The sequence below is a fragment of the Equus przewalskii genome, chromosome 1, assembly GCF_037783145.1.
Source record: "Equus przewalskii isolate Varuska chromosome 1, EquPr2, whole genome shotgun sequence".
Taxonomy (NCBI): domain Eukaryota; kingdom Metazoa; phylum Chordata; class Mammalia; order Perissodactyla; family Equidae; genus Equus; species Equus przewalskii.
Genome location: NC_091831.1, coordinates 89294360 through 89366448, shown reverse-complemented (window position 1 = coordinate 89366448; position 72089 = coordinate 89294360). Strand labels below are relative to the sequence as shown.

Genomic DNA, 72089 nt, shown 5'->3' with positions numbered 1-72089 from the left:
AGAACATTCCTTATGTTTGCACAGTCTTCAGACATGACTCACCTCCATTTCTGGAGATTCTATAGTTCCTTCGATCATTTTTAGTATGTTATCAGTTTAAACTGGATAGAATTTATTATTTATTTCCAGTTAAGAACCTTAGCTGATAGTAATATATTCCAAATCTCATTTAATTCAATTGGAAAATCTTGCTGGAAAATACTCTAGTAAAGAGAAGATAAGGACCTGAAGTAAGAAAGTGATTACAGGGATTGAAGAAGAGAGATCCTAAAAATGTTCAATTAGAAAACACTGTGAAAATGTTGATTGATTGATTGATTGCAACGAAAGAACAAAACATTCATGTCAGCTTGCAACTGTCATATTGGCTCACCATTTTGTGTGAAACATGTCTTTGTGTCCCCTACAATGTATGAAATGCTTAGTAAGTATTTGGTCACTGATCTTAAGCAGTAATTGTCTTTTATGTCATATTTTTGTCCTTAATAATAATTTTCAAATTTCTCCAAATTTTAGTGTCATATAGTTAAGCGAGATGAAGTAAATCTTTCATCAGCAAGCAACTATTATCTTTTCCCACATTATTACAACTTTATAATTCAGTTCCCTGTGATGAGACAAATCCACTTAATTTAAATTTGGAGAGTAGCAACTTATAAGCAATTGCCATTCTATAAGTCAAGCTGTTGATAAGTTAGTACTCTAGTAAACACTAAATGCTTAATTAACATGAGTATAAACATATCCAAATTCATATAACCTCTTCAAATCTCTCCCACTGTTGATGAAACATAAATTGTTGTAATCATTATGTAAAACAGCATGGAGTTTCCTCTAAAAATTAAAAATAGAACTACCATACGATACAGCAATCTCACTTCTGGGTATATGTGCAAAGAAAATAAAATCACTATTTCACAGAGGTATCTGCACTCCCACATTCATTGCAGCATTATATACAGCAGCCAAATAGTCAAGGCATGAAAACAACCTAAGTTTCCATTGATGGATGACTGTAGAAGAAAACGTGGTAAATATACACACAATGGAATGTTATCCAGCCTTAGAAAAGAAGGAAATCGTGTCACTGACAACATGGATAAACCTGGAGGACGTTATGCTAAGTGATATTAGCCAGACACAGAAAGACAATTACTGCATGATCTCATTTATATATGGAATACAAAAAAGTGAGACTCTTAGAAGCAGAGTGTAGAATGGCGTTTCCCAGGAGCTGGGGGAGGGGGAAAATGGGAAAATTTTAGTAAAAAGTTACAAAATTTTGCATATGCAGGAGGTCTAATGTACAATAGGGAGGCTATAGTTAAGAGAATTGTATTATATACTTAAACTTTGCTAAGAAAGTTGGTCTTACCTGTTTTTACCAAAAAAAAGCAACCATGTGAGATGATGGGTATGTTAATTAGCTTAATTGTGGTGATGATTTCAAAATGCATTATTATATCAAATCATCACACCATGCATCTTAAAAATATACAAATTTATTTGTCAATTATGCCTCAATAAAGCTTGAAAAGAGTGTAAATTATTATACAAATAAAAAGTTATTATTTTGTTTCCAATTAGATTAGGTCCATCCTAACCACTTATTGGGAGATAAAAAAGTATTATAGAACTGGTATGCTGAATGGTATAATCAGTTTATGCATTTTTCATTTTCATTTATATGTGTTAACAAAAACTTTTTGCCCCTGAGTTAGTGGAAAGTACATTCCCTTTATACTGATGGAAAAAAGGATCACGAAGAAAAAAAAATATATTGCCCTACAATATACAATTATTATGTGAACCCTCCACTTTTTAAATCTACTAGATTAATTTTAGTTCCTTCACTCTAATCATGGAATATTATTTTTTTTTCATGAAGGGACATAGATGAATTGATGTGTAACTGAGGCTTGGGGACTGTTAGATAGTTGGTTACATTTTCACAGAAAGGATTCTATGATTCATTCTTCTCAGAGCCCCCATCACCTCCTTGTTTCTCAGGCTGTAGATAATAGGGTTGAGCATCGGAGTCAGGATGGTGTAGAAGACAGCCAGAAATTTGTCCTCTGTTGGGAGATCGGAGTGACCTCGGGCATAGATAAGTGTAAGCAAAAGGTGCAGAGTAGAAAGTGACCACAGTGAGGTGGGTGCTACAGGTCGAATAGGCCTTCTTCCTCCCTTCTGCTGAGTGCATGCGGTGGACAGCAAGGAGAACCCGGCCATAGGAGTATGCAATGCCAATGAAAGGCAACATGAGGAAGAGGGTGGTGCTCACAAACACTGTGTACTCATAGACCCGGGTGTCTATGCAGGCCAGAATCAGCATGGCTGGGACATCACAGAAGTGATCGATTACCCTGGAATGGCAGTAAGGGATATGGAGGGCATACGCAGTGTGGGCACAGGAGTTGATAGAACCCATTACCCAAGATCCTGCTATCATGAGCACGCACGCTCTTTTGCTCATATGGATGGGATAGTGGAGAGGAAAGCAGATAGCTACGTAACGGTCATAGGCCATAGAGGCCAATAGTAAGTCTTTTGCCCCTGCTAACGTCAAGAAGAAGAAGCCCACACCCAATGAAGGAGATAGACTTGTTTCCGAGCAAAAAGTTGGAAGCCATTTTGGGGACAATGGTGGAGATGTAGTTCAGGTCCATGAGGGAGAGCTGACTGAGTAGGAAATACATGGGAGTGTGGAGATGGGTGTCCAGGAGGATGAGGAGGATCATGGACAGGTTGCCAAACAGAGCCATTAGGAAAATGAGAACAATGAGAATGAAGAGGAGCAGGCCAACTCTTGATGATGGAAACAACCCCAATAAGATGAAATCAGTGGACGTCTGATTGGAATTTTCCATGGGGCACTCATTTAGTTTTTCCTAAAGACAGACACATCGTTAGTATAGCGCAATAAGCGATTTTTAATCCATTATTTTAGTCACACTGTGATTATTCATTAGACATTACAACTCTTAAATGAAGAATAAAATTACCTGTTCTGAAAAAAATCCCAGTTTTTGCCTCATAGATAAAATTTTGATGAGGCGTCTATGGCCAAAATATTTTCTAGAAATCTGTGAATTTGTAAGAATAATATACATCTCTAATGACTTTGTTAGGATATAAATATTTTATTTCCGTACATAATTTCACGTATCATCAAAGTCAGGCCTTATACCTGAAATGTATGCACAGAAAGTCAACATAAATGCATAAATTATAGACTCACGTTTGAACACATTTTCATGACTCTTTTGGGATGATTTGTTCTTCTATATTTAAGCCCTAATACCTCTGAAACTGCAGAAGCCCATCAGCTCATATTACAGATCTATATCCCCTTTCTGAGGTGTCCTCAAAAAACTTGCCAAATCAAGCTTTTTAGATGTCAAGTATAATTACATCCTTCCTCTTTTCAGCAATCTGCGATGAATTCTTATTGCCAAGTCCCATTTATGCAAAGTCACTCTCCAGTGCCTCCTCACCCAACTTCCCAATGCTTTAGTTAAAGGTAATCCTTTTCCTGAGAATGTATACAGTGATTTCATTGTGGTTTCCATGACTGCCCAGAGAAGCTCTCCCGAAAGAAGACATTTATTCTGTGCATCTGCTTGTCAGCTTCAAGAAACAACATTATCATGGCACACTTTCTTACTCATTCTTTTTTTTCTTTTTGTTTTCACTTGTTTAAAACTCTTTCCATTTCTAGCTAATTGTGGGTGTATAAGCACGTAAATTTATCACCTCTCTGTTGTAAACCGCAACTAACATGGTAACAAAAAATTAATGTTATAATTAATTAATGTTAATTAATGTTATAATTTAAAGAAAGTGGGGAAGAGATCAAAGAGGGGAATCAGGGATAAAAGAGGAATTTTGAGAAGCAGTGAGTCACTTAAATGGAGAAGGGAAACGACATCCTGAGAACCTCCTTAGTGGGGCTGAGTAGGGGAATCTCCCGAAGAGGGAGCACCGTCAGCGAGCAAGCTTAGCGTGTTATGCCCAAAGAGGCTTGAAGCATTTCAGTCTTGTAATATTGCTCTAAGACGAATGGTCATCAGACTTTTGGAGAAGTCTCAAATGAAAGAGGGACGTACATACACACGCATACATACACCACACACACTGAGTTAAAAATGATTGGGAAAAGTACAAGAAAACTTTATTAAAAAATTATATCCAAGGGCCGGCCCAGTGGCACAGCAGTTAAGTTTGCATTTTCCGCTTCTCCGTGGCCCGGGGTTTGCCGGTTCAGATGCTGGGTCCGGACATGGCACCATTTGGCATGCCATGCTGTGATAGGCGTCCCACGTATAAAGTAGAGAAAGATGGGCATGGATGTTAGCTCAGGGCCAGTCTTCCCCAGCAAAAAGAGGAGGATTGGCAGCAGTTAGCTCAGGGCTAATCTTTGTCAAAAAAAAAAAAAATTCAGAGAAATATGAGAAGTTGTTAAAACCTCAGTACAAATACCATGTGTAATATAAAAGAAACCACCACATTCCGCTTTGGTGGCCTGGGGTTCACCAGTTTGGATCCCTATTGTGGACCTGCTCATTGCTTGTCAGGCCATGCTGTGGCAGGCATCCCACATATAAAGTAGAGATGGGCACTGATGTTAGCTCAGGGCCAGTCTTCCTCAGCAAAAAGAAGGCAGATGTTAGTTCAAGGCTAATCTTCCTCAAAAAAATAAATAAATAAAAAGAAAGTGCCAGATAAGAATAAAGGACTTCTGGAAATTAGGAATATAGTAATTAATATAATAGATTAAATGAAAGCTTAAAAAGATAAATTGGAGAAAATGGACCAGAAAGAAAACAACAATCAAACAAAAGTTTGAGATTCAGAAAAGATAGAATTAGGTAACTGATGTAAGTTGACCCAACATATAGGCATTCCTAAAAGTGCATATGAGACAATTACAGAGTAAATATCGTGAAAAAACGTTTTCTTAGAACTATTCTATATAAGCTACAATATTCAAATAGCTGACAAAGAACACAGAAATGTAGATGAGAAATAACGTATTAAAGGATCTTTTGGTAAATTCTAAATATTTTCTTGAAAACAATTTCCTGACAGTTCTCAATATCACCTATAAAGATAAAATCCTAAACTGTTCTTGAGAGACATAATAGTAATGTAATCAGAAGAAACATGCAGTAACAGCCAAGAACATAGTATCAGGATTTGTAATAATGGTAGATTTTTTTTTTAAAGATTTTATTTTTTACTTTTTCTCCCCAAAGCCCCCCAGTACATAGTTGTATATTCTTTGTTGTGGGTCCTTCTAGTTGTGGCATGTGGGACGCTGCCTCAGCGTGGTTTAATGAGCAGTGCCATGTCCGCACCCAGGATTCGAACCAAAGAAACACTGGGCCGCCTGCAGCGGAGCGCGCGAACTTAACCACTCGGCCACGGGGCCAGCCCCAATAATGGTAGATTTTATTATGTTCAATCAATAAGTTCTAGAAAATGCCAGCAAGCCACGTCCCCAGACATAGAGTGGGAGGTAACTATGTTGAGAGCTTGGGAAGAGGGGAACAGGATGAAGATGGTGATGTAGGAGGGGGCAGCCCCTCTTCTATGGTGGCCTGAGTCACAAATCGTGGTCTAGTAATTGGGATTTGGGAATCAAGCTTTAGAAGGTAAGCGTATTGTTTAAAATATCAGGGAAACATAGGGAAAAATTGTAAAATAATTTGAAGTATTTGCCTGTGTCAGGAGGAGTGGATTATGAGACCAACATTTTACCCTGTGGGTTATTAATGCCATTATTTAAATAAAATATTAAAGTGATGTAGAATTATTTCACAGTTAACAATTTGCATGCACTCAAATTATTGCATATATGAATCTCCAAATAAATTGTAAGAAACTTACAGCCGGGTCTTGGGGACACTTGTGGAACAATTGATTTTTAATTGTTGTCTGGCTGTTGACAACTTGCTGAGGAAAAATGAGGACAGCAATTTTTTAAAATAAATTGGCATTTGGATTCAACATGAGACCAGCATACTAGACTAATACAGGATATAATTTACATTGTTTCAATTATTTGCAAGATTTAAAATGTAATTATTTGTAATTACCAGTGAAATTGACATTGTGAGTACTCCCATTTTATATAGGGCCGAGTCAGACGAAGATTCCATGAGGTAGTTAACATTATCCATTTAATCTTGAGGATAAAGCGCACAGAACAGAAATAATGAATGGCAAATCAGATGTGTTCTTCGATGCCATGCCACGTGACTGTCAACACAGCATCATTTTGACCTTCTATGTTCCTCTGTCCTTATGAGCTAATAACCTGTCCTATAACATCATTTAAAGAAGTATTCGGTCTGAAAGGGAAGCAGCCTCAGCTACTGAATATCTGTTTCAAGGTCTAAAGTAAAGAGATCATTTTTCCTTCTGTAAAAATAAATTAGATTATTTTCCCTTTTATTTTGCTTTTGTCTAATGAAATAGCAATAACTAATTCATTTACAGATCATTTATAAAGATTTTTCACCTGTCTTGATTTTTTTAAATTCCACTAAAACTTATGCATTCCTTGTGAGTTGGAGAAACAAGCATTGAGCCCAGACGAGGTCCGTATGTGGAAGAGAGACAGAAATATCAACTCTTATTGAACACCTCTACTGGGTGAAAGCTGACATGTCACAATTCTTGAGACTACTAGCTCTTGAGGTTCGTATAATCACTGACACTTTATAGACGATGATAAAAGATTCAGAGATTTTAAGTTACTTCCCCTGGTTCTCCTGCTAGTTTAAATGCTAGTTGGACAGATGTAGATATTTGCATATTAACATTTTATTTAAAGAGATATCCTGTCTACCCTTCAAAAATGTTGAGGCAATTCTAAAATGAGTGGTTATCTTTTTAACTGCTCAAAACTAAATAATTAAAATAAGAAAAATTAATGCTATTAAAATGGAAATTCACTGTAGATGAAGGAGGATTGAGAATGTGTATGAAAAATTCCTTTATGCCCAAATAAATTGGTTTAGTGTTTAAATTTTGCTCATTTCAACAACTTCCTCTGTTCTCTCTTTTTGCTGTGGTCACCGTATTCTCCTTGTTACCTGCAACAATCCAATTCTAGCGAGAATGCACATGTCATTCTCAGAGCTTCTAAATGAACTCACACTCATGTCCAGCCTCCAATCCCAAAGGATCTCTCCCTGGAAGACTTTGATTACAAAGAAGCGCCCATATCATCTCCTCTGTAAATCAGGTTGAAAATGTATATATTCAGGATACATTCGGTTCACTCCCGCATCATGAGGAAGACCCTCCAACTGCTGCCAGAGTTTCAAAGTGAATTGCAAATTCCGATCACGTAAATTCAATAGATATTATTTTCCTTGCATAGATGTCTTTTTCCTATGCTTCTATTCAGTTGAAAATAAAAACTGAAAAAAATGCCTCACTTTAGTGATCACATATTTACAGAAGAAATAGATTGTTCAAATATAGTCTCATTATTATAAGGATGAAAAACTGATTCTTATAGATTTGGACTGAATTATTTAAGACTATACTATAAGTGATATGGAGTGATATAGCATACATAAGACCATATCATAAGATCACTACAAGAGAGCTGGTGGTGGATCTGATGGTGTGACCTCTAGAAACTAGACAATGCAGAGTTTTTCTCTGAAGTGGAGATCTTTTTCTATACCATCTTGCTTTTGATCAGAATTAATTTCAAAGAAAGATCTTTCTGGTCATTAAATAAGTCTGGTCACATTTGTCCTGATTATTTGCATAATGAGGCAAAAATGTGGATTTACCAAAGAAAGCTTAAGTTGGCTTTGCTGGGACTTTTATAAGGAATCACTGACTAGACTTTCAAAAGCATCTAATTGTGAGAAAAACCTCTCCATCAGGTTTTACACATATTTGAGTCACTTCCTCTCTTCTCAAGATCTCTGAAATAGTCTAAAGTGTGGAACTTTCCCCAAAGGGAACTTCCTTATTCACCTGTAAGTGAGGAATTCTATAAAATAGGTACCACATCAGTTTCTGAGGAGAACTTTGAACCCATTGGCTCCACAAAATCTACCTTCATTCTTTAAAAGTTTTGGTCATATTTGTATCTGCATATCCATAGATAATACTCATTTTGCATTGTCATCAGTTATCTAGAATTTACAGCATTGCAAAATGACTTTCGGAGATTCTGAATCAGATAACCCAGAAGAATGTCCTCTGGGGTCTAGACAAGCTTAGTTCTCCACAGTATCATTTTCTGGAATCCTATATGAGATTCCACAACCCTTCAAGGGTTTCCACAATAGATTCTAATAAGAAGGGACAGAAATTATATAATTTATATTACTTTAGTTACTTGGGAATTAATATTCTTATTGATTATTTAAGCAATGTGTATTTTAATTGTTTAGAAGGATATAGAGCTTGAGAACCATAATTATTTTAGTTATAAAGAGATCTGGAAAGCAGTATTTGTACACGCACATGTAGGGGAGGAAGACATTTCCTCTTCCCAAATGGGGGTTCGTTTGGCCGGAGAACGAATTAAATTCACATGAGACAGAATAGCAAGAGAAAATTAAACAAAGCTTTATGAGGAACCATGGCCCGGGGCCTTTCTTCCCGAAGGAAGAAAGGGCACCGAAGAAGTGGGGTGCACAGAGTGGTTATATACCCCCAAACAGGGTGTTTCACATGTGATTGAAATGTCCCTCCCACAATAGTCACGAGGCCGCTCTGTCTGCACAGAACTTGATGGAAACGACAGATAGGTCTGCTGTCCCAGTGAGCGCCGCAATTGGTTCTCAGCCTAAAGAAAGATGCTTAATCTTTAAGGAGATGCCAACGTTGGGAGGGGGAGGGAAGTCAGTTACAGGAGGTTACCAGAGAAGCACAATAAAATGCAGATTTTATGTCCTTGCCTTTGGTATTGATTAAGAGTTTTTAGAGAGAGAAAGTCATCTCCTTTCTTCTTCCTGGTACAGAGAGGGAGGCACCTTTTACAGATAGAGATTTACCTTACAAATGTAAATGTGTCCTAAGGAAGGGAGAGTTCCATTCCTCAGAGCCTCCTTCCCTGTCCCAGTTTATCAAAAGCAATCAGCCTCAAATAATCCTGATGCCAAAGAGACATAGCTTGGGGTGGCCAATTCCAGGTCCCCACACACATATTTGTATTCCTCCAAATTATATACCTTCATGAAATTCCTCAATAGTGGATCAGCATTAATAGATAGATGAATCGGAAATTAAGTAAACAGATATTATGAGAGACAAATAGAAAGTGATTGCTAGTGTGTATACTGTGAGCTGGGATTCAGATTGAAGACAGGTGTAATTCTGTTTTATTGCACAAGCGCACTGTGGATAGTTTGCTGTCAAAACTTGATCTAATTCTAGTTCTGTCACTTCCTAGAAGTGTAAACCTGGATTAGTGATTTCACTCTCTGAGCTTGTATCTTGTAAATCAGCAAATCAAAACCACAATGAAATATGATCTCACACCTCTTAGAAAGGCTACTATCAGAAAGACAAAAGACAAGCCTTGGCAAGGATGTGGAGGAAAGGGAACCCTTGTGCACTTTTGGTGGGAATGTAAATTGGTAAAGCCACTACAGAAAACAGTAAGTAAGTTTCTCAAAAACTTAAAAATAGGTCCAACATATGGCCCAGCAGCCCTATTTCTAGGTACATGGCCAAAGGAAATGGAATGTGTGTCCTGAAGAGATACCTGCACTTGTATGATCATTGCAGTCTTATTCACGACAGCTAAAATAAGGAAATAACCTAAGTGCCCGTCAGTGAATAAATGGATAAAGAACATGTGGAATATGTATATTCCACTGGAATGTTATGCAGTCTTAAAAAAAGGAAATTATGCCATTTGCAATAACATAGATGAACCTGGAAAACATTATGCTAAATAAAATTAGCTAGACAAAGACAAACACTGCTTGATCAAACTTGTGTATGTAATCTAAATATTCAAACTTACAGAAGCAGAGAGCAGAATGGCGGTTGTCAGTAGCCGAAAGGAGGAAATAATGGAGAGATTTGGGTCAAAGTCTACAAAGCTTCCATTATGCAAGATGAATAAATTTTAGAGATCTAATATACAGGAATATGAATATAGTGAACAATACTGAATTGTATACTTGAAATTGCTAGGAGTATAAATCTTAAGTGATCTCACCAGCAAAAAAAACAATGGTAACTGTGTAAGTTGATGGATATGTTAATTAGCTTGATTGTGGTGATTATTTCACAATGCGTAAGTATATCAAAACATCAAGTTGTACACCTTAAATATATACAATTTTTATTTGTCAATTGTATCTCAATAAAGCCGGAAAAAAACAAGAGTTATTGCAAGATTGTATGAGGTAATGTATACTGGATTCTTAGAATGTGCCTTTGCTGAAGTCGTCACTGAACGGCAGCTGTGGCATTTACCATCTTTGTCATCACAACTGACAACAACATCAAGAAATTTACCATCACATCCTTCTCGCCCACACACTTGTCCTGCCTAGATTTCTCAGCAATATAGTTCCCAATTGTTTCTACGTACCATTCCCACTTGATTTTCACAAATTACCCTAGATTACTAATACAGATTTTGTTATTATTTCATTGACAGTTTAGTGATATAAGCAGGAATTTACAAAATAAAATGTGGAAGTTAAACACAGAACACAGTACGATAAGGCACAATTTGTGTTAAAAAAACAAAACAATCACACGGCTTAACAACAAAAAAACAAACAACCTGATCAAAAAATGGGCAGAGGACATGAACAGACATTTCTCAAAAGAAGATATGAATATGGCCAATAGACACATGAAAAGATGTTCATCATCGCTAATCATCAGGAAAATGCAAATCAAAACTACACTAAGATATCACCTTACACCTTGTTAGATTGGCAAAAACATCCAAAACCAAGAATGACAAATGTTGGAGAGGTTGTGGAGAAAAAGGAACCCTCATACACTGATGGTGGGAATGCAAAGTGGTACAGCCACTATGGAAAACAGTATGGAGATTTCTCAAAAAGTTAAAAATAGAAATACCCTATGACCCAGCCATCCCATTACTGGGTATCTATCCTAAGAACCTGAAATCAGAAATCCCAAGAGTCCCTTGCACCCCTATGTTCATCGCAGCATTATTTACAATAGCCAAGATGTGGAACCAACCTACATGCCCAGAAACTGATGATTGGATAAAGAAGATATGGTATATATACACAATGGAATACTACTCAGCCATAAAAAAAGACAAAATTGGCCCATTCGCAGCAATGTGGATGGACCTCGAGGGTATTATGTTAAGCGAAATAAGTCAGTCAGAGAAAGACGAACTCTATATGACTCCACTCATAGGTGGAAGTTAATATATTGACAAGGAGATCTGATCAGTGGTTACCAGGGAAAAGGGGGGGTGGGGGGAGGGCACAAAGGGGGAAGTGGTGTACCCACAACATGACTAACAATAATGTACAACTGAACTCTCACAAGGTTGTAATCTATCATAACATTAATTAAAAAAAAAAAAACTGGATAGCCGTAACACATCTACTCTTATGAACACCTGAATTATTTCCAGAAAATGCCCCTTAAATTTAGAAAATACATTATTTCCCCAGATACAGGTAAATTTAGTGATTACTGTTTTACTTTTATTATAAGTTCCATTTTCTATTTTGTATAAAATCTAGACAAGAAATAATTTAATTAGACATAGATTTATAGAAGTTAAAACCGTGCATAAACAATAATAAGTTTCATGTTTACCCTCGGAACCATATAACCACTGTGCTCATTGGCAGAAAAAACCCACAAACATATAAGAAATAGGAAATTCTACCCTCTACAATCATTATTGAGGATTTGTACTCTTATAAGTTAGGTTTGTTTATAGAACTTCACGTGAGCCCACCAAAGTCTACCCCAACATGTCTCCACTCTGCATCTTACAAAGACCCCGGCTCCCTTCCCTCTAGAGAGCACATTTATGAACTAGCTCCAAAACCACTTTCTGCCGTAAAAAGTGCAGCCATTCCTATACAAATTCCATTAAAATCTTCTAATGGGAGGCTTGACAAACTCTTACATAGATTATGTTATTCATTTTCTAAACTGATCACCCTAAATCTGGAGTGATTTTAATCCAGACAGTAAGACACACTGCCGAAAGGATTAATGCGGCAGAATCAGCAGCTTGTGATCCCCTCACAGGCTTGGGTGAAAACGGCTCTGCTCCTGGAGAACAGAAGTCCTGTTCTGTGCGCCATGGTAAAGCGCTCTCCACTTCGCTGCTCTCTTCCCCATCTTCAGACACAATGCCCCTTCCCTTCCTCAATAAATGTGATTTATCTTCCAAATTAAATTGGTTTCTAAAAATGTCTTTGTCCAATTATGGACAAATAAATTCTCCTTACATTTGAAGTTCCATTTGCATTCATATAAAATTTTAGTCTATATTGTCACACAGAAACATTATTATTTTTAAAGTGAGCATGTTGTGTCTTTTAGTATAGACCTTAGTCTTATGCACCTTAAATCCAGGAAAGAAGTTCATAGATAATATCAGCCATTGACTATATTACCAATTTTACTATGTTTATTATTTCACAATAGATTATTAACAGTAAAACAGATTCTTTCCACAATTATATAATGAGTTATCCTTTAAGATCAAGGAGAGCTTCATGTGTTTAAAAAGCGTACAAGTGTTTAAGTCCATTTACTTTTAATTGTGTGTATATATATATGAACACACACATGTATATGTTTTCAACTCACTCTAATCAAATTAACTTTTCTTTTTGAAATTTCCTAGTAAATGAGATGCCTGAATGTATCAATTGCTTATGCTAGTACTTTATAAAAAGCAGTTCTAATTTAATTCTAATAAAACTTCTCTTAAGTACTTGCTGCAGAGTCTTAACTCTTATGTAATAAATAAAACTAAAAATATAATTAGAACTTGTACCTCTTATTATCTCCCCGTTTTACAACATCACCGGATTGGACAGCTGACGGCTGTGCTGCGGTCGTCACAGGAACAAAGGCATTCTTCGGAGCAGGCGTCCTTGAATATTTTCAAAGATTCGTCTCTCATCCCTGCTCTTCACATTTTAAACAACTCCATGAGGGCTCAGCGGCAACCGTGACTCCAGGCCACCGTCGTGTGTTAGTAAGTGTAACGCTTGCTTTTTGTGTGTGGGTTCTCTGGGGAACGTCTGCAGAGACTTGAATAATGTAGATTAAGTCAGTAACTGCTCAGGATGGCCTTAGGCCAAGGTTGGGGAAGGAGTGCTAATTTCTTTAGATGTTTTCACAGATGGTTAAAGCTAATCCAACGGGTAAAGAAACAAATGTATTTATTCAGATTCTTCCAATTTTATTATGTCTCTAAAGTTGTGGAGTCTAATGTTTTACATACTTTTATTCAGTAAGTGAATAAGAATAATGTGTAAGTATAATTTATTTGGCAGTTTGGAATATGTTGGCTAAAAACTTCTTAAAATATCACACACTTGGGCTGGCCCCGTGGCCGAGTGGTTAAGTTCACGCGCTCCGCTGCAGGCGGCCCAGTGTTTCGTTGGTTCGAATCCTGGGCGCGGAAATGGCACTGCTCGTCAGACCATGCTGAGGCAGCGTCCCACATGCCACAACTAGAAGGACCCACAACGAAGAATATACAACTATGTACTGGAGGGCTTTGGGGAGAAAAAGGGAAAAAAATAAAATCTTAAAAAAAAATATCACACACTTTAGGTGTAATCTTTAATTTGTTTTAGATATCATTTATTTTCAAATTGCTCCCATTATGTTGGGAATTACCATTAAATTATAAAGCTTTTTAAAAATTTTAAAATAGATAAAAAGATAGTGTTGCTTTCTTTGATGGGACATTATTCAGACAACATTCAGTAATGCCTATTTTATTGCAGATAATGCCCTAACTGTCCTTAGATTTCCTATGTTGTCCAGTATTTGCATTAAGATATGTTTCTTTCGAGAAAGGGTACTACTAATCTAGTTTAAAGCTTTTTTCCCCTAACTTTTTGTGTGTAAAATATATATAGCAAAATTTACCATTTTAACAATTTTTGTTGGTAGGATTCAGTGACATCAAATGCACTCACAGTTTTGCGCAACTATAACCACCATCCATCTCCAGGATAATTTTATCATCCCAGACTGAAGCTTCTCAGACTATAAGCAACAAATCATTCTTCTCCCCTCCCCATAGTCCTGCTAAATACAACTTTTTCTGTCTCAATGAATTACTTATTCTTTGTACCTCATAAAAGTGTAGTAATACAATATTTGTCCTTTTGCGTCTGTCTTATTTCACTGAGAAAAATGTTTTCAAGGTTTATCCATGTTATGCCATGTATCAGAATTTTATTTATTTTTAAGGTCAAATTATATGCCATTGCATGTATATATCACATTTTGTTCACGCATTCATCCTCTTATTGGCATTTAGATTGTTTCCATCTTCTGGTTATTGTGAATTATGCTATGAATGCTGGTGTACAGATATATATCAAGTTCCTGCTTTCAGTTATTTTTTGTATGTATTTGGAAGCGTAAGTGCTGGATCATATGGTAGTTCTAAGTTAGACTTCCAGAGGAATTATACTGTTTCTCCCAGCAGCTCATCATTTTACAGCCTCATCAGGAATGCACAAAGATTTCAATTTCTCCATACCCTTTCCAACACATTTCTTTTTCTTTTCATTTCCTTTCTTTTTTTTTTCTTAATAATAGCTTTCTTAATGGGGATGAAGGTTTATTTCACTGTGGTTTTGATTTACATTTCCTTAATAACTAGTGATGCCAACCGTATCATCATGTGCTAATCGGCTATTTGTGTATCTTCCTTGCAGTAATGTGTATTCAAATCCTTTACCATTGTTTTAATTTAGTTTTTGTTATTGTTATTGAGTTTTAGGAGTTATTTATACATTCTAGATATTTATCCTTTATAACATATATTTTCTACATTGTGGGTTGTTTCTTCATTTTATTGAAAGTGTTCTTTGACGCACAAAAGTTTTTTTTTTTAATTTTTTTTTTTACTGAGGAAGGTTTGCCCTGAGCTAACATCTGTTGTCAAGCTTCCTCTAATTCTGCTTGAGGAAGAGTGGCCATGGGCTAATATCTGTGCTAATCTTCCTTTATTTTATATGTGGGATACTGCCACAGCACGGATGATGAATGGTATAGGTGTGCACCCAGGACCCTAACCTACAAATCCAGGCTGCGGAAGGGGAGTGCACAAACTTAACCACTACACTGTGGGGCCAGCCCCTGCTTTTCTTTTTAATGTTGATGAAGTCCATTTTTTTAATTTTTTTTGGTTGCTTATGCTTTTCATGTGATATCCAAGAATTAGTTGCTAAACTCAGCGTAAAGAAGAATTTCCTTTATGTTTCTTCCAGGAATTATATAGTTTTAACTTTTATTTTTAGGTTGTTAATCCATTTTGAGTTAGTTTTTGTAAATTGTATAGGTAATGGTTCTACTTTATTCTTTTGCATCTGTATATTCAGTTTTCTTAGCACCATTTGTTGACTATACTGTATTCGTTGAACGGTCTTGACACCCTTGTTGAAAATCATTTGATTATCCATGTGAGAGTTTGTTTCCGGCTTCTATACCTTTTTCAGTTGTTGTCTGTCTTTTTGTAAGTACCATGCTGTTTTGATTACTATAGGTTTATAGTTTTTTTTTTTTTTTTTTTGAGGAAGATCAGCCCTGAGCTAACATCTGCTGCAAATCCTCCTCTTTTTTTGCTGAGGAAGACTGGCCCTGAGCTAACATCCATGCCCATCTTCCTCTATTTCACACATGGGATGCCCGTCACAGCATGGCTTGATGAGCGCTGCTATGTCTGTACCTGGGATCCAAACCCCAGGCCACTGGAGCAGAACGTGGGAACTTAACCACTGCACCACCGGGCTGGCCCCTTATAGTTGGTTTTTGAATCAGGAAGTGTGAGTGTTCCACTTTGTTCTTTTTAAAGATTGTTTTGGTGCTTAAAGTTCCCTTAAGATTCAATATTAATTTTAAAACGTTTTTCTATTTCTGCAAAAAAAGTCTTTGGGATTTTGATAGGAATTGTTTTGACTGTAGATAATTTTGGATGTTATTGTCACCTTAAAAATAGTATATTCCAATCCACAAACTTGAAATGTAAAGGACATTTGTTTATGTCTTCTTTAATTCTTTTCAGCAATGTTTTGTAGATTTCAGTGTAAGCCTTTCACCTTCTTGGTTGAGATTTTGTGTGTGTGTGTGAGGAAGAGTGGCCCTGAGCTCACATCTGTTCCAATTGTCCTCTATTTCGTGTGGGATGTTGCCACAGCAGGGCTTGATGAGTGTTGCTAGGTCCGCGGCCAAGAATCAAACCTGCAAACCCCAGGCCGCTGAAGTGGAGCATGCGAACTTAACCACTACACCACCAGGCTGGCTCCTCTTGGTTGAGATTTTCATCAGTATTTTATTCTTTTTGATGTTGTTGTAGGTGGAATTGTTTTCTTAATTTTCTTTTCACAATATTCATGGTTGGGTAAAGTAACACAAGTGAGTTTTGATGTTTATTTCATATCCTGCAAATTTGCTTATCCTGTTTGTTAGCTCTAACAGTTTTGTTTGTGCATATGCGTATGTGTGTCTGTGTAGTCTTTAGGAATTCCTATGTATAAGATAATGGCATCAATAAACAGAGATAATTTTACTTCTTCCTTTTCAACTTTGATACCTTTTAATTCTTTGGGCTATTCTACTTCTAAGTGTTTAGCTGAAGAAAATGAAAACAATAACATGAAAAGATACATGCACTCCTATGCTTATTACAGCATTATTCACAATAGCAAAGATATGGAAATAACCTAAGTGTCCATTGATTGACGAACAGATAAAGAAACTATGGTATATATCTACAATGGAATATTATTCAGCCATAAAAAGACTGAATTCTTGCCATTTGTGACAACAAATATAGAATTGAGGGCAGTATGCTAAGCAAAATAAGTCAGACAGAGAAAGACAAATACTGCATGATCTCTCATATATGGAATATATATGTATATATAAACAAGCTCATAGACACAGAGAAGAGATTAGCGGTTGACAGAAGCAGAGGTTGTGGGTTGGGAGAAACAGAAAAAAACTATATTGTAGTAATACAAAAAGATCAGTGAGAACAAAATCAAAGATTAAAACTCAATCTTGGTGCTGGCCCGGTGGCTTAGTGGTTAAGTTCGCACCTTCCGCTTCGGCGGTCCAGGGTTCACCGGTTCTGATCCTGGTGTGGACATGGCACCTCTTGGCAAGCCATGCTGTGGTAGGCATCCCACATATAAAGGAGAGGAAGATGGGCACGGATGTTAGCTCAGGGCCGGTCTTTCTCAGAAAAAAGAGGAGGACGGGCAGTAGTTAGCTCAGGGCTAATCTTCTTTAAAAAAAAAATCAACCTCAAGTGTATAGAAATTTAGAATATGAAAATGTGAGTAGCCAATTTAGAACAGAAAGGGTGAATTATTCAGTAACTTGTATTAAAGTGCTTATTACCTCATTTGGAAGAAAACAAATTAAATTCTTACTTACACAATAAGTTGCAGATATAGTAGAGATCAAAATAAATTTTTAAAAAGAGTAAAGAACGAAAACAATAGCAGTGAACTGTTTATGTATATTTTTAAAAAAATTCTGTCTAGTCTAAATTTTTCATTAAATCATACATCATTAAATGAATAATCACATTTACCCAATCCTAAAATCATACTTCTCACACAGTCCTTACAGATAATGAGCCGTGTAAGAAGAAAACTGAGGAGCCACAGGCCCCCTGTTTCAGCAGAAAGTCTGGAGAACATTGAGACTCTTTGTATCTGATCCCTCTCTTGTGACGTCCTAGTAAAAGTTCTGACAGCTACGCTAGGACCTAAATAGTCACTCGCCTGTCGACTCTCAGCTGTGGCCAGTGTGTACATCTGTAATCTGCACGAGGTTATCTGATCTCAGACTTGAACTTTGGATTGGGTCACTCAAAGGAGCAGTAAATGTGCAAATCCACTAAGGAAAAGGCATAAGAATAATAAATGAGAATTTATTGCGAGAACAATAAATTCACCAAGTTCCAGAGAAGTTCATCATATGGGTCTGGGGCTGTGAACAGTGCCCAGGAGATGCAACAATGATGTCTTCACACGAGTCATTCTCAGGCAGGTCTTGGGAATTGCTTGTGGTTGTGCAGTCTCCAGACCTCACTGGCTAGCACTTCTGAAGATCCCGAAAGTCTCTCTCTTTTTTGAATAAAATACTTTCTGCTTAAATTGGGTTGAATTTATTTCTGTTAAAAAATAAATTTACTTTGGTTAAGAACTTTAGCTAATCATATTCCAAATCACATTTTAATTCAGCTGGAAAATCTTACTAGAAAAGATTAAACGCTTAGCAAGCATTTTGTCATTGATGTTAAGCAGTAAATGTCTTCTTTTTGCTCCAAATTTGAGACATTTTTGTATTATGTGGTAAACATTTCAAGAGCAAGCAACATATTTTAAAAATGTTATTATATTATACATTTATTTTTCATTTTGTTTTTAGTGTAACTGTGATTTTTTTCAGGAAATCCCCAGTTCTCTAAATAAGTAATGAAAGTTTCCTGTTTTGAAAAAGAAATCTCATTCCATTACCAAAAGTCGCAAGACAAGGTGGTAAGCATTTACATCCAAAATCTTTTGTAGAAGATCCATGGAATAATAAAAGGGAAATATCTATACCTACTTGAATGGAATATGGGTGATTGCCTGCCCTTAATAAATTCACATATCAAACACAGCGAATATTTTTATTAAATATACACATAATTCTTGTCTGTACTGAGCACAAACTGAATATCACTTCAAATGAATAAAGGTCTGGCTCATTACATGAATAAATTCACTGATAGACAGAAGATGATTTTTTTCTACAGTCAAGGGCTACTTAACGATGTTTCAGCCAATGATGGCCTGCGTGTGTGATGGTGGTCCCACAAGACTGCACCAGATAACTGAGGCGTGCAGTAGGCTGTACTGTTGGGTTTGTGGAAGTGCACTCTATGACGTTCACACAACGGAAAAATAGCCTAATCATGCATTTCTCAGAATCCTTGCCATTAAGTGCTGCGTGACTTTATTTAAAATTATATTCTTTACTTATCGTTTAAGACATATATGAATAACTGTAACCTTTGTTCTAATGTTGAGAATGTAGATTTTCTTCCTGATGTCACTCTGTCCAATATAGCTAAATAAATCTTCCTGAAAGTCAGTTATCAGGGAGTGACATGGGGTCAGAAAAATATGTTTATTGCTTAATACTGTCAAGTGCAAATTAATAGTGTTGATTTCCAAATTGCTCCGTTATTGTCATTTTCTGCCTTCCAGCTCATGGCTCGCTCTCTAGTAAAGGGCAGACCATCCCCAGATCTCCTGTACGCTGTGTGCGCTGCAGCCCCAGTTACTCTGCTCAGGACCCGCAAGTGTGAGAGTGAAATTCCAAAATGTTTTGAGGCTCTTTCCCTTGCTCATCTTTCTCTATCACCAAATAATATGTTACACTTAACGCTTGTGTTAGTAGAGGTAAAATATTTATCACCCCTTGCTCTGAAATACAACTAAAATAATAGCAACAGAATAAAGATGTTGGCTATCATAAGGTAAAAAAATACATAAAGGAAGAAATAGATGGAAGATTTCAGCACGTTTTAGATGACGAGATTGGAATGGAGAAACAGTTACTCACTTAATAGGGAAAAGGTCTCAACCTCCTAAGAAACAGTCGGGGTGGGAAGCAATTTTATTCCAAATGAAAATCTATGAGTGTGCACACTTTGACATCACGTCACGCCTCATCAGTGGGCTGCCAGCCATTCTGGTTTGCCCAAAATGAAGAGGTTTTTGGGACAAGGGGCTTTCAGTTTTAACGTCAGGAAACTCCTGGACAAGCTTGGGTCAGCTATTACTCTATGACTCATCTAAAATTCTAAAGCCGTAGATTACTGGATTTTTGAGGAAGTCACCATGAAAAGGGAGGAAATTAAAATATACACATAGCAAAAATTGAGAAGAACAAGAGAAAATACACACAGAAAGAATCTTTAAATAAAAATTAACATCTTCAGAGATCTATCATATATTAAATCCACAAAAATAAGAAGTGTTCTTGAAACAAACAAAAAAATGATATAATGAGCTAATACAAATGACCCTTTCAAAAGTCAAGTGCTAAAAAGATACCTCACTTTACGAGAGGCAATAAATGAGAAATAAGGTTGACTCACATTTTAGCCGCACAAAACTTCCTTTAAAGCAGCGATTTAAACATGAGTTCTCTATTCATACTAGGCAGTAGATGATAGAAAATGTATTTGAGTTATTTTATACCCAAATAAAATTGTTTCAGAGCTTAAAGCTTAACATTTCACGTCTTCTCCTTAGAGACGTGCTTCCTCAGGTCTCCCAGTTTTACCGTATTCTCACTGGTTCCCTGCAGGAACCCAAGAGTTCACATCCAGTCCCTGATAGACAGTAGAAGTGAGGCCTCACAATAGCGTCTCCAGATAAACGATGTCTCAGGGACTCCACGTGAAGTGTAAATCATATGCTGCTTTCAGTCAATAAGTGTCCCTGTCTAGAAGGGTGTTTAACAAAGAACACCCATGTGATCTCCGTGGGTCAGGACACCCAAGTGATCTCCATGGGTCAGGACACCCATGTGATCTCCGTGGGTCAGGACACCCATGTGATCTCCGTGGGTCAGGACACCCAAGTGATCTCTGTGGGTCAGGACACCCATGTGATCTCCGTGGGTCAGGACACCCAAGTGATCTCCGTGGGTCAGGACACCCAAGTGATCTCCGTGGGTCAGGACACCCATGTGATCTCCGTGGGTCAGGACACCCACGTGATCTCCGTAAGTCGGGTTGTGGATGTCCGTAGTCCATCCTCCAGTTGCTTCGCAAGTTGGAAAGTGACTCACATATTACATCTCTGTAACAACTTTCCTGGGTAAGTTCATTTTTCTGTCTTTATCTCCAGAAGTTTGGAAGTGATATATTGAAAAGATTTGACTCAATTTTAGAGTTCATTTATTTACTGTTGTTACAGATGTTTAAAATGTACTCTCATTGTTATACAGATAAAAAGCTAATACTCAAAGATTTACAGTCATTTATTCAAGACCAGACAGTGATTCAAGCATCTCATTTAATATTTAAACAAATTATATTTTCAATAACTAGAGGACAACATGATAATTTCTATTTGTGAATATGTTACCATAAAATTCCATAGATCTGTGCACACACAGAGCATGTTATACACACAGAGAAGAGCATGTTATACACACATGCGCACACACACAGAGCACAGCGTGTTATACACACACATGTGCACACACACAGAGCATGCACTAGAATGAATGCTTCCCTTGTGTCATATCGCAGGGTGGGTTGATGCTGCTACATTTCACAAGTGAATTTTACAGAATTTGACGTCAAACCTTAAATTTATCTCTATTACTGCCACTTATTAGGAATGTGACATTATTTTGATGAATTTAATTCTGTGAGATTGTAGTTTGCAGATTGAAGAGGTGTAAAATATAAAGGAGCAATACATGGTGGGTGCTAACACATCCGACATAGAAGTTGTCAGGTAATGTGATGGTTCTGAATGGGGGTGAATCTGTCCTCTCCCCAGGGGACACTGGGCAGTGTCTGGAGATAGTTTTGATTGTCCTACTGAGTGGTGCTACTGGCTTCCAGCAAATTCTGCTAAATATTCTCCAGTGCACAGGACAGTCACTCACAGAACTGAGATCTGGCCAGAATGTCAATTTTGCCGATATTGAGGAAATCTAAATTAATGGTATCTTTGATCTTCTTCTTTCTATCTTTATCTTCTTCATTTGCATACTCATCATCTGCTAAGATTATACAATGATGAAGTTTTTTCCAATTTTTTTCTTTATATTCCTATTTGAATCTCACAAGAGCAATGCCAGGTTGTGAATTATCATTATGCTGATTTTACTAAAGGTTTAGTGAGCACACAAGGCAAAAGGGCAAGTAAGAGTCAGACACTAAGAAAAAGCCCGAGGGACCATGTCACCCCTTCACCCTCACTAGTAAAACCACACACAGGAAAGAACACACCCCAGGATCTTAATTGAGGACTTGACTCCAGGTTATCTTGATTCCCTGCATAGTCTGTGCATCCCACGTGACTTCAGTTCTCCCGTGAGTGGGCCCTGGACAAGCCCATTTCAGTAGATCTCGGCCTGACCCTGATCTATCTTCCAATTCAGGCATCAAGTCCATACATTAGCTTGGAAGATAAACACCAGGTCGTTGCCTGTGCTTGTCCCCCAGGCACTCGGCCTAACACTGATGTATGAAAGCAGTCAGCACGCCTCCTCTAGTCTAATTCTGAACTCTACTTGCCTTCTAACTGACCAGCTGAACTGCAGCTTCGTTACTTTCCAGATAGTCAACCACACTGGCAAGAGGATAACTTAAAAGGGAAGTAAAATGTGTATCATCATGTGAGTTGCCCAACGTGTGAACATCTCCACTGTGTAGAGTGTCAGTTCCATGGGAAAATGCCACGTCACAAACGTGGTCGCCTCTGCCGTCACCTTCCACTGTGTCAGGGATTCTGCAGCGGCCTCCAGCCACTGTGTACCGTAGTTGAAAAGTCTCCTTTTCCCCTAATCTTGCAGTTCTCTTTCCCTGTGTTGTCCAATGTGTTAAATCCCATTTATTTTTTGTTCTCTCCTTAAATTACACCTTATTACATAAATTTCTTTGGTCAACTCAGGATGAATAAAGTCCTCTGCCATTTGTGGTTCTATTTTTGTTCACCTATACCGTTATTTCAGTATCCATCACCCATTATCCTCACGTTTCAAGTGTCTGTATCTTGTGAACGGGCAGCCTTGAGCACAGGACTGTGCCTGATTCCCCAGAGTTCAGGTAAGAAACTCATGTATAACATTAACCGCTTTCCACTTTTCACCTTCCTTCTAGGGTAGATTATTTGTGATCACAAAAGTTCTTCCCAAAATTGAAGATGACGTATGTTTTAGTCATATACGGAAATCTGTCTTAAAAAAGTTCACAAGTAACCATCTAGTCCTTTGATTTTTATTTTATTTTTTAAAATATGCATGTAGTAATGGACATGGCACCGCTTGGCAAGCCATCCTGTGGTAGGCGTCCCACGTATAAAGTAGAGGAAGATGGGCATGGATGTTAGCTCAGGGCCAGTCTTCCTTAGCAAAAAGAGGAGGATTGATGGCAGATGTTAGCTGAGGGATAATCTTTCTTAAAAAAAAAATGCATGTAGTAATTTTATGCACACTAGAGCCCAATATAATTTTGTTTTTGAAGTCCTCTAGTTAATGAGATGTGGACTTCTCAGTCACTTATTCCAGGGCTTAACAAAGAGCAACTCTTTACTAATTGTCATCAAAGTGTCCCCAAGGCATTTGCATGCTCCTCAATAAAAACACAAGTTAGAATCAGCAGCTCCCTGTCTTTTCAGCTTCTGGGCAGTGCCGTGCGCATCACCTGAGCAAACTTCCAGGAGCGCTTTCTGTAGAAGAGAACGGAACTCGCCCCTCGATGCTGTGCTTGACATTTCAGATGTGTCTGTGCAGACGCATCTGCAACCGTGACTCTAAATTCCTCTACTTGGAGGTTAATTCTAACACTTGTTGTTTTGTTTGTGTTCATTCGGGAATGCCCCCTGAAGCCAGGTCAATGGAGAGGGAGTGACTACATGCAGGATAGCCTCAGTCCAGCCAGGAGGGAGGGTCACGAAAACTTCCCACGTGGTTTCAGACTTTCCCTCTGCCAGTTCTTTGGGGAAAAAGCCAATGATTATTATTTATTTGGATTCCAAAAAATCATTTTATTGAAGTTTTATGTATTTCTATATTTTATATACTAATATCCAGTAAGTTCATAGTTATAATGTGCCCACACATACTAATTAATTTGCTAGTTTTTATTAAATTGACCAACACATCTAATAAACTAAAATAAATTGATATGCATTTAGAGACATAATTTAACACATACAGAAAATTATATACACATACATATTTATATACTTAATTTTATTAAAGGTATTAAATCATTTTATATGTAAAATTTATTTGGCTGAAATTTTAATCTTTTAATTTTTTCATATTTCACACAATTTGGATAATATACTTTTTAACATTTGAGTAAAAAGATTATACATTTGTAAGGGTTTTTTTCCCCCATCCTGTTGGCAATGCCACGTTATTTATAATAATAAAATAATGTGGATTTCCACAGGTGAAGTATTATTCACTCTGGTTTGTGATATTTTGAAAATTTGCATTAACACAACTTTTACGCGAGACAATAGCTACTTCTTCTCAGAGTTTACATGTCTCCAATAATATAATTAATGGTAAAAGTGGATCCAGTACAAAAATTAAAAAAAAAAAATGTTTAAAATTTCTTGGCAAAGAAAATTATCCCAGTGTCAAAGTTCATTACATTTGCAATCCCAAGTACTGGGACAAAGCATTCTTTTGTGGCAGTTAAGCACTTGGTTTTCCACATAAAAAGTCAACTTTGAAGATGCAGAGCAAATGTTTATTTTGTTTCTTTGGAGGACAAAAAAAGTCTGTGATGAAAGAGCTGTCAAGAAACTTTATTTGACTGATGGAGAGAAGTTAGAAAAAAATTTTATAAGAAAAGTAAGACAGTTTTAGACTCTGCTTCACAATGACTCCTGAGGGTCCAAACAAAGGTATGAGGAACTACCGTAAGCACCATCCCCTGGAAGGATGTGAGTGTGCAAAACCCAGGAAGCCTGTGGTGTGGCTTCAGAATCCTCCTCGGGGGACCACAGTGAGCAAGACGTGAGGTGGCTGCAGGAGAGTGGGCAGGTCAGACGGCTGTGTGCCCCAGCTACCAGCACAGCCTGGAGCAGGCACAGGGCACAGCAAGGCCTGGGCTGCAGCTCGAGCAGCCAGTGCGTGGAGGATGAGGCGGAGCTTGGAGGGCACTTGGTGCCAGAGAAGGGCAGGGGGAGCCAAGCGAGCAAGTGGGAGGGGATGGCAAGACCCTCCTGCACATCCCCCCCGTCCCCCCCCCCTTGGCCTGTGCTGGGAGATCTGACTACAAGTCACGTGAGGACAAGACAGGGATGCGTCACAGTCAGACTCACGTTCACGGTTAGGATAAATGCACCTCAGGAAGCAGGTGAGAACCGGGGGAAGGGCTCAGAGCGGAACTCAGTTCCCTAAGAGCAGTTATAATCACGAGACCCTCCGCACAGGCTCCTCTTGAATCTTTACTGAGTCCCAAGATAAAAGGGGGAGAAAGGAAAGCAGAGGACTCTTGATTTAGTGGAGTATGACCTTGGACTGACCAAATGTAAGTCTAGTCGTGCTTCAGCGCCTTAAAGTGACAATTTATTGTTTTAATTTTTTCTTTGGTGAATAAAAACAGGATTTCATAAGGTTAGGAGAATTCAATTATAGAAAACTAAACTGGTATTTCAGTATGTGAGTGTGGTGAAATACAGAGAGTAAAATATAAATGAAATCAGAATGAAATTAGGTTGACGGATGCTGTATATAAAGCTATCAAAAACCCTTAGTTGGATAATTTCAAAGATACTGATAAAAAGTCAGTAAAAGCAACTTGAAATATTAGCCAACTGTGATTTCCTTAGACCAAGAGGGTCTTCAATTAAAATGTAGTAAAAAAATTATTGAAGGAATATCTTTAAATATGTCATGTTCCTTTATATTATCATCAGTAAGGTCCAGTGCTAAGAATATATAAATATCCTAGACACCCCATAGATTTGTTCACTCAAAGGGAATAAGTATTTGATAAAGGCAAATATACAGATATATTTTAAATTGAGTGTAATATAAAGAGCTAATTTGAAGGATGTCAGAAGCAATGTGCCTATTACTCACAGGTCACGTCTATCATATCACCTTGTATTGTAAGTCAATATTTTAGGTAGCATAAAATATTAATTATATTGAGTATAAACGTCTTGGAATGGGTGTACATCATTATCAGCAGAAGCAGCACCATATAATCTCATTATTATTGAATCAGTTAAAATTTCTTTCTTTGGTAAATAATTAAAAACTCAGTTCAAATTTGTGTAGTAATCACAGATTGATGTTTCTCTTCCAGATGTAGTATATGGTTTTATTCAGTGGACTGATAATATAAATATCCCTTATTTTTTTCTCTACTTTTACCAGTTTTAGTTTTATTCTAAGCATGGAGACTATGGCAGGAAAAATACGAAAAAAGTCACCAGGCTTCACCTCTGCGATTCACACTGTCTCCAATACGCTATTCAGGCAGCTGTCAGATGGTATAGTTATCAGAATCCTTCCCCAGATAATACCTGACCAAATTGGGTAATATTTTGTTGAATGCATGTTCCTGAAATAATCATGAAAAATAAAACTACTGTTATGCAGCAAATGGTTGGTTCCTACCCCTGGAACTGAGCTCTGGAGCAGTTGAATTACAATTTCCAAATCTCAGTGACTCACAATGTGGGGATATCTGTCGTTGACATCACCTATTAGGTATGAGTCAAGCGCTACTCAGCTCCATGTCTTCATTCCTGTTTCCTGCGTTGCAGACTCACTGGATTCTGCTGAGTCACTGCTGTCTCACTGTCACAGCAAAGGAGAAAGAACAGTAATGGGAGTAGGCAATGGCTCTGAAATCTTCTGTTTGCATGTGGAGTCTTTTACTTTAATTCACACTCCACTTGCCAGTGCAAGTCATACAGTAAGGCTTGCATTAAAAAAAAAGGTGGGAGAGGTGGTTCAAGATGGTGGCTCAGGAAGATCCTGCTCAACCCCTCACACAGAAAAACAAAACCTACAGCTACATATGAAACAACTCTCTCTAAAAAGACCTAAAAACTAGATTAAAAAACTCCTCCACAACAAAGGGTAAAAGGGCCACACCCAGATGGATAGGAGAGGCAGAGCCCATCCTCAGCACAGCAGCCCAAAATTGGGATGGATCTCAAAATCCAGAGCATCTTCCTGAGGAGCAGGGGGTTTGTGCTCCACATCAGGCACCTGGAACATTGGGACCTGCGCTGGAGAGAGGAACTGTCAAAACATGAGGCTTTGAAAACCACTGGGGCTTATGTCTAGGAGACCCAAAGGGCTGTAGGAAACACATTCTACTACTTAAAGGCTCATCTTAGAGAGATGGAGACTTTGATTTTCTTCTCAGGAGAAACTAATAATGGATTTCTTCTCGCTATTGAATATAGGAAATACAACACACACTTCAAGAATTTTCTACTATTTGTATGTGGAAAGATTTTTTGGAACACATTTATAATTTCCGCCCAAACATCTTTACTCTGAAAGCTGTAGATAATAGGGTTGAGTGTGAGTGTGAGAATGGTATAAAGTCTAGCCAGGTATTTCCCCTGGCCTGGAGGGTGGTATGACTTAGGTGTCATGTAAGTGAAAATAAATGGTCCATAGTACATTTTGACCACAACCATATGGAAAAAACAAGTGAAAAATGACTTTTTCTGTGCCTCAGATGTTTTCATTTGGAGAAGTAAGGAGAACTTGGACATAAGAAGCAAATATTAGGGAGAAAGGGATGAGCAGGAAAACGATGCCGCTTACAAAAACTCTTTGTTGATAGTGTGTTGTGTCCATACAGGAAAATTTCAATATTGCAGGGACTTCACTGAGAAAGTGATCAATAGCTCTTGAGCCACAGAAAAGAGGGTGGAGTGTGTAAGCTGTATGAACTACGGAGCTGACAGTCTTAACAAGCCAGGACCCTCTAGCCATGAGAATGCTGACATAGTCACTCATAAGAACGGGATAGTGGAGTGGGTGACAGATGGTTACATAGCAATCATGGAACGTTGCTGCCAGGAGAAGGCACTCACCATCAAGAGGGTGAGGGATAGACACATCTGGAAGCCAAAACCTGCAAAACAAATAGTTCTGCTACCTGACAGAAAGTTAGAGATCCTTTGAGGAACAATATTGGAAATCTACAGGATATCCATACAAGAGAGATGGCTGAGCAGGCAATACATTGGAGTATGGAGTCATGAGTCCTTGTGGATAAGGAGAATCATGACTGTATTTTCTGTTACAATCATAATAAAAATAATGAATATAAAGGAGAAGAAAAGCAGACTTCGGGGAAAGAAGAGAAAAGTTCCAACAGAATGAAGTCACAGGTGAAAGTGTGATTCTCATGTCTTATCTTGTATTTTCCTGTGTTACCTAAAAAATAAAAATGTAAGGAAATAAGAGCTAATTAGGAAAGGAAGAAAACACAGTGTAAATCTGAAACTCATTTGCACCTCTCCGCAAAATAAAAGAGAGCTAGTGATGCATAGTTTGCCATCAGTCAAGGAACTCTCAACCAGCTTTTGAAAAGGAGTGTTTTAAAAGACGAGTATTTATTTGTTTGAACTTGGTGATGACATTCATAATATTGAGTGGACACTTAGCTCTCTGTATAGTCACAAACTCTTAATTCCATACTCTTTACGCAAGTCCAGTCTTTTCCCAAATATCACCTTCTCCTCCACGTCTACCCCTGAAGACCCTATTTATAATCACAATGTTCCCACCAGCAGCCCCACTTTCCTGATCCTCCTTACTGTGGTCATTTTACTTTTTTTCAAATCACTTTTCACCTTTCAGCTGATTAAATAATAAACATATGAGCTATATTTTTTCTTTATTGTCATCTCACCCTCCGGAAATTAACCTTCACAATGGTAAATCTTTGTTTTGTTCGCTGCAAAAAGTCAAATACTGAGAACAGTGCCCGGCACATAGCAGCTGCTCAATGACATTGGTGAAATACGTGGATAAATGAGTGGGCCATGGAACTCAATTTTTCATGCAATTTTTATTTAGATAATGCTTAAAGAAAATGGAATGCATTGTTTCTAAGTCTTTCTAATGATAATAATAATGCAATGCTGTAACAAAAACTGGCTTAATCTATGTTGGTAATTGGAAAGATCACATATTTTAAGTCTGAAAAAATAAAAATTTTGTTCAGTCAAAATCAATAGTCATTATATATTCTTATATATTTTGAATTATATTTTGAGTTGAATTATATTTTATTAATTCCTTATTGAGAGATCATAAGTGTTAATGATATTGTTTTTACATGGATAGTGGTTAACTGTTAGCTTTATAATTTTTTGTGCAAATTCAGTATGTATGACCTATTCCTCAATATAAATAGAAGCCAAGAGGTTTTTGGATATAAGATTTTTTCAAGGAAAATTTTCGTGTGTAAAATTGAGATTTTGCGTCTTTCTATATGTGCAAAATATTTATCACTAGAAAGAGGCAATCCATGAGTTCAGTCAGATCAGTGAAAAAGTAACTTTTGTTTATTACTATTTTCTACATAGACTGTTTTTAGCTTAGGATAGACTTTTTATTTTAAGGTAATATAGACTGTGGTCATGGAAAAAGAAACAGAATAACATTGGCATGAATCATGTGGGCCATTTCATATTGAGAAAATTTAACGCGAGAAAAGAATAGACAGTAATTGTTTTCTAGGCATATCCGAATGTATTCAAACAATAACTACTTCTGATTAAAATGCACGTGCTAGATTTACACTCATATCAACAAAGGCTTCGTTCATGAATAAGTTATGTGGGTCCCTAAATTAATTTCACCAGGAATCCAACTGGTTTGTGTAAGGAGCCAAATTGTTTGATTTTGTCTATGAAACTACTTCAGATGTAGTAGCCTTATTCCAATTAGTGAACCAAACTCTTTTTAGCTGGTTATTATTCAAATGGTCCATTGAGTTCACCCCTGCTTTGAAATCATTTTCTAGCTATAAAGTCATATTCCAAATGTTTCTCTCCTGAAAAAAATAGTCTGATTGTATCATTTACTCAGCGATTGCACTACACTCAATTCATTTTTATCATGATGTATTTATCAAAAATTTCAAAATGTAATATATATCCATTAATTTTTGCAGATCTAGACTGAAAAATATTATTTCACATCAGTTCCAGATCTCTCATTGCACAAATAAATAATACAGAATATTTTTTTAAATTTAGGTTTAACTAGAGGCCTACTGTTTACTAATACTGGTAAGACTACACATTAATAGGTTAAACAATTATTGATATGCTCCTACATTATGTCTTTACATTAAGCTTTAACTGTAAGACAAATAAAAGAGAAAAAACATCAAATCAATTCTTCCTGAAAAATATTTAGTTTAAAAAAATGTTTGTATGAAAGTCCTGTGGAATATTATTTGATTCATGCAGTTATATTTTACATTATATGATAAGACCATTTTTATTTTTTGAACATTTATAAAATACTTGGAATATCAATGACCCGCTTGATAAAATAATTATAAATTCTATTAGAAAATTTTTAAGTATCAGACTTACTGGGTTGGTTACCAACTGATACACAATAATTGAATTTTACTGATAATTCACTGAAATGCAATGGAATTTCACAGGGGAGGCAGAGGTCAAACACTGAATTGCCCTAAATATAGAAGAAATAATGTCATTACTTATTTAAAGGAATTGAAATGGAATGTGGATATAATTGATGTATGATAGACGTTAACTAGTCTAGAAATTCGTATACTATTGACTCAAATAGTTATATTAAGAAAATAGCAATATGCATTAAAACTTCCCTAATGATTTGAAAAGACACAAACAAGAAAATTTAATGCAAATACGCTATCCCAAATATTTTATTTTTTGTCCCATCTGTATACAAAACACTAATCAGACTTGAAATTATATCTGAAATAAATTTCTATCAAATCAGGATTATAACAGTACCTGCCTCATAAGGTTTCTTTGAAGATTAAATGAGACACAAATAACACACATACACATAAACCCACATGCGTACATGCACAGGCACGCACACACACACTCATATAACAGAGCCTGGCGCATAGTACTCAGAAACAGTGATTATTATTGTTTTTAAACTTATTACTGTTTCTACTTTTGCTTTATCAATATATCTTTTATTACTGTGCTATTATTATTTCTTCATGATTTAAATATGCATTTAAGCTATTCTATACTAGAGAGAGAGAGAAAGAGATAATGGGAGAGAAAAAAAGATTCACAATGTGACAGAACACAACTGAGTAAAGTGCATTTAATGAAGTGCATTGGAAGTATAATCGTACTCACTTCCTAGTGAAATAAAATTGGTCCATGAGGCTCTCTGGGGAGTAATCAACTCAGTGTGTTGAATGAGAATGTGTGAGTGGGCTTGTCACCTATGTGCACACACACAGATGTGTGTGAGAGAGCAAAGCACTGCTCCTTATTCTGAAAGAAATCAGCTGAGCTGCTCACAGTTTCATTTTCTGCTAGCCTTTTGATGTTTTCATTAACCACTTTTCGCCCTTCTGACTTTTCAGGGCACTACCTCATATGCAGAAAATTATTGCAGGGTGATCTTACGTCTAGCCTTTGTTGCTTCCACTGTAATTTAAGGCAATCCTGTGATTAGTATCTAACAGTGACATCAAATTCTTTATGTCCGACACTGAACTGTCCAAATGAGTTCCCCCAAACAGGGAATGGCACCACCATGTGCAATTGCCCAAGGTAGAAATCGGAAAATCACCCAGACTCTCTTTATGCCTACTCTTTTCCATCCACAAATCACCATCTCCTGTCTATTCTATCTGTGTCAGTGCCCCTCGTGGATTATTTCCTCTCCGGGGCTGCATACCTTGTGCAGCCACGGCAGCTGTAAAGCATCTATTCTATCCTTCACTTTCAGCTGAGCAGACCTGTATTGGCTCAGCACCACCCACATAAAATCACACACTTCTCAGCCCTCCTTGAAGCTGGTGGAGTGTGGACAATTAAAACAAAAGCGTGGTGGACTGGAGGCACACACTTCTCATTCCTTCATCCTGCTGGCTAGCATCTCTGTGACGGTGGGTGGCCCTGCACTCTTCCTGGAGAAAGCAGACAGAGAGCCATCTCCCGGGATTGTGGAGCAGAAAGCTGTGAGCCGCAGTGTAATGTCTTATTGATCATGACAATGTGGAATTATTAATGAGAAATAGCTCACTGAAATCATTCAAAACTGATCTGGGATGGGAAAAAGCAGGAAGTTTCCCTGTGATAACTGTTTCCCATCCTTGACATTCTTATTGAATTGTAAATTTTTAGGGTCGTGGACCTAGTATAACTCCAGTATGTTTTATTCAAAATGGTTAGCACTTGATCTTATGAGATGGAAATTCAAAGTTTATAATATTGTAATGATAATTCAAGTAATTCTCTGCCTCCAATTTCTCCCCATGTAAATGCACTTTTTGCTCTATTCTGGATCACCCTTCCTGGAACACAGTTTTGAGCATGCAAATACTCTGCTGGGTTACATTCCATGTATATTCCAGTACAATTACTTTTTTTAAAAAAATCATAAATTTCTCTATCTTTACTTTCCATTTCCAGTGAAACTGAAGAATCTGTGTTTACAAGACCTTGTCTTCCTTGTGTGTTTGCTCCAACCTATGTTCCTTCTTCCTCATAAACAGTCTTCTCCATTATTTCCTAGGGCTTCGAGGTCTCCCAACATCTAAAATTTCAGTTAAAGTTCTCCCTCTATGGAGAATCTTTTTGTTTTGTACCTGTTTTCCTTTCTTCTCTTTCTTGCTCACAACTGGACAGCTCTGTCAGGACTGTGTTTGACCTACAGCTTCGCTGTCTGTGTTTAGAGTTGCTCTTTGCACTTTGAACATAACCTATGTGTCTCTTCGTGACCTGGACCTGATGTCCAGCCAAGGTCCTTTTCTCTCACCCTATTAAACTTTACCAGTATTACACACCCAGGAAAGGACAATCTTGCTTGGTCCTTTTATCTTTAGGACACTTGGCTCACCGGCACCTCAGATGCTACAAGCATCCTCCTCCTCGATGGTGTCTGGCCATTGCTCACACCACTCAGGGGTCTACTTCAGTGTCACTTTCTCCACAGCGACTGTGAGGTGGGGGGTGATGCCTCAACCAGTCAAATCAAGATATTTGCTTCAAATTAGCTGCAGATTTTCAGGGAGAAGGGGAACAAACAGTTTGGGAGAAGCATGGAGAAATTAGGAGGACACCTACTGCCTTGAAGTCGTGCACAGTGTGGCTTCTCAGAGAGAAAACAGCCACCCTTGGATAAGATGACATGAGGAGCCGTGTCTCCAGGGGAACCCAGAGAAGGCAGTGAAGGGAACACATGGTGGTAGCTTGTGTAGAAGGAAATGGGGGCGCTGAGGCAGACCAGCGTTCTCCAGGTGCAGCACAACGTCCTGCTGCGACAGAGAGGAGGGAGATGGTCCGATCACCATTAGCTGAGCAACGTGAGATTGAGCTTTTGTGGAAGGAAAAAAACCTGCCTTCTCTGACCCCTCCCCCATCATCCCCTTTGTTCGTAGCATATTTTGTTTCCACTTTTCAGGACCTGAGAGTACAGTGCTGTTAAGTGTTCTGTGTATGGCGTGTCTCTTACACTGGATAGAAGCTCCAGGGCAGACCACTCGGTGGACCCGACCTGCCGCCAGTGTTGAGAGTCTTCTGGGTGTTTTGAGGAGTCAACTGACAAACCTAATTATTCCACAGACTGTGTATTACAGAGAGGAAGATTTAAAAAGACAGAATTGCTTTATCTTAATGATTCTGCTTATTTTCATTTTTGATAGATTCATGAGTCAATTAAATGATCACCAAAAATTTTGAGTATATAAGGGAATATAGCAAAGACATTCAGCTAATTTGCTTGTTTTTTTATGACAGTTAAGGCTTTTTAAGCATTGTTAAAGATCAGGAGACATTGTAAGTGGTTTGCCTTTATTAGCGTCCTAGAGCCGCTATTTTCTGTGATCATCCAAGACCTGTACGGGGCTCACAGAGATTAGTCAGCATTCCCAAGGTCACCTGGATTCATCAAAGCTTCAAGTCTGGAGTTCTGATTATAGAACTCACATTCTAAGTAAACACCATTTTCCCCATAAGTTTTTACCTATTTCACCCAACATCAGGACTCCATTTGGCACCATCATGCTCTTTAGGAAGAAAAAGGATGGCTATTTCTCATGGGTGTGTGTATTGTGGGGGAAAAGGGTGTCCAGTCCCACCTTTAAAACTGACCTGAATTCTACTTGAGGGTTTCACTTGCTGCTTTAAAGCTAAACATCATGGAAGTTCACTTCTTCTTTGTCAGATGCATTTTGGACTTGTCAAAACTTTGTCATCTGCACCGCCTCACATCTCTAACATGCCGTCTGTACCCCTAGGAACGGTATGAAACCTCCATTGTAGCCTGAGTATCACTTTCCTGAAGGACCACAAGACCTTCTAACTCATTTCTTTCACTTCACTGCTTCTTGCTGTCCATTACTTCCATCTCCCCTATTGTGGAAGACTGACAGAACTTTAAACCTGTTTAAAAATAAATAGATAATTTAGTAACTGTAGGGTGTTGGGCAAGTTCTTACCTTAGTTTTTGCTATCATTTTATCCATTTTTAAGTATACTGTCAATACAGTGGCATTGAGTATTTCCACATTGCTGTGCAATCATCACCCATATTAATCCCCACACCTCTTTTTATCTTCTCAATCTGAAACTCTACACCCATTAAACAATAACTCCTCATTCTTCCTTCCCCTCAGCCCCTGACAACCACTATTCTATTTTCTGTCTCTATAATTTACTCTAGAAACCTCAGATAAGTGGAATCATACAGTATTTGGGTTTTTTTGTGATCAGCTTATTTCATTTAACATAATGTCCTCAACATTCATCCATGCTGTCACACGTGTCAGAATTTCCTTCCATCTTAAGGCTGAATAGTATTCCTTTGTATGCATATACTACTTTTAATTTATTAATTCATTCCATCTACCGACATTTGTGTTGCTTTCACTCCAGTTGCACATTTAAGTCTCAATTTAATGGGGTTTTGGTAACAGATGCTTATTTTTTAATTTTGATAAGGTAAACAGATATAGCATAAAAACATAGCAATTTGAGGCTAATTTTTGCTTACATTATGCAGGAGAGGCTCACATGTTTTTAGAGAAAAATTATAACTTACATGAATTTCCAGTCTCTAAAATACTTTTTCTTATTTGAAGTTTCTACTTGTAGGTTAAGTATTTTATCAACTATGAAATCATTAGCTTTCATTTTTTAATAGAGATAAGAGATATATCTATCTATTTTCTTTTTAGGTAAAATAAGTGTATAAAAACTATTAGTCATCATGAATAAAACTGACTAGTCAGCAGGCTAATAGTGCTTAGATTATTACATGGAAAGATCAATTAAATGTGTCAATTAAATAAAATATAAAAAATATTTCCCTAATATTTAACTATTTGTTTAATTATAATTCCTATCTATATTGTCATATTACACAAGTGAGATTATTTTCCACTAAGTTTAATGTTTGTACACCTATGCAAAGATGATTCTAAAGGATAATTTCTAGCAAAATTGACCAAGGATACAAAAGGTGGTGGAAATTTAAAATGAGGAATTACCTCGTCTTGCAGATAAAATATCTACAATGACATTAAATGGATGAAAGCTCAACAGTCTCTAGTGGAGGAAAAGGAAAATTTAATACTCTGAAGATTCTGTCAGTACAATGATGATGCTCCAGCAATGGAGTTAGGGACTGAGTGAGCATTTTGCACTGCTTTATCCACCTTGATAGGTGTTCAAGTATGGAGTGGATAGGAAATGTGGGGGCAAAGGGAATGACCACGGGAGAGGTCGGCTCCTCCTGCCAGGTAACCTCATTGAGTCACGTCACGTCCTTGAGAGTGGATTTGCGTCCCCTTCTTTGCAGCTGTGGTTGTATTTGTTCAACAAGCTAGGACACTTTCAGCTCTAGCAGACCCGAGAGGAAAATTCCTTAAAGATTTATATCCTCTTGGAACTGAAGAATGAATTAATTTATCTCTGTAGTTGGGTGATGAATTGAGGATTTTTATTTTCTCTGTTTTACCCAGTAAAGATTGTGTTTCTATGACTTCGAGGGGAAACACTGTCATTGCACAAAGTGCCTTTTCACAGTTAATGAAAGTCTGTATTATATTTCGTATTATAGTGTTACCTTGGGGGAAATAGTCTAAGGAGGTCATTATTTTTTCAGTGTACAGCTCAGTAAAGTTAAACTAAATGCACTAATAATTCCAAATTAAGTTATGTTTCCATCTGCAGACTCAGTCCTTCCATTTCCTAGACCTGAGAATATAAGTCCTGTTGTTTGGAAAGTAAAAATAACTTTCCTGACTTAAGAAATGCCAAAAAAAATCTAATTTTGGTAGGTTTCAATAAATTTTGATATGTTGTATATGTTTAACTCTCATTATCAAGGACATAGCTTTTATATAGTTAAACACAGTGATTTAATTCACCTTCTAAGAATATTGACTATGCATGATACAAAGCAAGTGCAAATATAAATGACAAATTACGTGAATAATTTCCTCCTGCCCACTTACATTGTATCTGGCAATGACACTTACAGCAGGTTGCATTTCTGTGCCAAGCACATTGCAGTTTCCTGTAGCACAGGGGCACACAGAAGACATCCAGCAAGAGTGACCCGATTAATAAAACTATGGTTTCCTTCAAGTATAAAGTTACAAGGTAGTTTGGAATTTTCCCACAAGGAGCATGCTGGCATGAGGAGTTCAAAACATCTGCTGGTGGGCCCACCTTTAGTTTTAAAGAAATTGTTGATGTGTCCGTGATAAAAGCATCAATCCTGAACTGGGAACTTGGAACTCTATCCAGAAGGGCTTAAGGCACATGTGATGGGAAGCACAAAATTCCCATGTCAGTGGGAGTAGTGAGGAGAGGGGCGGTGCTCCATTATAAAAGAGTGCCCTCTAGTGTCAGCTCAAGCTCTGTAGCCAAGAGCTCTCAAAAGATCTGAGGACTTTGAATTCCCTAGTGTGTCCTTATCTGTGCTGTGGACTGAATTGCATTCCCCAATATTCCTATATCGGGCACCCTAACCCAAAATGAGAAGGGTTTTGAGATAGAGCCTTTCTAGAACTTATGAAGGCTAAATTATGTCATATGGGTAGGGCCTTGATCTATAGGATGAATGCGCTTACAAGGAGAAGAGAGGCCAGAGCTCACAGTCTTGCTCTTCACAGGCGCTGAGGAAACACCACGTGAGGACACAGAGAGAAGCAGCCTTCTGCAAACCAGGAAGAGAGGCCTCACTGGGAACCAAGCTGGCTAGCTCCTTAATTTTAGACTTTCCAGCCTCTGGAACTGTGAGAAAATGAACATCTGTTGTTTAATCCACATTGTCTATGGTATTTTTTAATAGAATCCCAAGGTGACAAATCCACTCTGGTCCACGACCCAAGTTTCTGTGGAGAAGGATTGGTATGCAGTGAGTATGCGTAATTACTGTGGCATTGAGGAACCTTTCTTCCAGGTGATCTGGCCTCTTTTTCACGGGATGAACTCTGGGAATTGAAATTGACTCAAAACACCAAATAAGGAGATGGATTGTGATTGTTTTTCCTGATGGTCCCTGGCATCAGTTTTCCTTTCCCCACGTTTTTATCTTTGTTGGTTCTACAAATGAAGCAATACCCCTGGTGGTAGCACTTATACCTCACTCTAAGGGTGCCGAGGTCCATGCCCATTTTGTAAATTGCGTTCACCTTCCCTCTGAAGTGTTTGTGGCACCACACGGTCCATGTTATTCCTGGATCCTTTCCTTCCCTCTCACAAAAGTGGCTCTGGTTACACAACAGTATCCATCCATAGACCGTGGCCCAAATGGACCTATGAACCAGTCAACGATGCTTTTAGTCTTCTCCAGAGTGCATTCCATAACACTCTGGGCTCCCCTGGGGACCACAATCAGACTGGTCATCCATAACACACCGGTGCCAAGGTGTCCTCTGCTCTTTGCTTTTTGATCCTTTATTCAACTATCGGCCATGGTTGGCCCCACATTGTTATCTTGCCTATCGTATGTCCTTGTGATTGTTAGTTTTATACCTCATTTATAGTACCCAGTTATTTTTTTATTCACATGATGCTGGTTTGTTTTTTTTTTACCAGTTTTATTGAGATATAATTGACATATAATACTGGGTAAGTTTAAGGTATAAAATGTGATAATTTGATAGATGTATATATTTCAAAATGTTTGCCACGATAAAGTTAGTTAACACCTCCTTCCTCTCACATAGTTACCATATCTGTTGTTGTTAGTGCAACTATCAAGTATGCAAGAGAGAAATTTTAACCATGGTCATCATGCTGTACCTTAGATAGATGAAACATATTTCAATCAGTTAATCTTCAGGGCTGCTAAGGTTGTTTGAGAATAATATCTATGAAAAGCTAAAGAGCAAATTTTTTAAAAACAGAAATTAACTCTGTTAACCAACCTGTTTGTTGCTGTGGTTTTTGTTTATGTATATTATGTATATTGTTAAATTTCCTTAAGGGTTTAGGAGCTTACTACAAAATAATTGGCTCACTTACTTTCTTATTTTTCTTTTCAAGGAGTTCATTCACAAATGTTATTGTAGATTTTCTCCATTTATGAGGAATATAATATACCACTCTCACATGGAAAAGTGCAATGAAGAATTGCATCCATAACTACGAAGACCAAAGAGAAAACTAACACTAAGCATGTTTTCAAATATCCAGGTAATGGGGCCACAACTATTTGAGATTAAAACTTGAATGAATACATTGCCTCAATTTTCCTTGACACTTAATTTACATTAACATAGACCAAAAGTAGACAGCAAATTAATTACATTAGAATGTTAATCTTTGCATCACTTCATGAAATTAAATATTTTACATTAATTTTTCAGCAAAATGGAAAAGTTTAACTCAACAAAAAAGGTTTTTTCTTTTAAATAATCTTTATTTCATGGAACTGTTTGAAATTTACAGAAAAATTGAGAAAAGAGTATAAAGACTTCCCATGTACACTGCACCCACTTTCCTTTATTATTCCCATCTTATATTACTTGGTAGGTTTGTTACAATTGATTGACCAATGTCAATATTTTGTTATTAACTAAAGTCCATACTTTATTCATATTTCCTTAGTTTTTAATAGACGTCCTTTTTCTGCTCCAGGATCCCATCCAGGGTACCTCGTTATTTTGAGTTGTAATGTCTCCATAGTGTCCTCTTGGCTGTGACTATTTCTCAAATTTTCCCTGTTTTTGATGACCTTGACATTGTCAAGGAGTATTAATAAAGTATTTTGTAGTACGTTCTTTTATTATAATTTGCCTGATGTTTTTCTCATTGTTGGGCTGTTTTTGGGGCTTTGGGGAGGAAGGTCACATGGGAAATGTCATTCTCATTACATGCTATCAAGGACATCAACATGATTTATCACTACGGATGCTGACCTTGACCATAGGACGGTGCAGTTTTTTGTTAGGTTTTCCCACTGTAAAGTTACTCTCTTTTCCCCTCTTTTTTCACACTGTATTCTTTGGAATAAAGTCACTATGTACAGGCCAAGTTTAAGGAGTGAGGAGTCGCACTCCTCCACGCTGAGGGTGAAGTACGCCTACAGTATTGGAATTCTTCAGCACGAGAAACGTTTTCCTTCTCCCCTCCCATTTATTTGTTTATTAAATCATATGTATATCTAGTATGAACTCTGATGGGAGCTCTTTTAACTGACTCCTGTGTCCCTTTGACCTACGCCAAACAAGGTGGGGTTTGGGGAGAACTGCCTTAATTCCTGGGACTATGAGGTGCTCCAAGTTTATCTGAATATTTCCAGCCACAATCATAGAATCAGCTATTTCTTCTAGGAACTCTGGTTCCTTTCACTAAAGAATGGTGTTCGAAACCAAGGTCTAGACACTGGGTGTGCTTGTTACCACTGTGGGGTGTCGTGGCTTCTAGGCCCTCTCAACTGACAGAGCAAGGAGATAAATGTGTGTACGTAAACTTTCCGACACATGTTTTCATATGTAGCAATGTGTCCACATTTTATGCTAAACATGAGTCTGTAATGATTAGATAACTATCCAGCTCTAACCCACCTGCATCTGTTACCCTGGCTTCTCTGCAAACCTCCAGTCTAGCATCGTGAAACGTGGCTCCCGACACCCACCATTCGTTCACCTTACTGTTCAATCCCATTACTCATTTACAGCAGGTTCAGAATGCTCAGCCTGTGACTCTGTGGGAAACAACTTTATCGCTAGAGCGCAGGACATACAGGCAGCTCCTTTTCAATCCCATTACTCATTTACAGCAGTGTCAGAATGCCCAGCCTATGACACTGTGGGAAACAACTTTATCGCTAGAGTGCAGTACATACAGGCAGGTCCTGTTGCCTTTAGCCTTAGAGACTCCACTCATTTCCAAAGTTACTCAGGTCAGCATCTTACCCTCCATCTCATTCAATGAAGTAACTTCATAAATTTGTAATTCAGTTAGATTATCTTGTCTCAGTCTGCATGTCTTCTTGCATATACCGACATCTTAAATGACTTTTTCAAAAGTTACACACATTAAGGTGCACTCTTTGATCTTTAAAGTTTTGTGGGTTTTTGATAAGTGCATAATGTCATGTTACCATTATCATAAGAGAAGTTCACCACCTTAAAAATTCTCTTATTCCTCACATAATCAACCCATTCCTCCTCCCACTTCACCCCTGGCAATCCCTGATATTTCTGAGTTCTCTATAGATTTCTCCTTTCCCGAATGTCATAAAATTGGAATGATGCAAGATCTAGACTTCTCACAGTGGCTTATTTCGCTTCACAATATGCACTTAAGCTTTGTTTGTGTCTTTAGAGATAATCTATCTTTCCTGTGTGAGTTTTGGGCGGATGGTCAAGGATTTTGTCTGTTCCATCGAAGGCATCGATTTCTGACCTTGCGGCGCTACCTACTGTGCCTTCCTCACCCTTCTAATGTCACGGGACCGGAAGGAGTAACCCCTTTGAACTTTTTACATTGATAATTTGTGACTTGTCTGTTTTTTCCTTCTTGGTTAGTAGGCTAATGGTTTATAATTTTTATAGATCTTTTCAAAAAACCAGTTTGGATTTTGTAGATCATTTTCAATTGCTTTTACACTTTCAATGTCATTGACTCTCCTCTATTTTTTTATTTTCTCCTCCTTGTTTTACACTTATTTTTAAGAATATAATACATTCTTATTAACTACAACCCCATGCTATACATTAGATACCCAGAGATTATTTATCTTATAAATGCAATTTTGTATCACTTGATCAATATCTCCTTATTTCCCCCACTTTCAGACGCTGGTAATCACCACTCTGCTCTCTGTTTGCATGCGTTTGGCATTTTTGGATTCCGCATATAAGAGATATCATACAGTATTTGTCTCACTTATTTTACTTTTCCTAATACACTTAAAGCTCATCTGTGTGGTTGCAAATGACAAGATTTCCTTCTTATCATAGATGAATAATACTCTACTGTGTGTACATGTGTATATACAATGTAAATGCACATATGCAATCATATCTTTCTTATCAATGTTGACAAACACACTTAGGCTGTATCCATATCTTCGCAATTGGGAATCCTGCTGCCTTGAAGACGGGGGTGCAGATGTCCCTGTGAGATCCTTTTTTCACTTCTGTCAGATATTTACCCAGAAGTGGGACTTCTGGATCATATGGCAGTTCTTCAGTTTTTTGAGGAAACTCATGCTGTTTTTCACAGTGGCTACGCCATTTTGCATTCCCATTGACAGTTCACAAAATTCTCTTTTCTCCCTATCTTCACCAACGTTACCGAGCAATGGGCTCATTTTGCTTATTGTGAAACTAGCCAAAAAGTCGGGAGGCAAGTCAATGGAACAGAAAGGGGGCAAGTCAACGGAACAGAAAGGGGGCAAGTCAACGGAACAGAAAGGGGGAAAGTCAATGGAACAGAAAGGGGGCAAGTCAACGGAACAGAAAGGGGGAAAGTCAATGGAACAGAAAGGGGGAAAGTCAATGGAACAGAAAGGGTTTACTCAATTTTGCCAGCACGGATGGAAGATGGTGGACTAACGTCCTCAAAGCCCATCTTCCCAGGATGAAGACTACAGACAGTTGTATGTGGGGAGGATGTGTAGGCACACATAAACCAGTTTTAGAACATGGTTTCTTCAGACATCTGGTCTCTGGGTGGACCTTCAAGATCAGGTCTCAGTTCCTGATCATCTTCTGTTTTTCCTGCCTTGCGATTGGTGTTCCTGTTTTCCCAGAGACTGGACATGCCTCAGAGACTGGTCAAGGCCCTATACTCTGATCTAACTTAAGGATAATAAGAACAAAGGTTAATTCTTATGTGTAACATTCAGATTATTGTTTAACTCATTCTGTTTATGGGAGTGGCACCAACAATCCCCCACCGTCAGTTGTGGTCTAGCCTAATCATATGCTGGTATTGGGAACCGGGTTGTCATTTTCTATCTGGTTACTTCCTGCTGGTTGAAGATGACGTAAGAGGACCATGGAATGGGAAAGAGTCAGCTGTATCTTAAAAAGGGCTGGAGGGCCACCAGGACTCCAAAGAGGAAGTTGTCGAGTCACTGACACAGACATTTTGGAGGTTAATTTAGAAATACACTTAATTCTTAATTTAATTATGAGGAATAATTGTAAACTGATGAGTAGGAAAGTTAGTCCTCTTTTAACTAAGCTTTAGTAAAGATTTAACTCCATTAGGTACCCAAGAAAATAGGTCAGTAAGCTAGTCTCCTGATCCTGGCAAGAATCAGGTTTGATGGTTTAGCATCTGCGGGAGCAAAGTCGCCTGTTCTCTGATTTTATTAATACTGGTTTCCACCTGTGAGGAGGTTTTGATGTATGAACAGCAGGAAGTATTGGCAGTTATATAGATGCCCTCTTGTTCAGCTAAGACATACTCTAAGGCAATTCTATTGTCTAACAGCACCTTTGCCAGAGAGTCAAGAAATGTCTGTAAGTTATCGAGACACCTAGCAGTTTCATTAGCTACGATCATAAGGGTGAGAGACAGATTCCTAAGAACATGTCAGTGGGCAGCAATCCTCACCAAGGGAGCAAGCTATGACCAAAGAAATATGCATCCCCATCTGGTACCCCTCTGAGGAGGTCTCACATTATTCGATATCATAACTTTAAAGAACTGGTCCAATATTTTATTTCATTTGCCACATGAAGAGTAAAAAGAGTTATTAAGGTATCCAGTGTTCACTGTCCTGAATCTGTGACATTCCACAGGCAATTGTCTGCTCATGACACCCCTCAGTGCTACATATATATCCCCAGGGACTGCAGTACATATAGCAGTTTGTTTCGCTAATGCAAATGGTCATTATTTCTCCCCAAGCATTGCCCACGAAATCTATTGAATCATATGTTATAGGTGTAATGACAGGTTGCTAACTGCAAAAGGGCAAGGTTTTTCCTGGTATTGGGGTCACGATGTGTTTTGTTTTGCCTTCATCTAGTCTCAAAGGGAGAGAAAAGCATGGAGGAGTATGTGTCATCTCAGAGGAGAAGCGAGCGATTCTAACACTGTACACAATCCTTGGTTTCTCGGTAGAATCGTGTCTCCAGAAGCCAGGAAAGATGGGGGCCAAAGATCATACACAGAGCATACTAATGGGTACCTGTGGTCATTTACCGAGTGAGGTCTGGAGTGACGAACCCAGCAACTAGTCACCTTGGTATCGGAGGCTAAGGTTTGAGTTATTCTAACAAGCGTATTATCTTGCCATGCCAAACTCATCATTTAGAAAAAGGAGTAGATGCATAAGATAAACATTCTTTTTAAAGACATATTTTAAATTTTCTAAGGGTTCCATTTTCCAGTCAGTGTCAGTGATGGAAGGGTTGCTTTCCTGTGATGTGGGTGCTGGCTTAACCCAGAAATGATGTGCCCACAGTTTGACTCTGGCCAACTTAACAGCAGTGTGCATAGTCAGCAGCACCACATAAGGTCCGGTCCACTTGGCAGATGCTTGGTCCTCGAGTCCTTGTTTCCTCCACATCTTCAGAAGCACCTGGTCGCTGGGTTTGAAGGAGGGGATGGTTATATCTGGAGTGTGCTTCAACTTGGAAGAAGCATTCTTATGTACTCTGGTTAGAACAGAATTAAGTGACTTTAAATATAATTTCATTGGCACTTCTTGAAAACAGTGGGGAGAACAGAGGGCATGGTGGATGCTAGGAATGGTCGACCATATAAAATTTCACAGAGGCTTAACCTAAGCGCATTTCTGGGAGCCACTTGGACCTAGAACAAGGCAAGAGGTAGTACTTTGTCCCATGTCAAGTGCGTTTCCTGGCACATTTTGGCTATGTCCTCTTAATAGGTCCTCTTTAGGGTGTGGTTCATTTTCTGTTTCTCCAAGCAGCACGTCAGTTCTATTGTGTCTTGAGAACCTGGGATGCCTGTTGTGTAACCTTAGATGTGAAAGCCAGCTCACTGTCACTCTGCAGGGTATTCAGTAGTCCAAACCAGGGAATAATGTCTTCTAATAGAGCCCAGACTGCAGCTGAGGCTTCTTCCATCTGGGATGGGAAGGCCTCAACCAATTCTGAAAAGGCCTCTACAAAGACAAGGAGGTATTTAAAATTCCCAGATAGACGTAGCATCCGAGTAAAGTCCAGTCGCCAGTCTCCATGCGGCCATGGGCCCCGGTTTTGGACTCCCACAGGGGCTGGTGCTGGTCCTGGTTTCAGGTTATTCTGAGCAGAGATGGCAGCCCTTTACTACTTGTTCAACGGTCTTTTGCAAATGTGCCCCCATCGGACATTTTTTTAGTCCATTGTACAGTGGCATTTCACCCACAATGAGTGCTTTCATGCACACACTTAAGAATGGGGTATAGTAATTTTTCAAGGATTAAAATCCATGCCTGTTGGTTATATTTCCATCTCAAAGGATGTTCCTGTGAAAATCTCCATTCTTCTGCTCGCTCCACGTCTTTGGGGGAATAAATAGGTCTGATATGTCAATTTGGGGGAGTAGAGAATGGAGAAAAGTCATAATATTTTCTCTGGCTGCCTGGTCTGTAGCTCAGTCTGCCGATCTGTTTCTTCCTGCCCGAGGGGCTTCCCTCTTTTGATGGCCAGGATAGTGCGTAACAGCTGCTTCAGAAGGGCAGTGGACTGCTTCAAGTAACTGTAAAATTTCTGAAGTGAACTTAACATCCTTATTATCTGCAGTGAGGACTCTCCTCTGCTTCCAGATGGCACTGTGGGCATGAACGGTGGTGAAGGCAGAATGGGAATCTGTATAGAAATTCATCCATTTTCCCTTTGATAACAAGGGCAATTGTTAAGGCAATTAGCTGGTTGCCTGATTAAGGCAATTAGTTCTGCTTTTTGAGCGGAAGTGTCAGGTGGCAAGGTCTGAGCCTCCACGGTTTTTTGTAATGTCACAATGGCATAGCCTGCCTTCTGTTTATCTTGATCCATAAATCTGCTTCCATCGATGAAGTGTTCTGTGTCAAGGTCTGCTAGGGGTTTGTCACTAAAATCAGGGCAGCTGGCATAAACCCTGTCAACCACCTGTAGACAGTCACATTCCAGTTGTCATGCTGTTTCATTAGGTGTCAGGGATGCTGAATTTAAAGCAGTGGTCACCTGTAACCTCACATGTGGATTGTCTAGGAGGATGGCTTGATATTTTCCCACCCTACCAGCTGTCAACCAGTGCCCGTCCTTTTGCTCTAGCAAAGTGAGGACCTGGTGTGGCACATACACAGTAGTGGGTTGGACAAGGGTGAGCACTGCCGTGGCTGTCGCTGCCCAGAGGCAGGATGGCTACCTCCTAATGCTCTGTCCCATCAGTCTGGGGTGTTTTGCAAGCGTTGTGTTGGTACTCCTCGGCCGATGCCTTGCCTCTCATGCACATAGAGGCTAAATGGCTTTGCAAGGTCAGGGAGGCCTAAAGCAGGGGCTGATATTAGTTGGGTCTTTATAGTTTTAAAGGCCAAATGTCGTTCCTTAGTCCAGTCCAATGTCTCTGAATCCAACCCTTTTATAGCCACATACAGATGTTTGACAATTAGGCCATTATTTGGAATCCAAATACAGCAGAAACCTGCCATGCCCAGAAATAGCGGAAATTGCCACCTGGCCTTTGGGTGGGGTAAGACAAGCTACAGCCTTCTTCCGATCTGGCAATAACTATCTTTGTCCCTTAGAAATGGCAAAACCCAAATATGTCACCTTCTGTGTACGTATTTGGGCCTTTTTTTTTTTTTTTTAGAAAATTTGTATCCAGAGTCAGCCAAATAATTAAGAGTTTTTGGTGCTCCTCTTGGCATCTTCCTGCTTGGTCTTCTGTTCCTGGCTGCTGTACACCTTAAAGGCCATATCAGCCAACCTGGAAGCATTCATTCACAGGGCTCCATCTGATGCTGCAATTTCCTCTTGACACCGGGGCGCTCTGCCCTGTGAAAGTCGTGTTCACCACTTGGAGGGTTTCAGGAGCCTCCAGACCTCTGTGTCCCACTGGCATGCTTGATAAATTCTCTCTAGGAGCTCAGAGATCCTCATCAGCTTCTGTTGTATTCCTTGTACCTTGTTTTGACTTTTTTACTTTGGGATCCCATTTTTAAGGCCTGCCAAAATACACCTTTTGTGAAGACTGAGCCTAACTGCCTGCTATGCCATTTGGGTCCCAGGCAAGCTCAGCAGTGGGTACAGCAGTGTTAGCGTCTGGTGCACCATTTGGATCCACCAGATGGGGCCTTTGAGCTTCCCCTTGAGCCTGTCAATAACCATTCATTTTTCTACCCCTGTCAAGAGCATGTCCAAGAGAATGTGTACGTCTACCCAGGATGGATGATCAGTCATAAAAACTGAAGAAAACAACTCAGTCATCTGGGAGGGGTCCTCTAGATAAACTGGATTATCGTTTTTCCAGTGAAACTGTTCAGAAGTGGAAAAGGGAGTATACATCCAAATAAAACCAACTAGGTAGTCCTGTCCATTCACACCAACAGGGAACTGCCACAGGGAAATTGTCCAGCTCCAGAGGTGCCTGCCTGGCCAAACTGTGTACCTTACATCATACAGGAAGGCAAAGTCAACAGGTGACCATTTCCCACATCCACCATTTCCAAAGCAGGGGGAGGTAGGGGAGGGAAGGTGGGAGGTGCTGCCCGCAGCCCCTGCCCTCCGATGGGTTGGTGAAGTGTCTGTAATATTGCAATGTCATCCTGCTTATTGTCACCCCCAGCCCTCTGCACAGAAGAGCCTTTTCCATGTGACCCACTCCTCATTACCAGCACTAGCTCTTTTCCTTCTCTCTTGTCATCCTGATGAAGTAACATAAAGGCCTGAACATACAGCATTTCATCATCTTTTCTCTCCTTCTTACAGAATAATTCCAACTGTAAAACGGTATAGTAATTCAAAGACCTATTTGGGGGTCACTTCTCCCAAGATCCCAGAGAATATTGCAGCCATGCAGTGTTAAAATAAAAAAATATATATTTCTCTTCGACATGTGCTCGTAGTTGTAATTGGCCAACTTAGACAAAAATGGCCCAAAGGACTTTTCTTGGGAATAGATGTAGCCCCTCCATCTCAGAGTTTCCCCGACACATGGACACTTAGACACTCAGACAGGATCCCAAAATCAGAGATAGGATCCCAAACAGAACAGACAGGTGGACCCAACAGATTCTGGGTAGTCCTACAACTACGCCTCTTGTTAATAACTGCCCAACGTAGATGGGGATATCCCTCTGGGATTTCTCCTGCAAGAGACAAGGAGTCTGCAGCAGGCCTGGCTGAGGCAAATTACCCTACATCAGGTGCAGATCCGCTATTCCCACTTCCCGTTTCCATTCCGTCAAAGAAGCGAAGAAGACAGCTAGAGCTTGAAACGGGTGTGGAGGGGCCATGCCCCAGAAGAGAAGTTCCCAGCAAGCTGCTGGGATTTCCCTGGGGTGCTCTCCAAGATCTGCTGGCCACAAGTAGAAAGTGAGTCCTGGTAGAGTCGCCAGAAATTGTTACTGAGCAATGGGCTTGTTCTGCTTGCCGAGAACCTAGCCAAAAAGTCAGGAGGCAAGTCGGTGGAATAGAAGGGGCTTATTCACTTTTTCCAGCAAAGAGCGAAGATGGCAGACCATCGTCCTCAAAGCCCACCTTCCCAGAACAAAGACTTTTTTAAATACATATTTTAAGATTGTTTTTCTATTTCAGTAAAATTGCTCTCAGAATTTTGATATGGATTTCATTGAAACTATAGGAGCCTTAGGTAGCAATATTCATTTTAGAAATATTCATTCTTCTGACCCATGTAAGTGCATTACCTTTCCATTTGATTTTGCTTTCTCAATTTCTTTCCTCAAGGTATTGTTTTCAGTATACGGATCTTCTGTCTCCTTGATTAAATTTATTCCTAGACATTTTATTTTCCATGGGATTGTGAATGGGGTTTTCTTTATATTTCAGATGTTTCATCAGATATATAACTGATTTTTGTGAGCTGATTTTATGTTCTGTCACCTGACTGAATTTGTGGATTATTTCCAACAATTTTTTGCTGAGTCTTTATGGCTTCTTCATAAAATCATACCATCTGCAAAGAACAACAATTTTACTTCTTCCTTTCCAAACTGAATGCCTTTTATTTCTTTGTCTGGGTTAAATGCTTTAGCTAGGACTTCAGCACTATGTTGAACAAGAGCAGAGAGAGTGGGCAACCTTGTCTTGTCCCTGATCTTAGAGGAAAAGCTTTAAAATTTTTACCATTGAGTATAATGTTAGCTGTAGGTTTGTTGTATATGGCTTGATGAGGTGCTTTTCTTCTATATCCAAATTATTGAGGGTTTTTTTAATCATGAAAGGATGTGATATATTATTAAATGCCTTATTTCCATCTATCAAGATGATTATACAATTTTTATCCTTCATTAAATTAATATGAACTAAGACATTTGTTGATTTGAATAGGTTGGCCTATCCTTCATTCCCAGTTAGAAATCACACTTGATCATAACATATGATCCTTTTAATGTGCTGTTGAATTTGGTTTGCCAATATTTTGTTGAAAATTTTTACATCTATATGCACTGGGATAGTGGTCTGTAGTTTTCTTTTCCTGTAGTGTCCTTATCTAAATTAACTATCAGGGTAATATTGGCTTGGTAACGTGAATTTGAGTGTTGATTTCAGTTTGAATTCATTATAGTCGGAGAACATGGTCTGTATGGTTTCAATTCTTTGAGATTTGTTGAATATTTTTTATAGCCCAAGATATTGTCCTTCTTGGTATATGTTCCCTGGGCACTTGGAGAGAATGTGTATTCTGCTGTCATGGGTGGAGGGGTCTATAAATGTTGATTAAATACTGTTGGTTGAGTTTTTCTTTTTTCTTGCTGATATTTATCTAGTTGGTCTATGGATTATTGAGAGAGGGGAATTAAAGTCTGCAACTGTAATTGTGGATGCGTCTTTCTCTTTAAAGTTCAATTAGTTTTAGCTTCACATATTTTGCAACATTGTTGTTTGGTGCCTTTAGAGCAGCTCTGCATTCTTGGTGGGTGACTCATTATTAAACAATATTGTGGTGCTCTGTCTGTATTTAATTTTCTGAGGCAGAGGAAATGCTCTAGTGAATTAGGGCTAGAGAGATGTTACCTCCTCCCAATGTGATTGTGAAGAAAATGAATAGAAATCTGAAGAGTTTGGACATAAATAGGAAATTGTAAAGATGGTAGAAACATGACTTTAGCTTGGTGTGTGCTTAAAAAGCAGGGGGCTACATTTCTTGAGCAAGTGAGTCCAGGAAGGTGCGTTTTCATCCTCACTTCGAGTTTTGAAAGCAGCCTTTGGATCTGGCTTCAGTCTCCAGCTATTCACGATCGATTCAAAGATCAAGTCCACAATACCCTGGAGGCTTTGCCTATGAGTTTCCCTGGGAGCACTGCAGACATACAGAAATTGGCAGGAAGGGACAATAGGAACCACAAGCAATCACTCAGGAAAGTGGATGAAGCTCTCTCTTTCAGTCCTTTTCACATTTCAATATGTATGGGCATTCATAGCTACCAGTCATCTTTCCTCCTGTTTTACAGAGAAAGTGCAAATTATCTCTGAGCTCCTTAGCTGTCTTCCTTTATCCAGGTCTCCTCACAGCCCTTCAGGAGGTCCCTTTGAAGAGTACATCCCAGAGGTACAGGATGTGTGTAACTTACGATTGTTACAATAAAAATATCATTGAAAACGTAATGTTAATGTGCCTTCAAGGAAGTGATTGGGTCCCTTCACCTTCTGTCTCATCTTTCCTGCAGTCCTTCACAGATGGGCTGTACCTCCTTTTCCTGTGACAAAGAGGAAAGGAGGTCAGGGTGCCCAGAATGAGTACCTAGCCTCGATCTGCAAAGATACCAGATTGGAATCACTAACATGGACAAGCAATGGAGTTGACCTTTGACTCGGGGTGGCTGATGTGCAAGGCTTCCTCAAGGCTGTAGACATTGAGCACACGTGCCAGCATCCTCCCAGCACACTCTTTATGACCAGGCCATATTCAGCAGAGCTCATATCAACTCCTAGTGCGGATAATATTGTGAGGGCCATAAAATCGACCCCTAGACTCTCATCTCTCTCTTTATGTCTAAATCTACCCGTCTCTCTCTCTCTCTCTCTCTCTCTCTCAAACATACACACACACACACACACACACACACACACGCAGACCGACTCATACAGTCCTACTAATATGGGCACGGATCCACCTCAAGAGAACGCGAAAACAGACCCAAAGCACTTGGAAGCATACGGTGAATGCCAGGAGCTCATTTCCTTGATTTTTTCATTCGGTTCCCTGAGGGCTCCCTAGTCCGCTCTGAGGTGAGAGATTCTGGACACAGGAGTTTCATGCCCGTATTTCCAACTCCTAAGTGATTAGACTCTGCCTGTATTGAAGCAGTTCTGACCTTGGCCGACTGAATGTCCATACACAAACACCTCTCTCTCGCTCTCTCTCTCTCTCTCTCGCTACATCTGCACCCACCTCCAGAGGTCTACAGAGTGTCCCTCTCTGTAGGTAGATCTCGTCTTGAAAAGCCCTCCCCAGCTCTCCTCCGCCAGCTTCCCCTCTCTCCATAGCTCTCCACAGACCGATCTACCCTTCCTGTCTGCAGACCCAGGGAAAGACTGTGTTTCCCTGGCTGCACGCGGTGGAATGCAGCTTCTGAAACACGAGCCGGGCCACGGTGGCGCCAGGACAAACGGGACTTGAGCTTTGGCAAGACAGCCCCGTGCAGGATGGCCCTGTTAAGAAGGGGGAGGAAGGCTGTCTCAGGGCGCCCGGAAGCCGTCCCTGGCCTTGTGGGCGGGACTTCCGCTGACCCTTTCGCTAGAGCCGAGAGGCCGGTTTCAGCCCTCTTAGCGTGCAAGGCTGCCCCCCCCCGAGGAGCCTCAGAGCCCGGGGCTGGGCATCGGAGCCCGCAGTGTCAAGCGATGGCCTGTGCGAAGACGGTCCTGGGCGCTGTCAAGAGGCCCTGGCTGCCGTGCCCGCAGACGGCGGCTGCCGCTCAGGGAAACCACCTGCAGACGAGGCGTCCTGGTGGCAGCGGTGGAGGCGTGGCAGCTGGTGCGGCGGCGGGAGGAGACATCTAGGCGCAGGCTCCAGGGCCCTTTCTCTGCAGAGACATCCGCGCCCAAGCGGAAGAGCCGCCAGGAACCCACAACATGGAGGCATCGCCCTCGAAGCTGCCGTGCCTCATAACTTGAATCTGGGACCCAAATAGCTTTTCGACATCCGCCTGCAACTTGCAGGCTGCCTCTAGCGCTCTTGGCGTCCAAGCATGGGCGCCTCCTAGTGAGCACCTTCATTCCGGGCCAAGAGTTTAAGAAACAAAAATAAATGCATCAATGCATCAATGAATAAATCAAGAAGTAAATAAATAATCTGGAGACACCCTAGCAGGGAGATTGACCCTTTGGCCTCTGGAAGCAGGGCTTAGCTTTTCGACCGTGTAGGGGATTCTAATCTTTTGAGGAAGGCTACTCGGTTACAGCGTCATCCCCCAAAACGTCCTTGCGCCCTTGTGGACTCTCCCTGCCCACATGACACCTTCTGCCTATGGCAGCTCTCGAACAGCATCCGGCTGAAAACCTCGGGGCGACCCCACCTACAGACTGGGAAGGATCCCGTGCTTGCAGAGAGCACTCCTTTGATGGAAACGAAGGGTGTTTCTTCTCTGTCAAGCGGGTGGTCTTTCTGCTACCCACACGTACACACGCATGCACGAAAACACAAAAGCACACCCCTACCCAGCACGATTTTCAAGTAACTGAAGGCATTTAGTGTCTGTTCGAGGTAGTCCCGTCTTCGCTTGATTCTCTATCAGCTTCTCGTCTTCATCTTAGCACACAGGGTTGAGTTTCACAGGCTCGGGTGACAAAAGCAGACACCAGAGTTGGTTGGTGGCTGGGGAGTTGGTTGGTTGGTTGGGTCCACATTGGGCTTTCTTACAAATTCTCTGGATCTATGGAACACTCCATCCGGAAACAGCAGAAGACACATTCTTCTGAAGTGCACACCGAACATTCTCAAGGATAGAACATCAGCTGGGAAACAAGGCAAGCCTCGAGAAATTGAAGAAGATTGAAATAAGAACAAGCATCTTTTCTGGTCCCAAGGCTAGGAAGATAGAAATTAATTACAGGAAAACAGCTGAGAAGGGGACACAGTTGTGGAGACTAAACGGCATGCTATCAAACAACCAATGGATCATTCCAGAAATTGAAGGAGAAACCGAAAAAATCTGTAGACGAATGAAAAGGAAAACATATCATACCAACTCATCTGGGATGCAGCAAAAGCAGTACTAAGAGGGGAACTCATCACAATACTGGCTCACCTTAGCAAAAAAGAAAAATCCCAAATAAGCTATCTCAAACTACACCTTAAGTGAATTCAACAAAGAAGAACAAACAAAGCCAAAGTCAGCAGGAGGAGAGAAATAATAAAAATTAGAGCGAAAGGACATGCAAGTGAAACACAAAAGGCAATTGAAAACATCGACGAAACAAAGAACGAGTTCTTTGAGAAGATAAACACAATGGACAGACCCCCTAGCTAGACGCACAAAGAAAGAGCAGGAAACCTCAGAAAAATAAAATTAGAAATGAAAGAGCAGAAAGAAGAAGGGATACCACAGAGATACAAAGCACTAGAAGCGAACACTACGAAAAGCTATATGCCAACAATGTGGACAGTCTACAAGAAAAGGACAAATTCATAGACTCTTGCAACCTCCCGGAGCTGGATCCAGAAGAAAGAGATGATCAGAATAGACCAATCACAAGGAACCAGATTCAGACAGTAAGCCAAAGCATACCACCACCCCCCGCCCACCCCCGTCCCCGCAAAGGTAGGAGCCCAGGACCAGACGGCTTCCCTGGAGAATTCTACCCAACTTTCAGGGAGGATTTAATGCCTAGCCCTCTCAAGCTATTCCAAAGAACTAGGGAAGGCGTAATGCTTCCCGACACATTTGATGAGGGCAGCCTCACTCTGACACCAAAGCCTGACGAGGACAACACGAAAAAGGAAAAGTGCAGGCCAATATGGCTGATGAGCAGAGATGTAAAAATTCTCAACAAAATATTGGCAACCCGAATACAGCAATACATCCGAAAGGTCATACATCCTGGATCAGTGGGATTTATGCCAGGGATGCAGGGATGGCTCACCATCTGCAAACCAATCAGTGTGGTACACAACCTTAAAGAAATGAGGGATAAAAGCCACATGATCACCTCAGTAGACGCAGGGGAAGCATTTCACAAGACCCAACAGCCATTTAGGATAAAAAGCTAAAAAAAACACAAACTCTTAACAGAATGGGGATAGAGGAAAATCATACTCCGTAGGGAAAAGCTGAAAAGCCATCCCCCTGAGAACAGGGAGACAACAAGGATGCCCACTCTCACCACTCTTATCCAACATGGAAATGGAGGTTTTGGCCAGGGCGATTAGGCAAGGGAAAGGAATCAAAGGAATGCAAATAGGGAGTGAAGAAGTGAAATTCTCGCTCTTTGCACATCACATGATTTTATATTTCGAAAACCCTAAGGAATCCATCGGGAAACTGTTAGAGACCCTTTACAACTACAGTAACGTTACGGGGTACAAAATCGACTTACAAAAATCAGTTGCATTTCTAGACTCTAATGATGAACTTACAGGAAGAGAAGTCAAGGATACCATTCCACTCACAGTAGCAACCAAAAGAATAAAATGTCTAGGAATAAATTTAACCAAGGAGGTGAAGGACTTAGACAATGAAAACTATGAGACATTATTGAAAGAAATTGGTGACGACATAAAGGAATGCAAAGAGATTCCATGCACATGGGCTGGAAGAATAAGCCTAGTGAAAATGTCCACAACATGCAAAACAATCTACAGATCCGATGCGGTCCCAGTCAGAATCCCAAAGACATTCTGCATCCAAGTGGAACAAAGAATCCTAAAATTCATATGGGGCCACCAAAGACCCCAAATTGCTAAAGCAACCCTGAGCAAAACAGAACAAAGCTGGAGGCATCCCAATCCCTGACTTCCAAGTGGACTGCAAAGCCCTGGTGATCAAAACGGCACGGTACTGGTACAAAAAGAGGCACACAGATCAAGGGAAGAGAACTGAAAGCCCAGAAATAAAACCACACAGCTACGGGCAGCTAATCTTTGACAGAGACGCCGAGAACGTACAACGGAGAAAAAATCATCTCCTCAGTAAATGGTCTTGGGAGATCTGGACAAGCACTTGCCCAAGAAGGGAAGTAGACCGTTATCTCCCGCCACACCCCCAAATAAACGCAAAGTGGATCAAAGACTTGAAGAGAAGTCCAGAAAACATCGAACTCCTGGAAGAGACTATCGGTAGCACACTCTTTGACGTGGAACTGCAAAGGATCTTCCCAAGTAGCGTGTCTTCTCAGACAAGGGAAACAAAAGAAAAACTAAACAAGTGGGACTTCATCAGACTGAAGAACTTCTGCAAGGCAAAAGAAACTGGCATCAAATCCCAAAGACAACCCACCAACTGGGAGAAAATATTGGCAAATCCCATGTCCGACAAGGGGTTCGCGACAACATGGCTGTGCCGGGAGGGCATTCGGCTAATCGAAATAAGCCAGACTGAGAAAGACAAACACGATACGATTCCACTGGTGTGTGGAGTGGAAACAACCAATGGAGAAAGAGAATAGTTTGGTTACCAGGGGAAGAGGGGTGGGCAAGGGGGAGAAGGGGAGCACCCCTATGGTGATGGACAAGAAAGAATGGACAACTGAAATTTCACAATGATGTAAACTATTATGAACTCAATAAAAAAAACGTTGCGTGGAACTTAGACTCAATTGAAATGCCTGACTGCTAACGTTTTCCCCAATCCCTCATTTCCACCACAACCGTGACATGCGCCTTCAAGGCTCTTGGTTTTTCTCTCCCGTCTTACGTACTGCAAATTGGCACTTTTGGTTTCTAGTTTGTTTAAGTCTTCTAGGGAAGAAACGTCTGTCTTCCACGATGCGAGGTGAGATTCCCATTGGAATTCCCATGTTCTTCGAATTGTCACCCCGCCCTTCCCCCCAAGGGGCTCAGCAGTGCTGTCCTTTCCAGACCACTTGAGTCCCCTGACGAAACCTGACAATAGCCATCAACGGAAGGAGGGACCATCTAGTGAGACTCGGTTTCCCTTCCTTCAAACCAGGAAGGTGTGCTGTCTCAGCCCCACCTTTGAGGTTTTGTCAGCGGACCTTGCGGGAGCACACATTCTATCTGCATGAGGCGGGTGGGCTTCCGCCCGGCCTTCAGTGCAGTTGGGCATGATGCGTGGGTAGATCCCAGATAACGATTCACTTCTCGAATTTTGAGTCGCATTTCTTCACCCGAAAGGAAAAGGAAACACTTGGAGGGTGGCACGAAACGTGTTCCAGGAGACGCTAGGGCAAAGGCGCCAAGTAGGCGAGCAGAGCAAGGCTCTCCACATCGAAATTCCCGGTCATCCCGGAGCACGGGAAACCCAGAGTAATGGAACGCAACCGAGAGCAACGGATTTCTCCGTGGGAAAAGTCGGGAGCCTGAAGTCCAAGTCATGCCGGGAAAACCATTAGGACACTTGGGAAAGTCCCTGGGAGCCTCGGAGCTGGCCCTTAACGGTCAACTTCCACTTGTTGGGTGAGCTTCCTTCCGGGTCATCAATATTTAATGAAGGGCTAGCGGAGGAAGCTATTTAAAGCAATCGGGGCGGGCCATCCTGGGCCTTGAGAAGTCCTGTGTTTCCGGGTCCCGCTCAGTTGGCCAGACGTCTCTGTGGAAGCCAAGTGACTCTCCCCAGATGGATTCGCCCCGCACATCGAGCGGTAAGTTCGCATCTGCATCTCGGCTCTGGGGTCCGATCCCCCAAGTGCCTCGATGCTTTTCCAGGGTGAAGGAAGCTAGGCACGACCAGCCTGGACGCAGGGACCGATGGTGCAGGGCTGAGTTCCAGGGACCACTTGCAGGGCCGGGGGCGGGGGGGGGGGGTGGGAGAGAAGCTGGGACCTTGCTTCCTTGCAGTGAAAATGCCAATCGGTGGCCGTGATTCCCATCCACGCCTCCGCCACCGAAAGTCTTCAGGGTGGCTCTCTGGTGGCAGAGAACGGCACATGAATTACCGAGTATTCCAGGCTTCGTTTGAGCAATACAGCTTCCATTCCCATGGACCCCAAGTTGGGTGCTTTGGGAAGGGGGGACTGCTGTTTGCTTAAAGTCTAAAGGAGGGCCCTTTTACGTCCAAGAATATCTGTTGTTTCCGTGGCCTCCCGATTTTCTCTGCGTGTAATTCGATGGAGTATTTGTGAGCTGTTGGTTGAGCCTTTAGATCGTTGACCATCATCCTTTCTAAAAGGCCTGTGGAGACCTCCCTGGTTTCCAACCCACATGGCCTTACGTGTGTCCTTTCGTTCCAAACGGACAGGAATCCCCCCCGACTAGGCCGTTTTTCACACAGCAGAAAGAGAAGGGCTAGGCTTGCACCGCCGGTCTGCATCGGTACGGAAGCCTTCCTAGTCCATTTTCCCTCTTGTCTCCCACAGGCCCGCATCAGAGAGGATCCCGAGGCAGGAGGATTGTTTTGAAGGCGAGTCAGAGGGACGCTCTGCGAGCAGCGTTTCAACAGAACCCTTACCCTGGGATCGCCACCAGAGAACGCCTGGCCCAAGAGATTGACATTCCGGAATGCAGAGTCCAGGTGGGCTTGAGTCTCTCTGTCATTCTCTCCCAGGGTCAAGGGACACACACGATCGGGGCTAAGCCCTCTGCAGGTCAGTCTCTTCGGGCAGCTAGCCTGCTTAGAAGCTTATGGCCTGTAGGTCGTCCCATGGGAAGAATGCCAGAAAACAGCAAACGGGTCTGTGCCTTTGAGCAGCGGTGGAAAACTTGGTTGGTTTGGGGGATTCACTGACGGGGAAGGGACTATCCTGGGTCATTCACCAGAGAGCCCAAAGTTCAGTCCTATGTGGCCCCTCGAGGGGTTTGAAGCCGGGGGGTCAACACGGTCACGAGAGGTTCCGCTTGCTCGCTGCTGTCTGTAGCACAGAATGGGCAGGAGTATGTAGCGTGGAGGACTCTGCTTAAGAGTCCATGGGCGTCTCTAGTTTCGAAAGCCGGTTTTGACGGTGGATTTGGTGCTCCTAAGCGTCTCCAATGGGGGAGGCGCAAGAGACGCTTTAAAGCCCCATCCCGTACTGAAGGGTGTTTCAGTGCGACGGTCGACAGAAAAAGAAAGGTAAGCCGCAGCTCTCCCGTGACCCCAGAGGCAGCTGGAAAGAACACAGTTCCTCTGGGAGAAGGCAGATTCACATCCCCGCCCAACAGGTTAAGGCGGCTGACTGGAGGGAGGCTCTGACATCAGGGTCTTTGCCTTTGCCGCAGCCTCGTAGAAGCCACGGGCTACGGGCTACGCGGACTTGCATTTGAGGGCAGAGCTGGGGAGAAGGCGCATTTCTTTCACTTGACGTCCCCCTCTGGGGGTCCGAGGCAGCGCTGACTGAAATCCTCGTCCTGAAGGTGTTAGGAAAGAGCCTAACCTTGCCTGTGGGGACAAGAGAGACATGAAAATGCGGGAGTCAGGCAGGGACCACAGCAAAGATGAGGTGCAAAGGACAGGAGAGAGCAAGCGGGAGAAGAGAGGGAGGGGGGAGAGCAGGTGACAGAGGCAGAGAGACAGAGGAGGGAAGGGGAGATGGACGGGCGGAGAGAGTCAGAGACAGAGACAGAAAGACCGAGAGAGAAAGGGGCCTGGTTCCAGGAAAGAAGCAGGTGGGGAGAGAGCGCCTGTGAGTGAGCCGCCCTGCCTTGGGCAGGGCAAGCCTTGTCCCCTCGATCTGGGGCGTTTCCTTTGGAGAGCAGGTCGGGGAGCAGGGAAGCAAGGATTCTTTCCCCGGGTGGCAGATGGGGCGTTTTCCCACCTTTCGTGCTCTCCTTTGGAGACACAAGCCTTGTCCTTTGGGTCCTAGAGTGCCTGCGAATTGTCAACCTGTGCAGCGTGGGCGGACAGAGATTCCTGGGCTTGCATTTCTTTGTTTGTTTGCTTGCTTGTTTGTTTGTCGTCTTCTGAATCGCTGCCACAGCTCTTTGAAATTGTGTTGACGAGAGTTGGGTAACAAGGGCTCCTTCTCCTGGCACTCAGGTTTGGTTTCAAAACCAACGCAGAAGACATCTAAGGCAGAGCCGGTCGGGCTCGGCGAGCTCCGTGGGAGAAGGGCAATCGCCTGGAGAGGAGCAGCCCCAAGCTCGGGCCGCAGGTGAGTCCTCAGCATCCCAGGGGCAATTCCTGCGAGGATGTCCTGGTCAAGGCAACCTCCCTGCCTAGGAGTGCTAGACGTTTGGCAGAGAGCGCTTGGGAGAAGAACCCATGATCTCTTGTTCTGGCCCCCTCCGTGTTGCCCATAGCGACCCCGGGCCCCTGTTGGGCCGGGGGGCTGTTTCTTGGCCAGCAATGGTTTTGACTGCTGGTCCTGAAACAGCTAGGAGGTGCAGAATCCCCTTCTTCCATCCGCTCGGGGGGGTGGGGGGGCGGGGGGGGCGGGGTTTGACCCAGGGCCAACCCAGCATTGGTCCGGGAGTATCTCAGAGGACTCGCTGGGCGGAGAGGGGGTGAGGGAAAAGTACACAGGTAGAGACGCCTCCACACAGACACACACACACACACACACACACGCGCGCGCGCGCGCGATTCTGTTTCCCTTCGAATGTGCCATCAGCCTCCAATCTCTCTCTTCTTCCTTTGTCCTCCTCCACAACGCCTCCCAAAAGAAGGCGGAAGAAAGCGGACACACATCACTCCGTGGCAAACCGGGATCCTCCTTGAGAGCTTCCAGAAGGACCGATTTCCTGGCATCGCTACCAGGGAAGAACTGGCCAGACAAACGGGCATCCCAGAGGCGAGAATTCAGGTGAGGTCTCCGGGGGTCGCACCCGGCTGGTGCCACGTGGAAAGGGTCTCGATCCCTGCCATGGTGCCGGACCAACGTGGGCTGTGTGGGATTCTCCCCATGACCCAGGGCCAAGACACGGTGTGGAAAGCCCTGGGCCTTGCAAGCGAGGCTCTGCCCAGAGAAAGACCTCCCAAGTCAACCAGGCGGCAGGGCCCAGGCTTGGATTTCGAGGAAAGGAGAGGGCAAAAGAGGTCATGGGCGGCCCGTGACGGGCCCGCCACTCTAGCCAATGTGGGAGCCCCTGCTAGCCAGGTGTCGACAGTTGCCCTGAATTGGCAGCTAGTTTGCAAGGACCAGGTGAAAGGGATAGATGGAATCCCCCTCAGATTAGGCCTCAGGGACATGCCCCTGTCGCTGACAGATCAGCGACAGGGAGAGCCGGAGGCCCTCACGTCTTCTGTGTCTGTGTGTCTCTCTCTCTGGCCCAGGTGTGGTTTCAGAACCGAAGAGCTCGGCACCCAGACCAGAGTGGAAGCGGCCCGGTGAATGCCTTGGCGGAAGGCCCCAGTCCCAGGGCTCCCCTGACTGCCCTCCAGGACCAAGCCAACCTGTCCTCTGTCCCCAGCAGCTCTCCGCATCTGCCTCCCTGGAACCCTCCTGGGCTCTTGCCATCGCCCGCGACAGCCGCTCCTCCACTCTGCCCGGTGTTCTTCGTTCCTTGGGTTCCCTCTGGGGCCTGTGTGGGCCGGCCACCGGAGCCCCTGGTGGTCATGACAGCCCAGCCTGTGCTGGGAAAGGAGAACGTTCACCCTCCTTGGACACTTCTGTGTCCCTGCTCAACCGGGCCGCCTCTGGCAGGCGGTCTCTCAGCGATGCAGCCTCCTCTCCGGCCCACGCCCGGAGGAAAATGCCAGGAGCACGACGGGCACGCTGGCGGGAGGGGGCTGCCCTTCCCACACTCCCCTCAGCCTCACCCTGACCGTCCTCAGCAACAGTGGCAGCACCTGGGTGGGCCAGGAGCCTTCCCCGCTATGCAGCCTTGGGGCGAGTGGCCTCAGGTCCTCCCGGCCCCAGAGGAGCCTCAGGGAAGGGCGGTTCAGCAGTCTGCGCACCCTGACACACACGTGTGGCCATGGGAGGAGCCATCAGCCGGAGAGCCCTCTGCTCAGCCGGGCCCACAGCAGCAGCACTCTGCGCAAACCCCCAGCCTCCTAGATGAGCTGCTCGCAGTCACAGAGCTGCAGGAAAAGGCACAGCCGTTCCTGAACGGGCATCCGCCGGCAGAGGAGCCTCCGGGAACACTGGAAGGTCCCCTCAGCGAGGAGGAATTTCAGGCTCTGCTCGACATGCTGCAAAGCTCACCAGGGCCTCAGATTTAGGGGCAGGAAGGCCTCCTTTCCCAGACCCGCATCCAAGCCTCCTCTGCTGGGGGGCCGAGCCAGCGTGTCGGGGAGGAGGAGGGACGAGGAACACGCATCGTGCTCTGGGGTGAGGCCAAGGCAGAAAGAAGTGTCCTTCCCTCGAGAACCCAAAGGGAGTGCTCCCCTCTGTGCCGTGGTGGCACTCGACTGCCTCAGGGACTGTTGCCGAGATCCACAGGGCCACCGGAGGCTCCATGGGCACCAGACAGGGCACAGCCTCCCTGAAGTCTGAAGGAGCAAAAGCTCTGTCGGGAAAAACGGCACCTCCTCCCTGCCGTCATCCTCTCCTCGGCCATCAGGGACATCCCAGGATGGGAACCCAGTCGAGGCAAGGAGAAGAGTCTAACAAGGACTCATGCACACGTGTTGGCCTTCCAGCAAGACGGCAAGCCCAATATGACCTCGGCATGGCACGTGCTCAGAAAAGGAGAGGGGCTACATTTCTTGAACAAGTGAGTCCAGGAAAATGCGTTTCCATCCTCGCTCCGAGTCTGGAAAGCGGCCCTTGGATCCGACTTCGCTCGCCAGCTATTGACGATGGATTCAAACATCAAGCCCAGAAGACCCTGGAGGCTTTGCCTAGGAGTTTCCTTGGGAGCACCGTAGACGGACAGAAAGTGGCAGGAAAGGGACAGTAGGAACCCCAAGCCATCACTCCGGAAAGTGCATGAGTCTCCCTCTTTCCTTCCTTGTGACATTTGTGTATGTGTGGGCGTTCAGAGCTACCGATCGTCTTCCCTAGTGTTTGACACAGAAAGGCCACCTTCTCCCTGAGCCCCCTGGCGGTCTTCTTTCAGCCGGGTCTCGTCCCGTGCCATCAGGTGCCCCCTTTCAAGAACACATCCTGGGTTTATAGGCTGTATGGAGCGTCCGTTGGGTACAATAAAGATATCTTGGAAAACTCAATGCGCCTTCTTGGTGGTGTTTGGGTCCCTTCGCCTTCTGTCGCATCTTCCCTGCACTTCTTCAGAGATGCGGCATGGCTCCTTTGCCTGTGACAAGGAGGGAAGGTGGTCGGGGTGCCCAGCTAGAGTTCATAGCCTCGATCTACAAAGACACCAGATTCCAATCCGTAAGTTGATCCCGCCACGAACCACTCTCCCTTTGACTCGGGGTGCCTGATGTGCAAGGCTTCCTCAAGGCTGTAGACATTGAGCACACGTGCCAGCATCCTCCCAGCACACTCTTTATGACCAGGCCATATTCAGCAGAGCTCATATCAACTCCTAGTGCGGATAATATTACGAGGGCCATAAAATCGACCCCTAGACTCTCATCTCTCTCTTTATCTCTAAATCTACCCGTCTCTCTCTCTCTCTCTCAAACATACACACACACACACACACACACACACACACACACACACACACGCAGACCGACTCACACAGTCCTACTAATATGGGCACAGATCCACCTCAAGAGAACGCGAAAACAGACCCAAAGCACTTGGAAGCATAGGGTGAATGGCAGAAGCTATTTCCTTGATTTTTTCATTCTGTTCCCAAAGGGCTCCCTAGTCCGCTCTGAGGTGAGAGATTCTGGGCACAGGAGTTTCATGCCCGTATTTCCAACTCCTAAGTGATTAGACTCTGCCTGTATTGAAACAATTCTGACCTTGGCCGACTGAATGTCCATACACAAACACCTCTCTCTCGCTCTCTCTCTCTCTCTCTCGCTACATCTGCACCCACCTCCAGAGGTCTACAGAGTGTCCCTCTCTGTAGGTAGATCTCGTCTTGAAAAGCCCTCCCCAGCTCTCCTCCGCCAGCTTCCCCTCTCTCCATAGCTCTCCACAGACCGATCTACCCTTCCTGTCTGCAGACCCAGGGAAAGACTGTGTTTCCCTGGCTGCACGCGGTGGAATGCAGCTTCTGAAACACGAGCCGGGCCACGGTGGCGCCAGGACAAACGGGACTTGAGCTTTGGCAAGACAGCCCCGTGCAGGATGGCCCTGTTAAGAAGGGGGAGGAAGGCTGTCTCAGGGCGCCCGGAAGCCGTCCCTGGCCTTGTGGGCGGGACTTCCGCTGACCCTTTCGCTAGAGCCGAGAGGCCGGTTTCAGCCCTCTTAGCGTGCAAGGCTGCCCCCCCCGAGGAGCCTCAGAGCCCGGGGCTGGGCATCGGAGCCCGCAGTGTCAAGCGATGGCCTGTGCGAAGACGGTCCTGGGCGCTGTCAAGAGGCCCTGGCTGCCGTGCCCGCAGACGGCGGCTGCCGCTCAGGGAAACCACCTGCAGACGAGGCGTCCTGGTGGCAGCGGTGGAGGCGTGGCAGCTGGTGCGGCGGCGGGAGGAGACATCTAGGCGCAGGCTCCAGGGCCCTTTCTCTGCAGAGACATCCGCGCCCAAGCGGAAGAGCCGCCAGGAACCCACAACATGGAGGCATCGCCCTCGAAGCTGCCGTGCCTCATAACTTGAATCTGGGACCCAAATAGCTTTTCGACATCCGCCTGCAACTTGCAGGCTGCCTCTAGCGCTCTTGGCGTCCAAGCATGGGCGCCTCCTAGTGAGCACCTTCATTCCGGGCCAAGAGTTTAAGAAACAAAAATAAATGCATCAATGCATCAATGAATAAATCAAGAAGTAAATAAATAATCTGGAGACACCCTAGCAGGGAGATTGACCCTTTGGCCTCTGGAAGCAGGGCTTAGCTTTTCGACCGTGTAGGGGATTCTAATCTTTTGAGGAAGGCTACTCGGTTACAGCGTCATCCCCCAAAACGTCCTTGCGCCCTTGTGGACTCTCCCTGCCCACATGACACCTTCTGCCTATGGCAGCTCTCGAACAGCATCCGGCTGAAAACCTCGGGGCGACCCCACCTACAGACTGGGAAGGATCCGGTGGTTGCAGAGAGCACTCCTTTGATGGAAACGAAGGGTGTTTCTTCTCTGTCAAGCGGGTGGTCTTTCTGCTACCCACACGTACTCACGCATGCACGAAAACACAAAAGCACACCCCTACCCAGCACGATTTTCAAGTAACTGAAGGCATTTAGTGTCTGTTCGAGGTAGTCCCATCTTCGCTTGATTCTCTATCAGCTTCTCGTCTTCATCTTAGCACACAGGGTTGAGTTTCACAGGCTCGGGTGACAAAAGCAGACACCAGAGTTGGTTGGTGGCTGGGGAGTTGGTTGGTTGGTTGGGTCCACATTGGGCTTTCTTACAAATTCTCTGGATCTATAGAACACTCCATCCGGAAACAGCAGAAGACACATTCTTCTGAAGTGCACACCGAACATTCTCAAGGATAGAACATCAGCTGGGAAACAAGGCAAGCCTCGAGAAATTGAAGAAGATTGAAATAAGAACAAGCATCTTTTCTGGTCCCAAGGCTAGGAAGATAGAAATTAATTACAGGAAAACAGCTGAGAAGGGGACACAGTTGTGGAGACTAAACGGCATGCTATCAAACAACCAATGGATCATTCCAGAAATTGAAGGAGAAACCGAAAAAATCTGTAGACGAATGAAAAGGAAAACATATCATACCAACTCATCTGGGATGCAGCAAAAGCAGTACTAAGAGGGGAACTCATCACAATACTGGCTCACCTTAGCAAAAAAGAAAAATCCCAAATAAGCTATCTCAAACTACACCTTAAGTGAATTCAACAAAGAAGAACAAACAAAGCCAAAGTCAGCAGGAGGAGAGAAATAATAAAAATTAGAGCGAAAGGACATGCAAGTGAAACACAAAAGGCAATTGAAAACATCGACGAAACAAAGAACGAGTTCTTTGAGAAGATAAACACAATGGACAGACCCCCTAGCTAGACGCACAAAGAAAGAGCAGGAAACCTCAGAAAAATAAAATTAGAAATGAAAGAGCAGAAAGAAGAAGGGATACCACAGAGATACAAAGCACTAGAAGCGAACACTACGAAAAGCTATATGCCAACAATGTGGACAGTCTACAAGAAAAGGACAAATTCATAGACTCTTGCAACCTCCCGGAGCTGGATCCAGAAGAAAGAGATGATCAGAATAGACCAATCACAAGGAACCAGATTCAGACAGTAAGCCAAAGCATACCACCACCCCCCGCCCACCCCCGTCCCCGCAAAGGTAGGAGCCCAGGACCAGACGGCTTCCCTGGAGAATTCTACCCAACTTTCAGGGAGGATTTAATGCCTAGCCCTCTCAAGCTATTCCAAAGAACTAGGGAAGGCGTAATGCTTCCCGACACATTTGATGAGGGCAACCTCACTCTGACACCAAAGCCTGACGAGGACAACACGAAAAAGGAAAAGTGCAGGCCAATATGGCTGATGAGCAGAGATGTAAAAATTCTCAACAAAATATTGGCAACCCGAATACAGCAATACATCCGAAAGGTCATACATCCTGGATCAGTGGGATTTATGCCAGGGATGCAGGGATGGCTCACCATCTGCAAACCAATCAGTGTGGTACACAACCTTAAAGAAATGAGGGATAAAAGCCACATGATCACCTCAGTAGACGCAGGGGAAGCATTTCACAAGACCCAACAGCCATTTAGGATAAAAAGCTAAAAAAAACACAAACTCTTAACAGAATGGGGATAGAGGAAAATCATACTCCGTAGGGAAAAGCTGAAAAGCCATCCCCCTGAGAACAGGGAGACAACAAGGATGCCCACTCTCACCACTCTTATCCAACATGGAAATGGAGGTTTTGGCCAGGGCGATTAGGCAAGGGAAAGGAATCAAAGGAATGCAAATAGGGAGTGAAGAAGTGAAATTCTCGCTCTTTGCACATCACATGATTTTATATTTCGAAAACCCTAAGGAATCCATCGGGAAACTGTTAGAGACCCTTTACAACTACAGTAACGTTACGGGGTACAAAATCGACTTACAAAAATCAGTTGCATTTCTAGACTCTAATGATGAACTTACAGGAAGAGAAGTCAAGGATACCATTCCACTCACAGTAGCAACCAAAAGAATAAAATGTCTAGGAATAAATTTAACCAAGGAGGTGAAGGACTTAGACAATGAAAACTATGAGACATTATTGAAAGAAATTGGTGACGACATAAAGGAATGCAAAGAGATTCCATGCACATGGGCTGGAAGAATAAGCCTAGTGAAAATGTCCACAACATGCAAAACAATCTACAGATCCGATGCGGTCCCAGTCAGAATCCCAAAGACATTCTGCATCCAAGTGGAACAAAGAATCCTAAAATTCATATGGGGCCACCAAAGACCCCAAATTGCTAAAGCAACCCTGAGCAAAACAGAACAAAGCTGGAGGCATCCCAATCCCTGACTTCCAAGTGGACTGCAAAGCCCTGGTGATCAAAACGGCACGGTACTGGTACAAAAAGAGGCACACAGATCAAGGGAAGAGAACTGAAAGCCCAGAAATAAAACCACACAGCTACGGGCAGCTAATCTTTGACAGAGACGCCGAGAACGTACAACGGAGAAAAAATCATCTCCTCAGTAAATGGTCTTGGGAGATCTGGACAAGCACTTGCCCAAGAAGGGAAGTAGACCGTTATCTCCCGCCACACCCCCAAATAAACGCAAAGTGGATCAAAGACTTGAAGAGAAGTCCAGAAAACATCGAACTCCTGGAAGAGACTATCGGTAGCACACTCTTTGACGTGGAACTGCAAAGGATCTTCCCAAGTAGCGTGTCTTCTCAGACAAGGGAAACAAAAGAAAAACTAAACAAGTGGGACTTCATCAGACTGAAGAACTTCTGCAAGGCAAAAGAAACTGGCATCAAATCCCAAAGACAACCCACCAACTGGGAGAAAATATTGGCAAATCCCATGTCCGACAAGGGGTTCGCGACAACATGGCTGTGCCGGGAGGGCATTCGGCTAATCGAAATAAGCCAGACTGAGAAAGACAAACACGATACGATTCCACTGGTGTGTGGAGTGGAAACAACCAATGGAGAAAGAGAATAGTTTGGTTACCAGGGGAAGAGGGGTGGGCAAGGGGGAGAAGGGGAGCACCCCTATGGTGATGGACAAGAAAGAATGGACAACTGAAATTTCACAATGATGTAAACTATTATGAACTCAATAAAAAAAACGTTGCGTGGAACTTAGACTCAATTGAAATGCCTGACTGCTAACGTTTTCCCCAATCCCTCATTTCCACCACAACCGTGACATGCGCCTTCAAGGCTCTTGGTTTTTCTCTCCCGTCTTACGTACTGCAAATTGGCACTTTTGGTTTCTAGTTTGTTTAAGTCTTCTAGGGAAGAAACGTCTGTCTTCCACGATGCGAGGTGAGATTCCCATTGGAATTCCCATGTTCTTCGAATTGTCACCCCGCCCTTCCCCCCAAGGGGCTCAGCAGTGCTGTCCTTTCCAGACCACTTGAGTCCCCTGACGAAACCTGACAATAGCCATCAACGGAAGGAGGGACCATCTAGTGAGACTCGGTTTCCCTTCCTTCAAACCAGGAAGGTGTGCTGTCTCAGCCCCACCTTTGAGGTTTTGTCAGCGGACCTTGCGGGAGCACACATTCTATCTGCATGAGGCGGGTGGGCTTCCGCCCGGCCTTCAGTGCAGTTGGGCATGATGCGTGGGTAGATCCCAGATAACGATTCACTTCTCGAATTTTGAGTCGCATTTCTTCACCCGAAAGGAAAAGGAAACACTTGGAGGGTGGCACGAAACGTGTTCCAGGAGACGCTAGGGCAAAGGCGCCAAGTAGGCGAGCAGAGCAAGGCTCTCCACATCGAAATTCCCGGTCATCCCGGAGCACGGGAAACCCAGAGTAATGGAACGCAACCGAGAGCAACGGATTTCTCCGTGGGAAAAGTCGGGAGCCTGAAGTCCAAGTCATGCCGGGAAAACCATTAGGACACTTGGGAAAGTCCCTGGGAGCCTCGGAGCTGGCCCTTAACGGTCAACTTCCACTTGTTGGGTGAGCTTCCTTCCGGGTCATCAATATTTAATGAAGGGCTAGCGGAGGAAGCTATTTAAAGCAATCGGGGCGGGCCATCCTGGGCCTTGAGAAGTCCTGTGTTTCCGGGTCCCGCTCAGTTGGCCAGACGTCTCTGTGGAAGCCAAGTGACTCTCCCCAGATGGATTCGCCCCGCACATCGAGCGGTAAGTTCGCATCTGCATCTCGGCTCTGGGGTCCGATCCCCCAAGTGCCTCGATGCTTTTCCAGGGTGAAGGAAGCTAGGCACGACCAGCCTGGACGCAGGGACCGATGGTGCAGGGCTGAGTTCCAGGGACCACTTGCAGGGCCGGGGGCGGGGGGGGGGTGGGAGAGAAGCTGGGACCTTGCTTCCTTGCAGTGAAAATGCCAATCGGTGGCCGTGATTCCCATCCATGCCTCCGCCACCGAAAGTCTTCAGGGTGGCTCTCTGGTGGCAGAGAACGGCACATGAATTACCGAGTATTCCAGGCTTCGTTTGAGCAATACAGCTTCCATTCCCATGGACCCCAAGTTGGGTGCTTTGGGAAGGGGGGACTGCTGTTTGCTTAAAGTCTAAAGGAGGGCCCTTTTACGTCCAAGAATATCTGTTGTTTCCGTGGCCTCCCGATTTTCTCTGCGTGTAATTCGATGGAGTATTTGTGAGCTGTTGGTTGAGCCTTTAGATCGTTGACCATCATCCTTTCTAAAAGGCCTGTGGAGACCTCCCTGGTTTCCAACCCACATGGCCTTACGTGCGTCCTTTCGTTCCAAACGGACAGGAATCCCCCCCGACTAGGCCGTTTTTCACACAGCAGAAAGAGAAGGGCTAGGCTTGCACCGCCGGTCTGCATCGGTACGGAAGCCTTCCTAGTCCATTTTCCCTCTTGTCTCCCACAGGCCCGCATCAGAGAGGATCCCGACGCAGGAGGATTGTTTTGAAGGCGAGTCAGAGGGACGCTCTGCGAGCAGCGTTTCAACAGAACCCTTACCCTGGGATCGCCACCAGAGAACGCCTGGCCCAAGAGATTGACATTCCGGAATGCAGAGTCCAGGTGGGCTTGAGTCTCTCTGTCATTCTCTCCCAGGGTCAAGGGACACACACGATCGGGGCTAAGCCCTCTGCAGGTCAGTCTCTTCGGGCAGCTAGCCTGCTTAGAAGCTTATGGCCTGTAGGTCGTCCCATGGGAAGAATGCCAGAAAACAGCAAACGGGTCTGTGCCTTTGAGCAGCGGTGGAAAACTTGGTTGGTTTGGGGGATTCACTGACGGGGAAGGGACTATCCTGGGTCATTCACCAGAGAGCCCAAAGTTCAGTCCTATGTGGCCCCTCGAGGGGTTTGAAGCCGGGGGGTCAACACGGTCACGAGAGGTTCCGCTTGCTCGCTGCTGTCTGTAGCACAGAATGGGCAGGAGTATGTAGCGTGGAGGACTCTGCTTAAGAGTCCATGGGCGTCTCTAGTTTCGAAAGCCGGTTTTGACGGTGGATTTGGTGCTCCTAAGCGTCTCCAATGGGGGAGGCGCAAGAGACGCTTTAAAGCCCCATCCCGTACTGAAGGGTGTTTCAGTGCGACGGTCGACAGAAAAAGAAAGGTAAGCCGCAGCTCTCCCGTGACCCCAGAGGCAGCTGGAAAGAACACAGTTCCTCTGGGAGAAGGCAGATTCACATCCCCGCCCAACAGGTTAAGGCGGCTGACTGGAGGGAGGCTCTGACATCAGGGTCTTTGCCTTTGCCGCAGCCTCGTAGAAGCCACGGGCTACGGGCTACGCGGACTTGCATTTGAGGGCAGAGCTGGGGAGAAGGCGCATTTCTTTCACTTGACGTCCCCCTCTGGGGGTCCGAGGCAGCGCTGACTGAAATCCTCGTCCTGAAGGTGTTAGGAAAGAGCCTAACCTTGCCTGTGGGGACAAGAGAGACATGAAAATGCGGGAGTCAGGCAGGGACCACAGCAAAGATGAGGTGCAAAGGACAGGAGAGAGCAAGCGGGAGAAGAGAGGGAGGGGGGAGAGCAGGTGACAGAGGCAGAGAGACAGAGGAGGGAAGGGGAGATGGACGGGCGGAGAGAGTCAGAGACAGAGACAGAAAGACCGAGAGAGAAAGGGGCCTGGTTCCAGGAAAGAAGCAGGTGGGGAGAGAGCGCCTGTGAGTGAGCCGCCCTGCCTTGGGCAGGGCAAGCCTTGTCCCCTCGATCTGGGGCGTTTCCTTTGGAGAGCAGGTCGGGGAGCAGGGAAGCAAGGATTCTTTCCCCGGGTGGCAGATGGGGCGTTTTCCCACCTTTCGTGCTCTCCTTTGGAGACACAAGCCTTGTCCTTTGGGTCCTAGAGTGCCTGCGAATTGTCAACCTGTGCAGCGTGGGCGGACAGAGATTCCTGGGCTTGCATTTCTTTGTTTGTTTGCTTGCTTGTTTGTTTGTCGTCTTCTGAATCGCTGCCACAGCTCTTTGAAATTGTGTTGACGAGAGTTGGGTAACAAGGGCTCCTTCTCCTGGCACTCAGGTTTGGTTTCAAAACCAACGCAGAAGACATCTAAGGCAGAGCCGGTCGGGCTCGGCGAGCTCCGTGGGAGAAGGGCAATCGCCTGGAGAGGAGCAGCCCCAAGCTCGGGCCGCAGGTGAGTCCTCAGCATCCCAGGGGCAATTCCTGCGAGGATGTCCTGGTCAAGGCAACCTCCCTGCCTAGGAGTGCTAGACGTTTGGCAGAGAGCGCTTGGGAGAAGAACCCATGATCTCTTGTTCTGGCCCCCTCCGTGTTGCCCATAGCGACCCCGGGCCCCTGTTGGGCCGGGGGGCTGTTTCTTGGCCAGCAATGGTTTTGACTGCTGGTCCTGAAACAGCTAGGAGGTGCAGAATCCCCTTCTTCCATCCGCTCGGGGGGGTGGGGGGGCGGGGGGGGCGGGGTTTGACCCAGGGCCAACCCAGCATTGGTCCGGGAGTATCTCAGAGGACTCGCTGGGCGGAGAGGGGGTGAGGGAAAAGTACACAGGTAGAGACGCCTCCACACAGACACACACACACACACACACACACGCGCGCGCGCGCGATTCTGTTTCCCTTCGAATGTGCCATCAGCCTCCAATCTCTCTCTTCTTCCTTTGTCCTCCTCCACAACGCCTCCCAAAAGAAGGCGGAAGAAAGCGGACACACATCACTCCGTGGCAAACCGGGATCCTCCTTGAGAGCTTCCAGAAGGACCGATTTCCTGGCATCGCTACCAGGGAAGAACTGGCCAGACAAACGGGCATCCCAGAGGCGAGAATTCAGGTGAGGTCTCCGGGGGTCGCACCCGGCTGGTGCCACGTGGAAAGGGTCTCGATCCCTGCCATGGTGCCGGACCAACGTGGGCTGTGTGGGATTCTCCCCATGACCCAGGGCCAAGACACGGTGTGGAAAGCCCTGGGCCTTGCAAGCGAGGCTCTGCCCAGAGAAAGACCTCCCAAGTCAACCAGGCGGCAGGGCCCAGGCTTGGATTTCGAGGAAAGGAGAGGGCAAAAGAGGTCATGGGCGGCCCGTGACGGGCCCGCCACTCTAGCCAATGTGGGAGCCCCTGCTAGCCAGGTGTCGACAGTTGCCCTGAATTGGCAGCTAGTTTGCAAGGACCAGGTGAAAGGGATAGATGGAATCCCCCTCAGATTAGGCCTCAGGGACATGCCCCTGTCGCTGACAGATCAGCGACAGGGAGAGCCGGAGGCCCTCACGTCTTCTGTGTCTGTGTGTCTCTCTCTCTGGCCCAGGTGTGGTTTCAGAACCGAAGAGCTCGGCACCCAGACCAGAGTGGAAGCGGCCCGGTGAATGCCTTGGCGGAAGGCCCCAGTCCCAGGGCTCCCCTGACTGCCCTCCAGGACCAAGCCAACCTGTCCTCTGTCCCCAGCAGCTCTCCGCATCTGCCTCCCTGGAACCCTCCTGGGCTCTTGCCATCGCCCGCGACAGCCGCTCCTCCACTCTGCCCGGTGTTCTTCGTTCCTTGGGTTCCCTCTGGGGCCTGTGTGGGCCGGCCACCGGAGCCCCTGGTGGTCATGACAGCCCAGCCTGTGCTGGGAAAGGAGAACGTTCACCCTCCTTGGACACTTCTGTGTCCCTGCTCAACCGGGCCGCCTCTGGCAGGCGGTCTCTCAGCGATGCAGCCTCCTCTCCGGCCCACGCCCGGAGGAAAATGCCAGGAGCACGACGGGCACG

At 43.0% G+C, this 72089-nt stretch overlaps 2 pseudogenes; both read right to left on the bottom strand.

The window, feature by feature from the left end:
• Positions 1-1941: 1941 nt before the first annotated feature.
• On the bottom strand, positions 1942-2870 carry LOC103541687 (olfactory receptor 2L5-like; annotated as a pseudogene).
• A 24250-nt stretch (positions 2871-27120) lies between these two features.
• Positions 27121-59709, bottom strand: LOC139083810 (olfactory receptor 2AJ1-like; annotated as a pseudogene).
• Positions 59710-72089: the final 12380 nt, after the last annotated feature.